The 72089-nt window shown below is 40.3% G+C and overlaps 1 long non-coding RNA gene across 1 annotated transcript; it reads right to left on the bottom strand.

Annotated features, from left to right (window-relative positions):
• Nucleotides 1-26758: 26758 nt before the first annotated feature.
• Nucleotides 26759-31431, bottom strand: LOC131574586 (uncharacterized). The gene is made up of 3 exons (XR_009276542.1): nt 31298-31431; nt 28276-28342; nt 26759-27132 (listed from the first exon to the last, which is right to left on the bottom strand). It is a non-coding gene; the product is annotated as an uncharacterized LOC131574586 (long non-coding RNA).
• Nucleotides 31432-72089: the final 40658 nt, after the last annotated feature.

The following is a 72089-nucleotide window of genomic DNA, read 5'->3' as shown; positions in this document are numbered from 1 at the left end:
TAAATCAGAACTACTTTTCAGCTGTGATGGAGCCTACTGAGGAAAACATAACCCCCTTCACCACTGCTGACCCAGTAGGGGTATTTGAAAAGAACACTCCATTTTCCATTTAAACTCAGAGTTCAGTCTAGGTTATGTTCTGTGTTGGGATGGGAATATTTGTATCTACACAGTTTATAGATCTGGTCTTAAGTTATTGCACTTAGAAAAGCAATGTGAACAAGCTTTGAAAAATTTCAACAAGTAACCTTTAGGATACAGCAATTTTAAAGTGAATCATACAATTCAAATTAGCAATTATGGTGGTGTGACACCTAAATGTAAGTTTTGCTAGAGATTTACAGCTGCCTTCTGTTCACATTACTAAGATAAATTTACAGTCAAGCAGTCCAAACTCCCCTATACAGACTCAGACACTGCAGCACCTACTTGTTTTTTTCTCAAAATAGGTGTAAACAAGTCTGAGAATCTGGACAAAAAGATGGCAAGAAAAACTTCAAAAAATATCTTGCAACTGCTGAAATTAACACACCTTCATTTTAGATCTTTAGCCATGCAGGGAGAGAATCCCCTGCTAACAAAAAATGCTGTGCTCTTCACATTTTCATGTCAAGGCTGTGTTATGACCCTATATTCTTTGCAGAGGTTACCTTGCTGCAAAAGAATTAAAAATAATACTTTCTAGTGAGGGTAACAGAAACATTAATAGCTGATTTGATTTGAATTCAGATTAAGGAAGGACATGGCTGATTTTTAAATAAGCAGCTGCTAAAGAAACTCCCAGATCAGGTCCTGTGCTTGTAGGAAATATCTTAGTATTTTCTAGGAGGGAGCCTTAAAGATAATTTGAAATGTGGCTGGTTTTCCAGGGCTCACCTCATGCAGGGCTCCTCTGCTGCTGCTGTGTGCACACCCTGACCTGCCCTCCTGTGCTCTCTCACCTCACCACTGGTATTACAGAATCTCCTGCTTATGGGGAAGGGCCTGGGGGGAGGGTGTCTCTGTGGAACCTTCTATAGGACTGGTCTCAGCAGGCCCTCCAGCAAATGCTCAATTTTGACAGGGAGCTGGCTTGATTGTCCATCCATCCATCGTCTCCCTCCCTGCCCTCCCAGCAGATAATTTAGGATTTCAAGCACAGCCATCAGCAACCAGGATGAAAAATGTACAGAGGTGTTGTTTTTTTAAGATGACCACCTCAATAGGCATTTTTTCAGAAGAAAAGTTTATTTTCAATAGAGGATGTGATCTACTGCTTAAAAAGCCTTGCTTGATCAATCCCCCTTATTTTCCTTGTTCATGGACATGCAGTGCAGGGAGTTGAAATACCTTAACAAACAGCGCTGTAGGGTAGAAAGGCAGTGACTACATTAGCATGGGAGAGAACACCTGCTATGCTTGATAATCAATGCCCAAAGGCTGGTGGGAGACAGCTAAATTATCACACATGAAATTCCCATCTCCCCGGAGATGAGTTTTTCTGCTGAGGAGGTAGGAATGGAACGGTCACACTTTGAAGCATTTCTGATACATGGATGAGACCAAAATCTGCACAGGGAGGACTCCTGCAGCAGAAGGATGAGGTATTCACAGAATACTCTGAGTTGGAACTCACAAGGATGATCAAGTCCAGCTCTTAAGTGAGAGGCCTACATGGGGATCAAACCCACAATGCTGGCATTATTAGCACCATGCTATAACCAATTGAGCTAAGTATTTCCACTTCAGGAACAAGAAAGATGACTTAAGAGGAGAGGCCCAGACAGCCCTTCTCAGGCCCATGCTCCTATGACCTTCAGCAAAAAGGACTCCAGAACTGAGCTGCTGAAATGGTGTGGTGGAGGGAGGAGAGAGATCTTGGTTTACATCCAATTCACTGGTCAGCCTTTCTCCTAGGGGTTCCTGCTTTACAGACATCAGCCCTGATCTGAACCACAGTGGTGACCAGTGATGGTGACCGGTTTTCTTATCATGTCTGAGCAGCATTTTTCCCTTCCTACTTTCCATCATCTTTACATACATCTGTGACAGAGATTTTAAAGACCATAATGTTGAAGTGCAAAAACCACAGTCTGCTGGAAAAAGAAATCCCTGGCAGCATAACTGTATTATTCCTCTTTTGGCCAAATGGTTGCGGAAGTGAGAGCTTGCTCTCATTTTGATGGCAGACATTCTGCAGATGCCTTGATGAGGACAGGATGACACATGGCTTGCTCTAGCTCCATTCTGAGATCCCAGGCAAGAAGAAAGCTGCCTCATATGATTGGTGAAGAGCACATCCACTTTCACTTGTCTTCATGGCAGCATCTGCTAGAAAATACATGCAGAGCTGAACCTCAGACATGAAAAAATATTTTTAAAAGTTTGTGGAAAAATGCCATACGTTCCTTAATAGCATTTGTCTGTTAGTAACTCCTGGAATAAAAAATGTTTTCATTCTCAGTTTCGGCATTTTCTTCCTCCCTTTTGAGTCAACAGGAACTGAACCTATAAGTCAAAATAGATTTCTGTCTCCAAACAGACTGAGTCAGTACCATGGTTTAAAGAGATAGGGGAATGCTAGTGATTGTTATGAGGCAAGAGATAGAATTTCTGACAAAAATGGGTTGAAGGGTCACAAAACATAACTTCAAAGCCCATCTTCCCTAAAAGAAAATTTTACTGTTGTTTGAATCAACTGGGCTGCTTCCACAGCCAATACTGCTGTGACAATCTTTGTCTTTGAAGATGTAAAATGTTTTATCTCTTTACAAGCTCTTGCACATCACTATTGCAGAAGCCAAATTAATGCATAATACTTTGCCTTGGTTGTTTGTACTATTAGCTGCCCCTTCATTAAAAGATAGCTGCTTTCAAACAAACCTGCCTCCTGCCACGTCTATCTACGTTTGAATCTGCTGTGGACGTGGGAAATGCATTTGCACAGGTGCATTGCAGTGCCTTCTGTGTGTGTGCGTAGCAGTGCTTGTGACATGTAGCAGAAGGGACTTTGCCAACACCCAAAGCATGGCTGCTCACAGGTCTATACAGTTCTTCAGAGAGAGGTTCATTTTGGCACAGATCAGACAGACTGCGCAGTCAGTCGGTGTCTGGTTCATTCCACTGTGTAAAATGGCCCGGAGGAGCTGTGCCAGAGGCAGCAGCCCATGCTGGGACAATGCTTATGGGGTTGGTGTCAGAAGCTCCTGGCAGCCAGCACAGCCATGCCTGGGGCTGGCCTCACAAAAATGACATTTCTGTGGCCTCAGCTCACTGCAGAAAATAGGCTAGTTAGGTCAGCCTTAAAAAGGAGGTGGAACTTAGCAGTGAAAGCTTTATCTATGGCACAAAAATAATATTCAAAGAAGCTGTTTGGAATTTGGGCTAAAATTATTTCTTTTTCTCCACATATTTTCTTTTATTTGTTCCCTGACAAACCACTCTGAAAAGCCAGTCACCCCTAAAAAAATTAAATAATGAAAAAACATGAAAGATCAGCTCCATTTGGGGTCAGAAGAAATGAGGGCAACAGTGTAGCAAGTGCTACACTGAGTAAGCTTGGGAAATTCAGCGCCAACTAGGATTACTTTGATTCTGTCTCCTTGTGCCTTGCTCTGCTCACTGAGCAGACCAGAAAAACATCATCAGTCCACCCCAAAAACCTCAGCTGATCTCAGATATCAAGAGTGACAAAGCTGCCGGGAGGCTGAGCCCTGTGACCGCTGCCTGGACAGCAGTGTGGCAGCAGCCCTGTACCCCTGAGTGAAGAGGCTGGGAAGATCAGATGATCCTGTTTTAGCCATGTGGGAAAGATTCTGGGAGACCTCCCTGTTGCCTTGCTGTTCATGACCATGCTCCAGAACTGTATTCTCCTTTCCCCAGAAGCACAACCCTCTTCTATTATATTAATTTTATCAGTACCAAAAGAACTCACAGCTGGTTTAGATCTAAGGACCTCACGATGTGTTTGGAAGTCAGACAAGATACTCAGCAAAAAAAACCCAAAACAAAACAAAACAAAAAACCAGTGGGGAGAAGAGGCATCCAGAAGCAGCAGAAATGTTTAGGATGCCTTTTTGATGAACAGACGGCAGTCTGGCAAGGCTTCAAAGAACTGCCCAAGGGCTGTGGCAATCCCTCTGTCTGCATAAATAATGTCACCTTACATTGCAAACAGAAACCTCAACCATTTTGATATTATTCAAAAAAAAGGTCCAGATATCACTTTAAAATGAAACTTCTGGGATGGAAACCTTTTAGATGCTCCATGTTGATTACCAAACTGTACTTTGGGTGATCAAATATATTAGAAATTTAAAATTTGACATTTTTTCATTTTTTATTGTATCTACTTTGCTGCCATGAGGTTAGGCAACAAAATAGTTTATCATGGGATTTCAATCAGCTTTCCTCTCAGGTTTGCATGCATTATTTTGAAGTGCTTAGCTTGCAAACACTGCAGGGTAATATTTATTTGTGTAAAAGCGCTTTCATAAAACCCTGGAATGCTTTGTTAACCTTAGACCATTTGTGAACAAACAACCATCCTCAGACTACGCCATCTTCCATATATGTTATGGTTTAATCCTGTACTTAAAAGTGATTTTTTATAAAGTCATATGATCCTTCAAATGCTTCCACTAATTTTTTTCTTGCTAACCAACACAGAGAGGTCACTTTTCTTCCTTTGCAGTCACTTTTTCGTAGAATCCACTTCCCTTTTCTCATTTATTTTTAATTCTAGTGGTTTCATCCACAGGAATATATTTGTTATAGACACAAACCTCCCCAGTGTTGGTAACCAGAAATGGCCCTGAAAGACAGTTGTGGCGGAAGAGTTTCCTGTCAGAAAATAGGTACAGCTTTAGCAGCAACCACTACTGCACACTGGCTTTGATGTGTTTCAGTTTTGTTTGCTTATTTTATCTTTTCTTCATCTTTATTTATACCATCAGAGTGCTCAGCTGTCTGAGAGAGCAGCAGGGTTATGTCCATGAGGGCTGCCACCATGGCTGGGCTTTTATGTGTGGGTGATTTTATCTTGCTCTATGGTCAATCCTTTGTGAGTTAGTCAGTTTGTAGGTAGATAGATATCTTCTGGGCAGATCTTTTGTGTCCTAACATATCCTTGTCCACTGCTGCTGGCTTCTCCTAATGCCAGGATGTTCTGGGAGCAGCATTATGAAGGGACTTGGCAGGTAAAAATGCTCCAGTGAAGGTGCTGCTGCTGTGCAAGGACGAAGGCCAAAGGCTGCAGCAGTGTCAGTGCGTGGGTGTTTGGGTGTTTCCGCTGATGTTTTGGTGAAGCAGACGAATTCTCTCTGCCTTTAGGTGTTCTGCTGGAAAGATGATTGATTTCCTCCTGAAAAGCTCTAATGCAAAGTGGTGGCTACCCGAGAAAGCCTCATTCATAAACTCTGGGTGGGTAACAGAGGATGGGAGTAAGGCCTGGTTTTTGCCCCGTAGAGAGAAGGCTCTTACAGTTTGGCTTTGTTCTGGACTGAAGGAGAGGAGCAGAGCACATGTGGTCTTCATTAGTGACGCTCCTTTGAAATGCCTCCAAGTCCTTGGATTGTAACTTTAGCACACAAAGGGGCGGGGGAGTGAGGAAGGGAGAAGGGAATGAGGGAAGAATGAGGCTGCTGGAGTTATCCCTCTGAAATCCATACTTGGACACACTGTTTTTTCCTTCCCCCCTCCTTTCTTTGTTGTTCTTTCCTCTTTCTCCCCCCACAGGCATAGGATTTTTCTTAATCTTCTGAACTGGGAAACTATATTAAAATTAAAAACAAATTCCATTGCTTTTCTGTTAAAGCAAAACCAAACAATCTCCTCTAAATTATAAGCACTAAATGACGGAGTGAAACAGTTATCATTTCATTGCTCTTTATGCATATGTGCCTGCATATAGGCTTTTGTGGTCACATGAAGCCTGTGAGTCTCCAGCAGGCTGGAGTTTAAAAAATGCTTTTGAAGGAGTGGTTAGAGAGCATGCAGGAGAGTGGGGACTGATCAGGGAAGCTGAAGTTATGGGTGTTGATCTCTGATCAACATGCCTGCCCTTCAACTGCATGGTGCCTCCTCACGCTTTAAAACTGTACACCTCTACTCCTTCCCGGGAGCTAATGAAGAAGGAAGTAGTTTAGAAACAGACATGCTAACTCTGCATATGTTAATTTTCCATGATATTGCCCATCTAGTAGTTACATTTGAATTTCAGCCCTCTTAAAATCACGGCTACACATACATGGCTTTCCATATCAGAAATCAGTTAGAAACTGAAGAAAACTAAAGGTATTAGCAGAAGAACAACCAACAGCAAACACAAAATGTCTCTATTAAACTCAGGGGCAATTGAGATTGCAGCCTGAAGGAAATGGGAATATTTCATGGTACTGAGAAAATGACATCCACATTTCTGGTACTGACAGGCTGCTGAAGTATCCCTTTAACTCTTGAGTGAGTTTGGGAACATCAATGTCTTCAAGTGACCAGATGTAAAGCATGAAACTCTCTCACATACATATCCACCCATTTTTCCGTTTGTGCTCCCTCCTCAGGGAGTCTGAATTTCCCAGGTAATGTGAGAAGTACAATAGCTCTGTGGAACAGCCTGAAATAAAGAGGTGTTGACATGGGAAAGGCTCAATTGCCTAAGTGCAGGAAGGTAACAGCCCAGGTCTGCATCAGAAACAGCTGTACATCATGGCAGGGCCAGAGGAGACCAGCAGATCAGTCTCTAGGAAAAGCTTCTCCCTGAGGTTTCCATTGTAACTGTTGAAACAGGTATTTCTGTCCATGTGCAAACCATGGTTGATGCTCTCAGGGCTGTGTGCTCAGAGCTGTGGGCAGCAGTTTTAAGCAGGGGGGTTGGTGCCAGGGCTTCTCCACATGCTCAGTCCCAGAAGGTATTTTGCCTTGGTAGTCCTTTTTTTTTCCTTCCACTGGTGATTATCCACTGGTGATAATACCCAGTGATATTCCAAGGGTCCTGTAATAGCTCTGTTACCAAAAGCACAGCCCAAACACTGTTTAACAAACGAGGATTGTACAACAGAATGAGTGCTATACATAGCTATGAGCAGCTATACTTAACTGGAAAATGCTTCTCTCCTTGCCTACATAAGGATTTGCCATTCAGCATCCATATGAGGCTGTATCATTCAAGAACATCATTCAGCTTAGCATATAAAAATGGGCTAAATTGTGTGGTGTCAAAAGGGACTGTTGGCAAATGCTGCTTTGGTCCAGCTGTATTTGCCCAGCAATGTGTACAGACCTGGCCTGTCCTCTGCTCTCTCTTGGGCACAGGGCAGAGGGGCTCCAGCATTAAGGCAGAACTGAGCAAGTGCTTCATCATCCTCCACAGGGCATCTTGCTGACAGCAAAACAATCTTGGGAAATGTCAGAAAGTGCCAATGGGGTGCAGGAGTGAATGGTACAGGCTATTTCATTCCTACAATATATTAATCCAGAAAAAAGGATAGTTTCTTTGCCTTCATTAAGCATAAGCACTCACAGGCTAGGCATTAGAATGTGGGAGTTGCCTCCCCTTATTTCTCTTTCTGTACATGGTAATAAAATACAGGAAGGTATTATTGTCCCTGTGACCCTCAAACTGTTTTCTATAGATTGAAATACTGAAAACCCCCTAACATTCAGGTGGGCAGATATGTTCCAAAAAAAAAAAAAAAAACCAAAAATAAAACCTTAGAAGAATGGGTGTGGTGTTTTGAAGCATGATTATGACTAATTACATAGTTTAGGAAACCAGTACACAAATAGCCTCAGTCTAATCTCCCAGCAAGTTCACAGCCAGGCAGCTCTCCCAGTTCATAGCCAGGGAGAGCAGAATCAAGCTCAAGAGAGTAATTTTTATACAACTTGTCATTCTAGTAATGACTACAAAAAGGGAACTTAACCCTTTTGTCTCTATACTTTTACAGATGTATTTGCTGTGTAACTATTGCACTCCATTCACAGCTTTTTCTAAAAGCTTGGGCTCACTCCTGCTCCTGTAGCTCTTTAAATACTCATTCCTGTCAGAAAAACAGCTCTGAACAATACAGGGCTCTCTATTGCTTGCTGCTTATCTCACCTTCCCCAGTCTAATCCTGTTATAATGCTATTGACAGCCTTAAATAATGCCACTGTAAATAAGAAAAAATCAGATATAACCCATGTTGTTCTGTAAGAAGACATACAAAATAATTGAGGACAACCAATTAAAATCTTACATTCAAGTCCAGAATTAGAAGTTTTATTTTTATTCTAGGTAGTTAAAAAGGTTGGCTTAGCTGAATACCAATTACCAGATGGATAAAATGGATTAGTATCAATACACATGTGAAAGACAGAAAACAGATTAACAAAAGTTCAATGTGTATGATGTTATTTCATTTCTGACCAGGTCACTAATGGCCACAGATCCAATTCCATGTTCATTTTGGAGATATCTTCATAGACCATAGAGGCATTCTTCACTCCTCAGTGCCAGGTAAAATGAGCGCTTCTGCTGTCCAAGTGACCCACTTCCTAATGCACATGTGCTCCTATAAAAACCCTGTGTGTTTTCCAAGAGCCTCCTGATGCAAAGACAATTGGCTTTGGTGAGCATGGACTTAAAATGTTTAAAATTCAGAGGTTATGAAGCAGTTCAGCATTTCAGTCTCTCCTTGAGAGTAAAGCTGCAAATCATTCTTTTGATTCTTGTTCATTCCTGTTGCATGTAAAATAAACCAATCAAAATGAAAAATTTATATTAAAAAAGGCTATAATAGCACGACCTTAAAAGCTAAATAATATATATTTGTTACAAAAGTTCACAAAGTAAATCTGCCAGTTTTGTTGCAAATTGTGCTGGTTACCAGACAGCTTTTTTTCCCCTTTTACTTTGGATTGTATATGTAGTGTGCAGAGGTACACTTTAGATTAGCATGCATTGAGTGATGAACCACATTAAATTTCAGGAGAGCACATATTTTTTGAGATATGTCCATGTTCTGTTTGTATCAGAATATCAATGATGTAATTTCTTCCCAGTGTTATTTTGAATATTTCTGTTGTGCACAGAGAGTAGAAATTACAGATGCAGGCAGAGATTTTTTTTTTCTAAGTTAAATAAACATTTTCCATCAGTTCAACATTTAGTTTCAGGTTTCAAGTTCAAACTTGTTCTTATGTTATCCATATGTTTGTCCACTCTTCACAATAAAGACTTTTTATAAACAATATAAACTTCTTTCATAAATGCTCTGATCTAAATTTTTGTAATGTGATCACTGTTTTCACACGTCAAATGGAGGGTACATTATTTTCAGAATGTAAAGGCTTAGCATGTTCTAAAACTTCAGCAACTGTTCATGTCTCAAGTGGAAAATCTGAATATTGTCAAGTGCTCTACAAAAATTTCTTCTTTCTGTAATGGGGCTGTTCATAGTTGACACAAAAAATTATTACTTTCATTAGGCATTTTGGAGTCATTTTTAATACACAGTTCATGCGCCCAACATACATCCAGAGTTTGTTAACCTGGAAAAAAGTACATTCTTCATTAAGCATTTTGAGATATACTTATAGAAAGACTTCTACAAAAGAGCCTGGAACTGATAACAATAAACCACAAGTACCAAATTATTGTTCAGATCTTACCATCCTAGCCATGAACATAGGAATAACATATCTAATTCATTCATTATTTTTTATATTTCAATTGTATTACCCATGCTGACTTTTCCTCTGTGATAAAACAATCTTAATCTTCCCAGAGTCTCTTCAAATGTTCTTCTGCTCTGCCTCTGCACCTTTCTTCCTTTTCCTCTTCTGCAGAGTCTTTTCTGCCCCAGACCAAGCAAGGTGTGACAGCTGTGGCCACTGCTAAGTCCAAGACCCCACAGTATTGTCCTATCATGATTACAGCTCCCCAAATAGCTGTAATGGATTAATTTATACAGCTTTTAAGGCCTAGCTTTTTTAACATGCCACTGCATGACAAATTGGAGCGAGCCTCTAGGGAAGGAAATGTCAATGTACAAAGATGTGATGGAAGGTGTGGAAAGGCTGGGCACATGAAGGAACCTCTCCTCCTCCTCTCTGCATCCCTGAGGGAGATGTCAGATGAACACACATATAGCAAAGCACTTATAGCTGCTCCCATAGCTGCTTCCCAGGAAAACACACTAAATTTACATGACAGAATGATAGGCTGGGGAAGCTGATGCTGAAGGTAGGAAGTTCTGCTATGATCTTGGGCTTGGTTCTCACTGACACTGAAAGGGATCTTTCATACCCCAAGTCTGAGCCTTGGAGAGGGTCAGCAGAATGCCAAGGTTTTGAGTGCATGGCAGAGCTGAAAGGGAATACAGATGTTGGGAGAGAGAGCAAACATGAATTTGATGAGGCACTGCACTGTTTGCCCTTACAATGGACTGCCAGTGGTGAGTATTCGTACACAGACACTAACAGGCTGTTTTCTAATACTGCTCAGAAATACAACTTCAATTTTCCTGCTTTAAATTTTCTTTAAATATGGGAAAGAATAGCTGTCTCCTGGCTGTAAGTCTGTTAACCCAAACATTGCTAACTTCTAGATCTCCAAGGGCAGTTAAAAATATGAGCCCTGCAGGAGCATGAGAATTTAAGGATCCCATATCTGTGATAAAAATCTACTTCTTTACATGATGCTTGTAGTGCTTGATTTTATTGAGGACAGCAGGAGTAAAAGACCACAGGAACTTCTCTTTCCTTGGTGTGCCAAGGGTCTTTCACAGTCAGTACTCTGTCCAAAAGCTCCCTGCATCTTCCTCTAGGTGATAGTGCCAGGCCATGTTTTCTATGCTCAACGATGCTGCCTTCTCTTTCTAGCATGTCTGCTGCTTCATCTTCTTTCATTCCTTTCCATTTACTCATGAATCACCATTAAACAACAGCATATGCTGTAGAGGTGTCATTGCTTTGGACTGTGTTCTTATGCTGGGGCAGAGAGCTAACTGATTTTTATGGCCTTGTTCCACTTTATATGACTTTATAAGTTGCTCCTTTGCACCATCTTAAAGGGAAAGGGGTACACCTGTCCACTTGCATTTTTCCCTGAGGTTCAGAGTAACCAGCAAACAGAATCTTGAAACACCTTCCTGGGTTCTGACATCCCTGGAAAACCAAATGGAATGCCAGGCTACTTTCCTATGCTATATTCCTATACTGCAAATAGTGTTTATTCTGACAACAAGCTGCAAAGTGGAAGACTATGTTGTCATGATTGGAAGATCAAAAGGTAGAGGAACTCTGGCATTTTGGCCTTTTCTAGATGCTGCTCACACCCATAGACATGTATTGGACTACTTTTTGCCTCTCTTCTAATTACTCTTCTGTGCTGTGTTGCAAAGCAACAAATGAGACATTGCTCCAGTGCTGGTCACAGTTTCCTTGACTGATTATTGTCATTTGGCATCATAAAAAAGAAATATAAAAAACCTAGAATCTACATTGGACGTGTTCATTATATTTAATGAAAAAATTTACTCTGGATGTTCTAGAAACCCCAGTTTTGTAACAGCAACTGCACATAAAGATCCTTCCTCTATTTAAGCAATGGTAATTTTTATTTACATAGTGTACCTTGGAGGAAAATATTTCCTTCTTTTCCATTTCTCTCTCTCTTTCATTAAAGACCACTGAAGACAAAAAGGCTAAAATGTTTGACAGGGACCTGTGTCAGTCTCCTTTTAATGGATGGTTCAGGCTCCTTTGTGGTAAAACAATTTCAATTATGCAGAAGTCAAGCTTAAGTAAATTCACAGCTCTTCTAAGTGAGGCAATGGTGCAACTTTCCAGGCAGTGATTTTCTGATCCCTGAGAATTGTATTTGGATCTCGCAAGTGTTGATGGCTGGTTCTACAGCAGTATGTTCAGAATCCATATATATTCCTTTCCTGACAATCTAGCAAATGTCACAGCAGAAATGCTTATGCAAGTACCAAACTGGAAACAAATGCTCTTAATATTGTCAGAACACAGATTCTACGTTTGGAATTGATAGCATGGGCACAAGAAACACAACTCCAGATGTTATGGCTAGACAGTGAGAGGAAGAGAAGTGTAACCTGAACCTCCACACCCAGTCAAATCAGCTCTGAACTGGACTGCATGGTTGCAACAGAATACTTGAAATTTTTGGACCAAAGATGAAGAAATTGCAGGGGGGGAAAGGAAAAAAAATCTGCAATCAGGAATAAAGAGATTTAATAAAGATTAATTTGGTGATGTGAAGTTTTTAAGAGCAGCTGAATAAAAACCATGATTATAAAATGCTCTCATTCACATTTTAATTAGATAAGGTTTAATACCAAACAGAAATAAAAGACAGTGAGTGATTCACTAGAACTTACAGGGAGGTAATGTAGACTATGTTTCTATTTACTCCAAATTACAGAGAATGTATCTTGTCAAAGGCCCAGCGTTTGGGCTAAAGATGCTCCAGAGCAAGAGGCTCATCAGAAATAAGTACTGAAAACTTGCAAGCATTTTCAATGTGATTCTGAGCCCTGGAAGTCCAAGTCTATGATGATAAGCAGCTGTGCTTATTTTGTGAGTGCTTTTCTAACAACACCTTGCCATTCATATGAGAACTGAAATTGAAACTTTCTGTTTTAAAGGCCCTTTTAATCTGAGTGATAAAATCCCTTAAGAAAAAAACAAGCTGGTACAGAAAGTCTGAATTCTTAAGACTTGTAGGGTGTTTATTCAGGATTGTGGGATGTTTTCACAACTAAAAATCAGTTGCCCTGATGCAATGCATAGAAAATAGAAAATAGCCAAGACTGCGGTAGCCAAGAAATTCCCAACTCCAAAACGTGTCCAAAATGTTAATTCATTCTGGCACCCGACAGTTAGAGGCAACAGTGATTCTGCCTACAGAACAGCCAAAAATTGGTAGCAATAGCTGGAACATGTAAGAAGAGGGTCTGCCAGAGTCACCCATGGTGCCACCAACCTCACAGAATATGTGCCTGTGTCAGAGGCATCCTGCTACACCTCTTGTACCAGTACAGCAAGACTCTGTTCCCAGAGAGGCCAGAGCCCAGTTACTTGTGGCCAGCGAATGGAAGAAGACAGAGCAAATTAGAGACAAACCAAAAGAAGTGGGGAAGAACTGAAATGTGTTTTGTGTGCCATCGTAACCAATAACAAACGGACAGCACAGACTTCATGTCTATAAGACACTTACAGACCCTGATAGTAAAGCATTATATACAAACTCTTAAAAGGTTGTATGTAATGTGGCAAAAGTCAAAACCAATAGCCATATTGGTCCACATATTTGGAAGCAGCTCACAAGAAATAAATGCAGCAAGTCTATTCAGGCAAGGAACAGTCCTCACCCATTGTTTTCCACTTCTGGGGAAACCTGCAGGGGTCTGGTACATACACAGCATCCTGATCCTTCTCTGCAAAGCCAATACATTATCTTAGCTGTGCAGTGTATCTAATGACTCTGAACAGCAAATGTACCCTCCCTCCAAATTACCTCTCTTTTTTCTCTTCCTCTCCCACACTTGCAGCCCCATGGTCCCACCATGTCTTCATACCAGCTTTGGGGCTCACTGGACCTTCTATTAACCCAGTCCAATTCATTAGCACAGTAAAAACTTGCCCAGGTGGATTGTGTTGGAAGGAAAGAGGGAACTGATGAGCTAACTCAAATCACTGGCAGTCAGGCTAGATTCAAGTCAGGGGAAGTGACAGAATCATTAGGATGAGAGCAGAATTTGCTATTTTTGACAGTGGGAGCTTAAGTTCAGTTTAGTCTCCTGAAAGCATCAGAAAACCCACATAAGGTAATTGCGTAACACTAAAACTCAACCACTGCCTCCACTTAGAGCCAAGGAGCTGACTTACCTTGGGTTTCTACTCCATATCAAAAGCATTCAACTCTGAAGCTAAACTGGGATTAACCTGACTGCAAGAACAGCTTTCAGCAGTAAATGGCCTCCTCATCAGGTTGCAAAAGCAGGCTTACATTTTCTTATGCAGTCTTTGATTCCTGCACACTTTTATTCTTGATTACACAGTGGCCAATAGGCTTCCTCTTGCCATGGTGGCTTTAAGTGTCATCTGGAAACCTTGGAGTCTATTGTCTTCTAAGTGGAAGACAATGACCTAGACAGTAAGCCCTCTTAATTCCCATGGAATGCCATGGTATCCCCATAACACCCCTTGAGTGTTTGGAGTTACCTGGTCTGTATCTTGGAGGCAGCCATCCATCCAAAGCCTTCTGCTCTCCCTATGCTTGCCTTTAGCCAAAGCTGGTGCTGCCTTGATTCATTCCATCAGATCCCAGCCCAAATGTTTCTGAAGAAGTTCCCTGCAAGATCCCTGTGCCCTTTTAATTATTCAAAATTTTTACAAGGAATTCACAAGGTTTTGAGCCACTTTTTAACAGATAGGTAAAACCGTATCTTTGTGTTTTGCTGGAACTACCCCTTTTGTTGAAACAACACCCGATAAAGATAAGCTGAAGAGATCTGTTAGAGACCATTCTCTTCATCACCACAGGCTAGATGGGCTGCTTGTAACATCACTTCTCATGGACAATCTATGCAATTGCAAAACCTTCAAGGCACTTTGTGGCTCAAGTTGAGCAAATCCAAAAACCCAGCTCAAATGTTGTGGTGAGAGCTCCAGAGAACATCAGGGCTTAAGCAGAAAGGAATTTTGCAGCAGAGGGTAACTCCTCCCTCCCTCTCTCTCTGCAGGAGAGAGCTCTCCCAGAAATAATGCACAAATCATGGAATGAACATCCTTGGGAGCTTAACAACTGGCCACAGCAAACCACACTTTTTTCTTTTTTTTTTTTTTGACCTTGCTCTTGCTAAGGTAAACACGTATCACCATTAAAAACAGGAAAAGAAAAACCACTGTGAAAGCCTAACTACCTTATTAAGCCAAATTACCATTCTGAAACATAACACTTGCCCTGAAGGAGAGTGGGCCCCCATGACCGATTTCCATCACCAAATGCACAAGTGTAAATACTCTGATACTACAGAGATGAACAAGAAGCAAGGAAATGCTTCATGCAATACCTCTGCATTGCAATATACCTGCAGTGTCAGATTTGAAGGGATGTGGATCTCCAAACATGTGAGATTCTCACACAGCTTAAGTATCTGGAAGTTTTAAGAAAGCACACCAGTCACACAGCCATCACAAGCCAGGCTAATAACACTTTGCCTTAAAAAGGGGTGTTTTGAAACTATTATTTTCTCTGCTCAAATGGAATGACCTAGTGCACTCTGGAGGAAACAGAAACCCTTTCTCTGGATTTCCAGTACTGACAATGCAGAATTTTATGCATAATAGGATAACCCTTATGTTTCAACAAGTTCTGCTTAATACACTAAAATAAAACTAGTTTGCTTCATTTGCTCATGGATGATGAGGCAATCTCTCCTTTGAAAGCAAAAAAAGGGGTTTTGGTTTGAAAAAATGCCATATTAATAGAGGAATGACATCATGACAAGACTGGGAATTAGCATATGAACTCCTACTCCTTGGGAAGGTTTGTGTTAGATTGGGTAAAAGTAAGTAAAAAATAAATGCCCTTCTTAATTTGTTATTGGAAAATTAGGAATTTCTATCTTTTAGGTTTTCATTTTCTTGTCTTTCTGGAGTTTGAGGTTTTGGGGTTTTTTTTATCTGCTGCAGCTGCATACAAGAGTTTTTTGCTTTCTACTGACAGGTGCTGACTTTTGCTAATGGATTTGTACTGCCATACTCTGTCAACACATCCGTATTGCTCAGTGTTTCACGAAATGGACTGACTGAGACTTGGAGCCACATTCAGGGACATTTTAATTCAAACCTCCAACTGCTTTTAAGAAACCATATCTAAAAGCTCCGTTCCAAGACACTGGAATGTGAAGTATGTGGGAAATGTTATCTTATTGGCCTCATGTCTGCCAGTGATTGTGAAACAGCTTCACTATTCTGGGAAAAAACAACCAGGATTCCAGGCAAAGAGAGATTCATGTAAGCTTGTTAAAAGATTTAGGAAATACAAATAATACAGAATCTGGGGAAAATCTATAATGCTCCATCATGTGAAGAAGGGATTGGTGTGAAAAGATTGTCATTTTTAATCACTTCACATATAAACATGTAGAAATTGAAAAAAAAAAAAAAAAAGTAGATTTAGCACAGCTTGTCGGACCTAATTCATCTTTAGTTCATTTGTTCTCAGTATGGTCTATGTTCCCTGGAGATAACAGACCATTTCCATTGCAGTGTGTCACACAGCCAGGTGCAAGAGGAGAATCAGATGCTGAACCACGGTGGCCAGATCTGTCTTGCACTGCAGCTCCAAGGCAGGGTGGAATCTACCCAGTGTGTGCAGCCATGACTCCAGATGCTCAGTACACATGGAAGCTCTCATCCCGTCCGTGGGCCTTTCCAAGGAAATGAGTGAAGTCTTGCACATACCTAAAACTAGAAATTAAATTCTTTCTACTTTCAGCTCTTTATTTCAGTCGCTTCTAGGTAGTCTGGCAGTTCCAGAAAAGGGCATAGCAGGTACATCCACCTCATGCAGTGCTTGTGAAGAGACACTAGGTGTGGAGTGAAGGTTGAGGATTACCATGCTTCTCTCTGGGAACTCACAGCATCTTTCATCAAAGAAGAGGTAGATTTCCCTGACAGACACTCAAGCAAATACTTTTGTACAAGTACTTCCTTTTCAGACCCGGTGTAAAGCGAAAAACTCTGAGATTTTTTTTCTCAGTGATCTGACACAGGTCTTAAATTAAATCATCTTGTCTCTGGACATAGTTTTAATGTTCTCTTAATATTTACACAACCAAGTAAAAATGGTGTTATGCTGTGGAGTTATTTCCATTTCAGTAGCTTGATCTTAACAGTGGTGTTAGGACATCACTTGGGAAGTTTCCAATGTTTGCCTTGACAATTACGTTAAGCTCCCTATCAGCTACACAATGCCAATTCACAATGCATTACATACATGCTGGTTGCTGGCCAGCTGACATTTTAAATGAGTAGTTCAGGGAAAAGCAATTTTTGGTGAGGGCTGACCACAGCTGGCTTGACATTAGACTAAATTTTCAGGACTTAGTATTGGCAAGCCTCTGGAGACTTAAAGACTCACTTAACATGATTTTAAACTTGGACTGATTCAACAGCTTCAGTAAACAAAGAGGGTGTGAAAGATCCTACCACATCAAATCCCTCCATATGTAACTCTGTATTTCATTTGCATATTGAATGCATACATTTTATACTATATCTGGTTTTTGCACAATAATCTGAGTGTCATTCTTATTCTTGTCAAAAAGTAAGTGTGGTAGTTCAACTGCTTCTTTGGACATATATGACCACTACATAATATAAATTTTACCAAATGTTGCCTCTTGGCCTTTGAAAGACCATAAGGAAAATAAATCTGCAGGGAATCGTGTAGTGATACAAGGTAACTAAGCTTGTAATACACTAAAAACAGTCTGAAGCTGTCAGAAAGTAGTGATTGAGAAATCAGAAGGTAGGTTTTTTTAATCATTTTTTTTCACACGGATGTTTCACTCACAAATACTCCAAAGTATATACCAGTAAAATTTCCAGTAATTTACAATATGTTCCTGCAGAAAATAGTTATTAAACATAGTTATAGATCACTGATTTTTTGTAGGTATTCTGGAAATAATTCCAGCTTCATCTTAATTTCATTTATTTTTTTTTTTTATTGAAAAGTGCTATTTAAAACCATTTGAACATATAAAACCATTTGGAACATATAAAACAAAGTTCGGTGTTGATAAAGACATAACATTGTTATAACTTTAAAATAGTGTTCCTTCATTATACAAAACCTTCTGTAAGTCATAAAATATTGGAAGAAAATCAGAACTCTATTTCTTATAGAAATAAACTGTTCATAAACAGTTCAGTACAGCTCTGGGTGCATCATGTTCTAATTGTCTCTGGTGAGCAATAATATTTAAAAGACTTCCAAATAAAAACACTTTATTCTCCTACGCAGTTTATATCTTCAAATGTTAACTGATCCTTTTAAACTATTAAAAGGAGATATTTGAAAAACTGTTGTCCTTATCTACAGACTGAGAAACAGGCATATCTTCCAGTTAATCAACAACCAAGCTGTGACAAGAACTCATAAATTCTAAGCTCAGAACTTGGCAGACGTCTTCTGTCCAAAAGGACAGGATAGAAGAAAAATCTGAAGAACATATCTGAAAATATATTTCAAAATATATTCAGCAACAGATAAGCATGACTAAGAAAGCAATTACAACTAAAGCATGTCAATAGTTTATACTTATTATTAAAGTGAGGCTTATGATTTGCTTTTCCAGCACTGCATCATAAGAACTCATAAAATATCAGTATATTGTCATTTAATTTATAATGCAGAGAGCCTTAATTATGGCTTTTCCTACCTTTGAAGCTCAACAACTGAGATTTAAACATTCCTATTCCAAAATCTTATGGCATAAAATGAGTAAAGAAGTAGAAGTGATTGATTCAGGAAGTAACTGGTGCAAAGGAACTGTAAAGATTTTAAAAATATGCAGTGATTTGCAATCATTAGAATAGCCATGAAAATTTCACAGAAGAATGAAAGTTGAATCAGCTCTCACATAGGTGGTCAGACATGTCAACAGCAGCTAGGTGAAGAAGAGCTCCTCCAGCCCATTCTTCCTCTAGTAGGACAGCTCACTCCAGGAGGAAGCTGGGTGATCACTGATGAAGATTCTGCTTGCTCTCAAAGATGCAATGGTGGTGTAGTCTCAGGTATGCTAATAGAGTAGCTAGAATAATCGAACTTCTGGAACATCTCTTGAAGTCCTTCTGCAGGGCTGTTATGGTGCACACTGTAATTTCTCATTGCAAAATTTTTTTTCTGACTTCTTCAGTAGCTTCCTTGAGAAGGCAATATTGGAAAAACAACAGACAGGCTTTTCAGGCTTTTCAGTTTTTGCAACTGAATTTAGCAGTGGAAAATAAGGAGGAGAACCAAGACACATTGTCAAAGTACAATATTATCTGCTCGATCTATTTTTAAATATAGGCACAAAAAGGGTTTAATGCTTAATAGTACTTTTAATATCTGAAGATTTTGATGTTAGGATTTTGATTTAGCTGAAATCAGAATACAAGCACAATATACTAATTCCAACACACAGCTGGATCACAATACACATATCATTACCATTTCCAGCCTCCCTGTGGACTCTTTCATGATGTTTGGCATTCTCAGTCACAGGGAAGGAATGCACAGGTTGAAGCCAGTTCAAGCATCAAGAACTCTCTCTGAAGTTCATTTTATTGATCAGTTTTCATACTCTGTGCTAAGTCATATATACCCTTTCCCCATGCTGATCTTGATAACTCAAGAAGACATTCACACTTTTTTGATTAACTCAGGGAAAAATCAGGGCATCAGCTGATCCACTCAACTTCTTCAGGAAGTTATCAAAACAAAGGCCACCCTACTTTGTGTTGAGATGACCTCACTGATGTGCAATAGCTGTGGTCACTCCCTGCATTCTTCCCTGAGCTTCATGAGCCCTTCACTTGCCTTCTGAGCCCTCTTCCATTGTAGGGTTGTTCCATCACACCCAAGCTTATGATGCCTAAGGGCTCATCAGAGATTATCAGCAATTGCTCCACAGACTACAGCTAACAAACCCTTGAAAACAGCAGAACTGCTCTAATGCCATGAAGCCAATTCCAAAGAAAGGCTTCACCTAAAAGTGATTTTGTATGTTATTCTGGGGGATTGGGGCCAGAGAGAAATGTAAAGAGCAAACACCCTTCTCCCCTGTCAAGAGAATAGCATTTTTTTGTAAAATAGAGGAGAAAAATAATTGCATGGAATACTTTTCCTTTTTCCCCCTAATTTTTCTCACTGCATTGATTTTTGGAGGGCCAAATTAAGTGTACCTTGGCTCATTGTGCTACTCACCCAACTTTCAGAAAGCATGATTTATGCATCATAGGGTCTTCTTATATATCACATAAAGAGTAGACTCATACTTCGGTGGGTCCTTTACAGCAGCTTGACCAGAGGAAATTCTTTAGAAAGAGGCTGGTACTAAACCCATGCTCTCACATTTGCTAAGGTTGGGACTGACAAAATATTTGGGTTTATAGATCTAGAGCCAGAAGAAAACACTCAAGTAAAGCAATTTGATTTGGACCAAAACTAATTAAATGCTTCTTTTTTCTTGCCAAATAAAGCAAGAAACAGAAGGTGGATTTGAAGGTTTTCCATGCAATCTAAAATAAAATCCCTTTATTGCTTTTAAAAGGAATTTGGAAAAAAAAAAAAAGACAAAGGAGTAGAAGGTTTAAGTGTAGAAAGCTCTTGGACAATAGCTGTAACCTTGCTCACTAATTCTGTGACTTTTATACTTTCTGCTCAGGATTAAGAGATCCAGGTGCATCTTATTCTCTGCCTGTGGCAGTTTGGACTCACATCCCCTACCTCTGAGAAAAAGGATTTTAGCCGCCAAGCCATAGGATTATTTTAGATTGCTCCCCTTCTGTTTCAGAAGGTCATGCTCAGTCTTTTCAGCCAGAAGTAGGAGAGAATAGCACCTCAGGCTGCTGTCAGGAGCGTTGCTGATGTGGCTGTGGGTGCTGTGGGGAAGCCCCAGCCCCAGGCTGTGTCTGTCCCCAGCTCTGCTCCAGTTGAAGCACTGTGCAGGGTGTGAGCCACCAGAATTCAGTTCCTGGCCAGCTGCACCTCTAATCAAGTGCACAAAGCACACCTATAACCACAAGAGGGTAAAAGTCTCTACACACAGGTTTACACAACTGAATTGTCCAGACGTGTGGTTTTAAAGATACAAAAAGGATTTTAATCCAGCTCTCTCAGATAAAGAATGAGTTGGTCCAAAGGGACATTCAGCCATTTTGTTGGTTTAGATCCATTTTTAATAACAAAAATTAATGATCCTATTCACCTTCAATTCATAACTTTTTTCACAAAACCACGTTTTCCACAAAATCCTTGGAAAAGACAGTAATTTCCTCCAGCTCTATGCCTGGTATTGTGCTGATATGCAAAATCACATTATACAATGCAATAGAGCAGAATATCTGATGGAGGAAAGAATCATAATGACAGCTGCTTTATAAGCTCCTCCTGATAAATATGAATGGTTAATATAAGACTGTATATATATGTATATCCTGGTTAGGAATTTGCATGTCCTAGCTATCTGTCTTCTGTCTGGGAAAATATTGACCTGGTGGTCTTCCACAAAACCTGAATATTGCTATCCTTCTGCATTGTTATCAAGTTAATTAGGGAATAGGGCAATTCTCCCACTGCAATTCTTCCATCTGTTTCTGCCTTACCAGTTTCACATATCATGAAAATGCGCCAGACAGCAGCTCTATCCAATATGTTTCATGTTCACAGTGTATGTATGAAAGATGGTTTAGTATCAGCAATTAAGCATTTACTGGCCTTCATTTTAGCTCAATATTTCTTCTGTGGAGGGGAAAAGCTCCAGCTCCTGAACGATTTGTCACCGTGACTCTGCAGCGTGCATACGGCATGACGAAAATCGCATTTCAGCCCCACACTGGGGCGTGCCAGTAAATAGCTAAATGATAAAATCCTGATGCATATAAAACAGTCTTGTTTACATGATTATGTTCCTGGAGGTTCCAAAAAAATCTCTAGATTGCATTATACTATATCTTGTCCAAATATTTAGTCAAAGGCAGCCCCTGCCTCAAAGAACTTATACTCAATACAGACAAAAGAAGGAGCAGAGGAGGCTAAAGCATGCAGGGCAGGGAGAGGCCAGGCAACAGATTTTTCCCAGCAAGCAGGAGCTGGCACTGCCTCAATCCCAAGTCATTGCTCTAGTAACAGAAACACACAGCTGCCTACAAAGCTAACAGCATTTCCATCTATCCAGTACACCCAGTAATAGTTGATGTTTGAAAGAATAAAAGTGAAAAAGCACAAATTAAAAACATGGTCAATTGCTGCATGAGACAAAGGAATACGCTGTCTTTCACAAGGCTGGGATGAAGCAGCAACCCAAATCATTGCAGACAGAAGAAAAGACAACTAAGGAAAAATAGTAATCCTTGGATTTTTGGAGTCATTGCTCCCCAGAGTCAGGAACTGTCCCAGTCTTACTGGTAGTTTTCTGTCATGAGTACAAATATGTATCAGAATGAGGCAAGATAGTCCACAAGATGCAGCACATTTATAGGGTTATGTGGCCAAACAGGAAAAATGCCCTCATATAACAATGAAGGCAATATTGAATAAATCAGGTGAAAAGCCACAAAACTGTTCAGGAAAGTACACTCCTCTGAAACTCTTTTAAGTTACAGTACTTACCAGCTGTGTCATTTCTGTGATTTTTCTCAGGGCACTCATTATAATATTTTCCAATGTTTCTGGCTCATACACAATATTAAAAAGCCCAGAATTTGATAGCATAGTGTCTATTATCATCAGCTGATAAATCACACAATCTAGTCTAAATCATCTGATGCTGAATTTCTGAGGTTTTTAAAGTCAAATTGAGACATGAAAGAATCTTCTGCTTCTTCTTCCCTACCAACTTGGAATTACAGTGAATATCTTGAAAGGTTCTAGACAGCCCTGTGGATCTGAAAACTCATGACAAACCCAAATGCAACTGGTATTTGTTAGAGTACTGTAGTTATTAAAAGTATACATTCCTAGTAAATGTCTTATCCATATAAGGAACATTTTTATCAGACAGTGGCACACTAATAAATATTAGGATTATGCAAGCCTCCAAATTGTAAGAGGTCACCTGAATAGCTATACTTACCAGAAGTTCACTCTGCAAGAAAATAACATTCATTGATATAAGTGCAGGCTGCTTCATTATGCAAGAGCCTAATGCTGCAAAAATAATTGATATGCAGGTATTTAATAAAATATATTCAGAAAATGTATTCAGCATCTGCAGACTGATTTGAATTCAAAATGTTCGGGTTTGAGGAGTGGAATTTTTCACCTTTGTGTGTGAGACCTCTTTCAGAAGATTTAGCCTCAGACACTTGAAGTTTGCCTCTTCACTCTGTATTTGCCCACTACAGTCAGCAACATATGTTAAAAAAAAAGCCAAAACACACACATACAAAATCAAACAAAGATACGAAAAAAACCCAACCCTCCAAAAACCCCCTACAAAATGCCTACAGAAGAACACCATGTCTTTTTTTGCAGTACAAATGCATATTTTATTCAAGCAGTCCTATTTTATCTAGCAATAACATAAAACAGAAAAGCAAAACTTTTAAAACTGTGGATCATATGAGCACAAACACACCTTGCACCTCAGCAAAATGTGGCTACAAGTGTTTTGCTTCCAGCTGCCCCTGTGCCAGTGGAAGAAGTTTCAAACCCTGCTCTTAGCTGCTCACAACTGCATGCACTCCATCAGCCAACCCATCAGCCATCCCATTTGCCAGTCCCACTACCATCTAAGATTTTTCTCATCTGCTTCACGTAAAATCAGTCAAGTTATTTAAATACATGTTCCTATCTAAGAATTAGATTAATTTGGCCAGGCATCCTTCCACCATGATAGGCAGCAGCCTCCAACTGAAGAGCAGCAAAAAAGGAGCACAAAGGCAGTATAAGGAGAGGCAGGAACAGAGGAAGATGCTCACCCAGAGCTAAAGTCCCCACTCCTGCATTTAAAAGCCTGTAATCATTTTCCTGTCAGAAATTCTGGACAGAAGTAATAGCTGTAAATCTCTTCTGTCATCTGACTTTTTGTACTGAATGCTTTGTAAAGAAGCCTATGATGCAGAATTATTTTTTTTCTCAAATCCATAAAAGTCAATGTGTAGTATTTTATTTTTGAGTGGTTGGATACAATCAGAATGCATTCCCAGTCTTTTTTTTGAAAGGTCCTTTATTTGAATTACTCCAAAGGTTTGTCTGAGTCTGGGTGTATTTTTTGAGCTGACATGAGTAAGCACATGCACAGTGACCTTTTCCTAATGAGTTAGGAGTGCAGGACTTCCATGGTCCATAGCTGTGGACTTCCTTTCCCTTGTGCTTTTGCTGAAGTTGGCTTTTTTTTTTGTAATAGGCATGACGCCTTTCTGAACAAAACTGTAGGATTTATCTTGGAAGCCCTGGGATTCAGAAGGCATTACAGAAGATGGACACAAGCCAAGGACCCTGCTCACAATGTGGGGATGAATGAGGTTTGGTACTACAGCTCCCTCAAGACGATACACAATCATGATCTGCAGTTCAGTGTTGAAATGAATAAACACAAACCATTGTCATGCTTTGAATAGGCAAAAGAAAACATTTCAATGAACTCCAGATTTTTTTAACAATATTTTTTCCTAAGAATTTTATAACTTCCATTCCTAGGAAGATTTGGAAATCTCTTGATTTTTTCCCATTGTGAAATGAAAGTATTGAGATGGCAGGATATCTAGTACTTCTATGGCAGCTCTAAAAGTAATGTATGGAATTTATTATATGACATTGAAACAGTCTCATTGGTATAATTGCAGATATGCCAGGACGCTTACAAGACTAAATCCCCAGCTTTCCCAGTAAGCCACATGATGACTATGTATGTATACAACAAATCCTACGGGGGATATTTTATTGAGTATCATCAGAAAGAGGTTTTCTCTTTTCTATTTCTGGATCTTGAGTCCCATGTACTGTAATCCCAATTGTAAATACAATCCACCTAGTTATAACAAAACATCTTTGTAGAGCACACACAGCCTTTGTTTCAGGGCCTGATGTTAGAGAAATATAAAGGCTACATTCAAGGCACTCCAGTGTGCAGCTGGAAAAATGGCTGGAAAATTACTTCCTGGCCCACATCCAGCACTAAATTTGCTCAGGACATAATGTAATACAGGACATGCAAAGCTCTGATCCATATCTGATCTTAGCTTGAAATGGGGAAAAACCACTACCTTTGTATCTGCAATTTGCTACCAGTCATGTGTTGACAGCACAGCAGAAGATGACCACATGGCCAGTCAGGATCCTGGGAGCAGTCATGTGTCCATCCCAGGGCAGTGTCTCCCTGGTCACCATCACCAGGTCTGGTCCTGATGGTCAGTCCATGGATGGACTGGCCATCTGTCCCAGCCTTGGCCCATCCCGTTCCCCAGGGAGAGGCCCAATGCCCAGGTCTGGGGCTGCCCCGGTGTCTCCCAGCATCCCAGCTGCTGGCTGGGGCTCAGATGTGCCCTGGCTGCCAGATCCTGCCCTGATGTGGGGAGTCCCTGGTGCTCCCAGATCCCAGGAAGCCCCCAGTCCCTGTGGTTGCTCTGGTGTCACCATGCATAGCCCTTCTGTGAGGCTCTTCAAAATTTAAGAAAGATAAGTGATAAAATATGCCATTTTCACCTGTTTCTCAGAGTACCTGTGAAATCACTACTGAGAATTGAACACATTTCAAGTCATTGTAGCCTGAAAAAATGGGAAAAAATATCAGTTCCAAAACAAAATATATTGACTTCTTGGTTATATTTCCAAAGAGAAGTAGGCAAAACAGAACAAGAGAGAGGAGGTCTTATCCTAATATATCCTCAGGGTTAGAAGCATCACTTATTTTGTGGGACCTTATGTTTTAATCAGATAGTGAACATTACTATAACCCCTCTGCAAACAGCTAGGCCTAAACAATGGGCTGAAGGGATATTTCTTGATGGCCTTTCTAGTACTCTTTGGTCAGCTGGTTTGTTGGCTCGTTTCCTCTGTTCACACTCCAATGTTAGCCTTTGGGAGAGAGGGTGGATGAGGTCAGTATCTCTCCAGCTTTGAGGAATCCACCTCTGATTTTATTAAGCCTTCTCCTGGGCCCAGCAGACCTTCATGCATCCAGAGCCAAACTTACGCCGACAAAAGGGATGTACCAGGGGTGTACACCATTGGTTGGCCAAGCACAACCTCCTTCAGCAAGGGCAGACAAGGTGGCCTGGAGACAAGAACACAGTGATTTTACATGAAAGGGAAATTCTGCAGAGCAGGAATCCACCTACATCCACCTCCTGCCTCCTGACAGGAGAAGGACTGATCTACTCTTCATCCCCTTTGTTGGGTGTGGCATCAGCAGCTGGGGCACCAGCACAGAGGAGCCAGTGGCCCCAGAGAGGGCAGTGGTTTGTATCTAACCCTGGATGGGACTGTGGGGAAAGGCAGTGACTTCAGAGCCTCTCCCTGCAGGCACTGAGCTGGAGACACGCAGTCACATCCTAAACTCACTTCCAGGATAAGCGTGGGAAGGATGTTTCCACTTCCCGCACCACACTCTCCCCTGCCTTCACATTGGACCCAAGGCTGAAGGTTCCCAACACCGTGAAAGATTTCACCCATTAAATGTTAGAAAGATGGAAAGATCACAGAATAATAGCCATAAATAAATCAAAAATCAATGCAAAGTAGGAGATATAATTGGAAATAGATATCAATGGTAGGTCAAAGGACAGGATAGAGGAAGCCTCTTCTCTTCTGTACTCAGTGAATCACACGAAAGAAAATTATCTCCTAAAATAGTTTACATAATAGAGTGAAAACCAGAACTATTGAATATCAGGTCACTAAGGAAGATATTTACTTCAGAATAATGTAAAATTCAACTGCATTTATGACAGCATTGACAAGATTCCAAAGGCAATGTTTTAGCACCTACATTTACAAAAGCACAGAAAACGTCTGAAAATGTTACATGCATTTTGTGTGTATGAGAAGAGGAAAAGACACAGCAGAAAGTTGTGCGCTGATGGTGATCAGGAGGGGATCATCACCAAGGAGGGGATTGTCCCACTCTGCTCTGGTACAGCCTCACCTTGAGGTGAGGTTTTCAGCACCACAATACAAAAAAAAACCAAAAAACCAAATGAAGCTATTAGAGAGCGGCCAAAGGAGGTTCACAAGGATGGTGAAGTGTCTGGAGGTGAAGCCATATGAGGAGCAGCTGAGGTCGCTTGGTCTGTTCAGCCTGGACAAGAATGAGGGGAGACCTCATTGTGGTCTTCAAGATCTTCATGAGGCAAAGAGGAGGGGCAGGCACTGATTTCTTCTCTGTGGTGACCCGTGACAGGACCCAAGGAAACAGCATGAACCTGTGTCAGGGGAGGTTTAGGTGAGAGATCAGGAAAAGGTCCTTCACCCAGAGGGTGGTTGGGCACTGGAATAGAGAATTCCCAGAGAAGAACTCACAGCACCAAACCTGACAGAGTTTAAGAAGCTTTTGGACAACACTCTCAGGCACATGGTGTGATTCTTGGGGTCTCCTGCACAGCGCCAGGAGTTGGACTTGATGATCCTGATGGATACTTGCCAACTCAGCATATTCTGTGGTTCTTTGCTTCTGTGATGTGGAGCATATGGACTGTAATTTCATTTATTAGGCTCTCTACGAGATTTCAAGCTCCAGTGTGACTGCAGTGCTGAGTGCCTTCATTACTGTCTTTCTACTGCCATACTTAGCTGAAGTTCAATGGGATGCTGACATGTTACCCTGGGAAACCCTCATTAAAATGAAACTAGGTGGGGAAATGTAAAAAGTAAAGTTTGTTGGGGGTAAGTTTTGTCCACCTTCTTTTCAGGGAGATGGAGCTCAGAATACTGGAATTTCTTCCCAAGGCAAAACAAAGGAATTAGATGTCATATTGCAACCCTTTAACTAAAAGTTATTTCAAACCTAAGGACTACTGTTTTTGCAGAAGAGAAGGTATTGCTTCTTTCAAAGGAGAATTAGCCAAGGAAAAAGAAAAATGTGTAAAGAGGAGATATTCAAGAATATTCAAAAGAGGATCCAAAGAATGGCTACTACTCCAAATCACAGACAGTTCAGAGAGTAAAGACAAAAAGATTCTGAAATACAAAAAAAAAAAAAAAAAAAATTGGGGGAAGTAAGCAGTGGCATGTGTGTTTATTATTTTGTCTAGTTCTGTATCCTTCCTGTGCTAACTGAACTGGAGGATGATTGTATTTAGAAACCCATATACATCTTAGGCATCTGTTAACTTTCATCTGTCCTGTATTACTGAAGAGTAACATATAAATCCAGGAAGCCGTGGGCTAGATTTAAGGAATTCAGTGTGTTTAAATCACTGTGGTGTCTGGAGGCTTAGGACAGCCTAGGGGCCATTTAGCCCAATTTCTGTGAAGAGATAAGAGATACCCATATGTTATCTAAGAAGTGTCTCAGAGGTGCCAAGGATGGGACAAAGACCAGTGGACCAAGAGAAAATGGAACTCACGTGTCAACCCTTGAGATTCCAGTACAGCAACCTGGTTAGTGTGCAGCTAGAGTTAGCCATACCAGAGCTGAAACAACAAGCAAGAATAACAGGAGATATATACAGCCATAGTAGTAATTGAGCTCAAAAATTGCATTAATCTCAAGCTCTTGGACTCAAGGCAGAACTTTTTAATTTAAATGATATATTGAAATACTACTGCCCTGCCCCTCTCCCCTCCCCCAACCACCACCACCACCTCAGTTAATTAATAAAAGCCTCATACTGAAGTGCAAAGTGTGAAGAGGTGAAAAAATAGACACATTTTGAGAGCCTTCCCCCCCACCGCAGTTACCTCCTTTCTGCTTCATCAGAATTAGCTCTGAGTTTGGGAAATTTTATGCCAAAATCCTTCTGAACTTGCTTCTTTCTGCTTCCTACAAAGCTTTTTCCTGCTGGCTTGTGACCCCCACATCCCCATCAATTACTTTGCTCAGCGATCTGAACTGATTTAAAATCTTGTAATATGGGTATTCATGCCAAGGAGGATTCATCCATAGAGAAAGGAAATGTGGAGCTTTCTCTAAGTGCCACTCAATCCCATGGGGTGTTTTTTTGTTTTTTGGTTTTTGGTTGTCTTGGTTTGCTTTTGTTATTGCTTTCTTAACTAGAAACTTCTAATATTTGTCTTAGCCTCTGGGCTGTAAAAGGAATACAGAGGAGGATTGGAGGGGACAATGCCTTTCGGAAGCACTCGTGCTGAGCACACGATCATCATTTGATCAGCAGTGTGCCACTTGTGCTAGAGCTGGCAGTGTTTGCATTACTTTACAGAGGTTACAGTAGTCCAGCATTCCCTGACCAGCTCTAGCTGTGGGAGAGCACACTGCCATTTCACAGGTCTGAAACCACAAGCTGGAAGTATTTCAAGAAGGAGGCATTTCTTACACATCCATCATCAACCATCTCCTCTAGATTGTCAGTTACTCTTAATTTACCTCAGGCTTTTAAAAAGACCACTCTTTACCACAGCAGCAAAATAGCAAGGCCATCACCACACCTATCTATTATGAAACTCAAACTTGGTTATAAAGACATATTGCAGACTAATTAAAGCTGTGGGTGCCCCACTCCAGCAGCGATCAGGGGATGTACTGAGCTCAGGAGCCATGACTGGGTGACTCAGCCTAGGCCAAATAGTTAGCTAATGGTTACTGCAGTTTGCATTTGTTTGATCTTTGATAAAGTGTTTCAGATCATTTTTCAGTCACACAATGACAAACCCATTTGAAGTAAAATTAAGTACTTTTCATAATATGAGGCAGTGCAAATCTTGAAATTAGATTAATTACTTTTGCTTTAGGAGAAGGAGAATATAACTACAGTAAAACTAGTATGTCTGGAAGGGAGAGGTCAAAGGAATGAAACAGATAAGGCGCTCTCCTTTAATGATATGTTCCTGCAAAGTCAATGCTACATTTTTATATCACTGTTTAATACAACAGCATGGAAGGGACATAATCCAGAGTACCAGTGACTTTAAAAGGATGTGACACCACTAAATGATTTACAGTTTTAGTGGTGATGATATTTATTATTTTGGATTTGTAAAATGGCAAAACATACTACCATTTTTAATATGATAGTACACTTTTGTGCACAAACCATCATATGAAATATTGCAGGAACCTTATTCCAGACGGGCCAAATCTGCATTCAACAGACAAGCAGAATAATTTTCAAAGAGCAGTATTGATAGCCTTGTATAAAACTGTGGGAGATTATCGTGGATATTTGTTATTTTACCTGTTGAAAATTATCTAACTGCAGCACCTTGAGACCACAGTTCAGATCACAGCACTGAACTGAATTTAGAGTAGAAAACAACTATCACACCAAAAACATGCAGTTCAAATAGCAAACAGCTTCAAAGGAGAAAGGGCACCATTCGATGATGTGTGGTAATGAATTCCAACTGTACTTCTCTCATGACAAACTACACTCCCTCATTTCTGCTAAGCTGAAAAAAATCTCTATTATGTGATGTTTCTTCTATCAAATGTTCTTACAAGTTTGTTTTTACAATTCTTACGTAATTGTAGCTTTTCAGTAATAATAAAAAATATCATTATTTCTGGAATGCACATATTTTTCTTCTCTTTTTCATACTATTAAAAAAACCCAGTAGAACAAAACGAAGTACAATACTTTGTTGGAGGAGGGAACTTCTTTGAAAATGGTAAATATTTTAAATAGTGCGATTTAAAAACAAGACAGAAAAAGCTCTTTAAAAGATTACTTTTAAATAGGAGCTATGTAAAAATGGATACATAGAGCAGAAATAGCCATATTTTGTCAATAACAAAATAAAAGAAAATTACAATTCCATTTATTTGTAAATAATAAATAACTGAAGCCAGTCTTTTTTATACTCTAGGCTATTTTAATTTGGGATTATCTTTGAAATACATAAAAAGGCAGAACCAGAAAAGCTATTCTACAATCTCCTCACTGTAATGCAAAAGGCTTACTTCAGGGCTATAATAGAATAACCCATTTTTTATGGAAAAAAAAAATAAGTATCTACTTTTGGTAAAATGGATCTTATTTTTCACAGTAACCAAACCTAACACAAGTCTTTGTGTGTGTATGTGAGGGAATATTTCATATCATATATATTACATCAGTTAAAAATGTTAAATCAGTGAAAAAAATAAAACATATCTCTTTTTTTTTTTAATTGCAGTGTATAAAGTGTTAAGGAACTGGAAATATGTCTTGTTTGCCTGTTTGCTTCAGCAGATGTGGTGGAGATAAGGAAAAGAGCACAGAAGGATTAAAGACATCTACGCTACCTCCCAAAGCCTTGTCTACTGCTCTCATTAACTGCTCTGTTAAACTGGCTAAAAATGCTTTAGGAGCTTAATGGAAATGGCTTTTCATAATTATTCTTCTTCTCTAAACTTCCTCTTACTTGAAGTCGAAATAATTTGGAGTGAGAGGAGATCAGAGGCAAGTCATAGGTTAGGGATTATGAGATTACCAGGGCATCCGCAGGAGGGTATAATCCTCAACAGGACCCAGTGGGGGAGATTTCTCTGTTGTTGCTCTGTGTGACCACACTGAAGCCCTCTGGGGTCTCTCTCCTGATTGAGCTCAGGCATTTCTGTAGATTCTATGCGACAACTGATTTTTGTTGTAGGGCCCCAGCACGATGTATCCACCTGACTAAAGAAAACAATGCCAGCAATAAACAAACTACATGGGAAACAGAACACAAAAGCAGGAAGTCCTGGTTTGTGTGTGTGTGTGCACAATGATTGTGCCTGTAATGTCAGATGAATTCACGTGCTTTTGGACATGAAAAAGTCTCCTTACATTATCTATCCCTATTCTATGCAGAAACTAGATACTATTAGCTTAGCTTTACTTTGCATATAGCTCACAGATTGATGAGACTCATAAAATTAAACTACCAGCAATAAAAGAAATTTGGTGAGTCATAGTTAAAAATACCATGGTTTCAAACTCAAATACAGGACACAATAGCCAGATAATGTGTAAATAATGCTTTTATATGCCAGGCTCTGTCCACTGCCTCTGCATTAGCTGGTTTTTCTTGCAGCTCAGTAATACAAATTTGCCCTAAATAGGCCTTGATAATACCCCTTCCTGACAAAGGAAGAGTACCAGGCAAGACAATGGACAGGACTGGAACATAAACAGGGTGGCTGAGATGTGACTGGGTGTTCCAGGAAGAAGCAGCAGCTCACCTGACCTTTAGCCCAGTCATGGTATATTTGGTACAAAGGTCTCTGAATTTGTTTTAAGAAAGCTTTCTTGGGTGCAGGATCAACCCTAGCATGGAAATATTGTTCCCTGGCATACTTAAAAACTTTAAAAGAATTAAGAAATTATTTGGAATTCTGAAGAATATTAAGGCCCTTGGCACACACACTGGTAACAAGCTATGATATGTCCCATCTTGATGTCTAATGACACTAAGTATCTTGGATCATGCCATACAGCAGAACCAGATGGGATGTGTCACTGAAAGTACATAGCAAAGAGCAAACAAAGAGGCTTGGAAGAGGAGAGAAAATATGCAGGACATGACCAGCATCCATAGTTCTGCTTTCTTGCATAACCATCAGATGCAGAAATATTAAAGAGAAAAATAAAAAGGACTAATATAGTTATATCTTTACAGTAGAAAGTGTAAGACATCAGGCAACCCACAACTACATTGATGCATCAAAACTCTCCAGGCTTCAGAAAACGTATGCCTCTCACCAATGGCCCATGTCTGGAGAGGGACACTACCCAAGGCTCCTGCCTTATCATCATCACCACCACTTTACTTCTTATGCATGAGAAATGAAAACATTTTTCTGATGTTGTAATGCTATTTACCCCAAGGTCTTGCTGTGCAGATTGCCCTGCAATCCCATCAAGCAGTGACAGACTAACAAGGGGCCAAATCCTCCAGAATTTCTCAGGGATACAAAACACATTGCCTGCTGTTGTTCTCTTTGCTTTTTAGTCACATCCCGCCTTTCCTGCTCTCTATTTTCCCTCCTGTTTTTGATCCATGCTTGCACTTTACTTTCAAAAAGATGTTACCTTCTCATGCCCCTATCTCCTAATATTCTTCATCAGCAACAAATAGAATTTTGCAAGACTTGTTCAAAATGTGATAAAAACAATATTAGTTTTCATGCAGGAGTTAAGGGAATTTTCTGCATCAGATCCTAGCTTTATTGGAGAAAAAGGGAAAATGGTCAGATTTTCTTGTCATAAATAATTGAATGTTTTTACTCCATTTTCTCTGAACTGCTGCATGCTGGTTAGCTTTGCTGTGCAGATTAACTATCTAAAAATAATTCAGTTCTCAGAGGATTAATGAAATCAACACATTAAATGAATTGTACAGACCAAGGTATCTGTTATTTTGGTTTTTTTGAAGACAGTGGAAGGCTTTACAATGGCTTCTGTTGGTTTCCATTCCATGCAGCACCAGAAATTAATAAGCAGGTGGACTGTAAACTCTTGAAGACTGAGATGCCATGCTTCTATGTGGCTGCAAACTGACCACGATCTTCAGTCTTCATTTGGCTCCTGTTCCAAACCAGACCGTGAGTCTGGAGACAGACTGAACAGTTCAAGCTCCTGAATGGTTTGATTTATCAGAGAGCATTTGCTTTGGGAGTTGATACCCTCACTGTTTGCATTTGGAAATAATTCTTGATTTTGGTACAAAGCCATCTATTTCCATATAACATCATTCTCTTTATGCAATCCAACAAATCTCTGTTTGACTTCCACATATTTGCTCTGAATTTACACACATGATGAGAAATGCTGTGCTATTATGTATAAATATCTGCATGTACAAGTCTTCATTACAGAGTAGAAACCATCTGAAAGGTTGTTTCAATTAAAAAAAAAATTCTAATGATTACTCAAAGGAAGTAGAGTGATTTCTGAGGAAGTGATCATTTGACTACATTCAAAAAAGCATCTCTAAAGAGTATTTCTAACTACTATCTAGTATTTCTAACTATTGTTTTAAATCATATTTTAGAACCAAATCATCGGATAGACTGTAGTGAGAGTAGCGTAGACAGAGACAACAGGTCTTAATAAAGACAGGTGTTGTAGTATGTTTAGTCAGTTCTGTTAAAATTGTTATTATTTCATCTATTTGGTATGTTCCTGGTTCTCCCCCATTTACTGCTTTGGTTGGTTCCATTTGTCTGTTATGTAAACCCCTCCCAGTTTTCCTGAATGTTCCCCATCAATCACCTTTACCCTGCCCCATCTCCCCGTCCATCATCATAAACCCCACCTCTCCTTCCAGATCCTTCCATGTATGTTATCCCTTCTTCAATACTTGATTGGTTGATGTGTTACATTCCCGCCTTCTTTGTATCTCCATTGGTCTCTGAGATTGTAACCTCCTCCCCTCACCCCTCCCACCGTGAGATCCCATTGGACTCTGGACTGTACCCTCGTCTTGGATAAAACCCAGTGCACAGAGGTGCTCAGGGTTCTCTTCGGTCCTGATTTGTGCCAGCCCAGACCCTTGTGCTGATCCCCTCTCCTGAACAAACCTGTTCCTGGGAAGTACAGCCAAGTGAGTCTCCTCCTTCCTTTCGCCACCACCCACGACGCCTGATTTGGCAGAGCCCGGCACGATTCAGCGCTCTGAAGGTTCTGTAGTGGGATTGCCTTTCCCCTGCAGTTTCCCACTCCTGGCGACTGCCCGTGCCGGAGTGGCACCGTAGAGCTAGCCCGGAGCTCTGGTGCGGCCAAGGGCAGCGTCAGACAGGGAACATAGGGAAGCAAAACCATGTGACATCTTTCACAAAATACATAAAAATGTTTGCATTGAAATGACAGAAATGGATTCATCTCATACAAATGGATTCACCTCATATAAACTTCAGTATATATTCAGTGTTTTCAGTGCTCTTCTTCTAACGGACATTTTTCTCAGGCTCTACTCTTGTTGAAGCTGTACTAAATTTCCTGTCCTTGATTAAAAACATTTGTACAGTCTATCTAATTTTAAAAAAAATTAAATTTTTATCTTCTTTCACGAGGAGTCTCTCCTTCAGCCTTATTCACACTCACTTCAGCCATGCTGGTGCAAGGCAAAGCTGAGATAGCCTTCACATGACTTGTGAAGGACATGGGTCCCTTCTCCATGGGCCTTTCCAAGCCAATGCTAGATCCTGCCACAGACTAATATTTTCTCCTCCAAGGGGTTTTTAGAAACCACTCTGTAAAGTATCTTTTTATTAAAGTCTTCTCTTCAAAACAAAAACAAAGTGAAAAGGATTGCTCAAAAGTTAATGTAAGCCATATTTCCACATTTTTGCTGAGACCAGCCATTTCCTCAGAAGTAAAGTTCTGCAATTTCCTCTATGTTCAATCTCCCTTCCTCTAGTGTAACAGTTCCCCCTGTGGAAAAATGAGTTATTGGGCTGAATTTTACCATCAGGTGAAATTTGTCAAACGTGAATCTCCAATCCAGCTCCTAAGGAAATAATTTTCAAATGAGTGAAAAATTACAGATACAGATGAGCCCAAATTGCTAAAATAGTCACTTCATCCCATACATGCAATTCTCTTTTCTTTGTATCCCAGTTTGTATGGATTTATGTTCTCATGACCTTGCAGAGCCAAAGTCCAACAAAACTCATTAGCAGTCCTGCAAGATTCACCTCTAACACAACCATTCCCAGGGAAGTGGCAGGACAAAGGTCTGGGAGACGATTAAGTTTCAATTTGCTCTCCACAGTATTCTGTGGCTGATCCTTCCCTGGATCCCACTCCCCTTTCTCTTGTCTGCTGATCTGGCAACTCCTGAATATTAGCTCTAAAGCAAAATGCTCAGTGTAGTTGGAGAGGGGAAAAAAATGAGGTTGTCTCTATTGGATGGAAGGAAAAAAATATAAATTGAGTCATATCAGGCATACAAGCCCACCCTCCCAGCCCCCCAAAAAACAAACCCACAGAAATTAAGAACAGCCAGCCCCCACCCCCTGCGAACAAACAGCTGAGTGAGCTTCAAACTGACCCAGTCAGATTCCTTGTTTTATCAATAAATTGCATTATCTGTGCCTTGATTATTTCCACTACAGAGGGTATCTGCAAGGTTATCATGACCCAAGTGACTTAATAAGATCACAAAGAGATACAGCAGATAATTGTTTTCTGACAGGTTTATGTCCACAACTGACGCGTCTTTTAAGAGTTTGATTTTTTGCAGACAAGTCTAAGCAGAAACATATGCAGTGCCTTACCACGATGGAGTCTGGGGTGGCGTGGGGGAGAGGCAGAGGGGGAGGTGGAGCTGATCTGAGGCAAGGAAGCCCCTTCTTGTCACTCAGCCTTGACAACTTCTTAGCGCCTTGTTAAATACACTGATAAATGCATTTCTCAGGGAAGCTCCAAGAAGACAGGTGCCCGTTAGAAGATTTTACTTTATAGATTGCCCTATAGACAAGAGAAATTTGATTTCTGAACCTACACAAAAGGCTCGCTGTGCTTTGTGAGTGTATTGATCTGGCAGCACTACAGCAGCTGTGAGCTCAAATGTCTATGCTGCCGGCATAATCAGAAACATGCTACATGCAGGATGCAGCAAGCTTCAAGAGCTTAACAAGCCAGATAGGGGACCTGTCAATTCCTTTCATGGCAAACAGCAGGGTAAAGAGGCAGTGTATATGGGGAACTATCAAAGCTATTGCAAAAAAAAAAAAAAAAAAGGTGAGGGAATAACAAAAGAAAATTAAAAAGCACGCAAAAAGCACTGTAAGATACAAAAGTACTCGATTATTCACCCACTGTACAGATATGTTAGCTTTACAGTACTTAAACAAATCCCATATGCAGCCAAATTACATAGTCTGAAAAAAAAAAAACCTGTTTCAAAGTGTCTGGGTGATATCATTATTCTGTGTTTACCTTTCTCATATTTTCCAGTCCTGAAACCCTCCTGTGCTGAGCAAAGCTTTTTATGGTAGGAAAGAATCTGCTTTGTTATTCTTAATATTTACCAAGCATCTTTCATCATAATAAAATATCATACTTTTGGCTTGTGGATATATTTATACATTATTTTTATCTTGATTTCAGTACATACACGTTTTCTCCTAATGGCTTTCTGGTAAATGTATGAGCTGACTCTCCACAGTTTGCAGCTTGATATAATACTTGTACCTGACATTTTCTGAAATTATGGGTTTTGTTCAGGCAATAGTACAGTGCACAAAAGAAAGGTAATAGCGGTGGTTTATAGCATGTGGATTTGGCTTTGAGGTTAGTGAGTAAGTCATCAACATATGTTCTATTCTTGCAAATGCTCACACCGAGAGCGCCTTCAGGGTGCGAGGAGCACAATGAACCGGGAGCACTTCCTCCGCATGACTTTGCAGAATGCCTCTCAGTTTTCATTTTCCAGAGACACACCATGGAGGTAGAAGCTGAAAACCTGTCTGTTCTGGTCAGGGTGAATGCTGCTGGAACAATGAAGTGTGGGTTTTTTGCTCCTCATGCTTGTTATTTGTGAATCATGTTGAAAGTACAGCAATCTCAGTTCTGCTATCTCCTCTAGAGTGAGTTTCCTGAGTGCTCACTAAGAAGGCTTTGTTAGGTGACTGCCCTCTCTACACTGTCATAGTGCTTAGAATCAAACAGGCTTTTAAAACACTTTCTGTTTGTCTTTCTTTTTGCAGATAAATGTGGAAACTACTTTCATAACTTTTAATTAATGAAAAGGAAAGTTCAGAGGAGGATTAAATTTAAACAGCAAGTGGCCCTGACCGCAGTGGTAACATCTGGAAACCAGCAATTATCTTTCTTGGTAGCTGTGCAATTACAGAATGTACCTACAAGTGAAAATCCTCAGTAATGCATTACTCTTCTCTGGTGGCTGTGCTAGGGAAAGCATCCATTAACAGGCAGGCTGGATCTTATTCATCCATCAAGATGAATCAGACCTAACTGTGTACTAGAAATACATCATTCCAGTATCTTTGCTTTGGTAATCAAGAATTTATAAATATGGCTGCATTGTGCGTTTTATAGACGCAGGTACATTCACCACACAGCTAAATATACTATTCACATATCCAAAGAATAGCCTGTATTCACTCTGAGAGAGAGACATGAGTAATTTTAAAAAAGTATTTTCTAGGATTAAGTGTCAAAATTGTAGCTGTCAGCCACAGAGCTCTTTTGCTCCAATTGAAATTCCTCCCATGAGTTGCAGAGCCCACAAACCCAAGTCACCAAACCTTTCTGTTGTCTAGTCCTCAGCTGGAGAATATGACCAATAATAAAGACTCATTCTTTAAAGGGTAAGTCATGGGTGAGGAAAGGATAAAGCTCCTGAGTTCTGGGAGTCCTTGCTCAGGAATGTGGTACATCTAGAGCTAATCTGGACATCTCTGAACATACCACGTGTGCCTTCTTTTTCACTTCAGAAGTTAGCTATAACAACACCAGTTTTTCCAATCAAGACAGTCAAGAGCTAGAGAAGGGCGACAAAGCCATGGGATTTCTTAATTCCTTTTATAACAAAGAACTCACAACCTACAGCAGGCTGGGTTCCTGCAAAGAGGAACCTGTATGCCTTGATGAACTCAGTGTGGAAATCAGACCCTTGCTTCAGGAGGACTGCTTCATGAGACATTAAAAATACAGATAACTTCATTTGCATTCCTAGTTCTCCTTTACTTCCACAAATGAAAAAGTAGCATTAGCTACAGAAAAATCCTCTCTTGCTCTACATGATCTCAGTCATGTCTGTACTAATCTATTAATTATCTAATTGTACTGATCTATATAATTTGGTCAGAAACAATGGATGCAATATTTCTTATTGCAAAATCTGAGAAGCACTGGTTCAGAGTCAGGCATGGTTGAGCTGCTGACAGGCAGAAAAATGACGCTGCAGTGTCTCCTCTTTCATGGGACTGTCTCACAAGTAGCCCCAGGCAGAGTTAATGGGGTGACTGTGCCAACCCTCTTCACTTCCTCTTCTTCCCTCTGATAAGCCTGAACCAATGCAGATGCTGCCTACTCAACACACACTGCTTCACCTGTCTCTTCTCCTTTTCTGTGCCTCTCACTGCCTTTCATCTCTCACCACACTCTGAGATCACTAGGTCATTGAAAGAAGGATTGATATTTATTTTGGGTTCATAACATCTATTTTGTGGAGTGTTAAATGGCATCTGTAGGCACTTTCAAAAAACAAGCAAGCAACATAATGCCTTCTGAGCAATTACTGTGGCAATGTTAAGATGTATTTGCCCAATTGAAAGAAATGATGCTTACAGAGCAAACGAAATTCACTCTGCAACGTGAGGGGTGGTAAATCAAAGTAAGAGGAGAAAAATATTTCAATTTAGCTGATTTTACTAACCCAAAAATATTTAAGTCTGCTCAGGTCATAGCGCAATTTCTGGAAATTATTCATGGTGCTTTCTATCTCTTCTCCAGTTTTTTTTTAACTACTGAATTGGACTGAGAGCAGCCCTGAGAAGAAGGACATGGGGTTGTTGGTTGATTAAAAGCTCAGCATTGGGCAGCAATGTGTGGTTGCAGCTCAGGAAGCCAAAAATATCCTGGACTGCATCAAAAGCAAAATGGCCAGCAGGTCAGGGGAGGTGACTCTGCACATCTACTCTGCTCCTATGACACCTGGCCTGGAGTGCTGCTTCCAGTTCTGGGGGCCCTGACACAGGAAGGACCAGGACCTGCTGGAGTGAGTCCAGAGGAGGGCCATAAAGATGCTCAGAGGGCTGGAACACCTCTCCTATGAGGACAGCCTGAGAGTTGGTGCTGTTCAGCCTGAAGAAGAGAAGGCTCTGGGGATACTTCATAGCAGCCTTCAAATTCCTAAAGGTTTTTTTATAAAAAAGATAAAGAGAGATTTTTTACTAAGGCCCGTTGTGACAGGATAAGGATAACAGTGATAAACTGAAAGGAGGTAGACATAGATTAGATATTAAGTAGAATTTTTTTTTACAATGAGGATGGATTGCCCAGAGAAACTGTGGATGCCCCATCTCTAGAAGTGTTCAGTACCAGGTTAGATGAAGCTTAGAGCAAAGTGGTTCAGTTAAAGGTGTCCTGCCAATTGCAAGGGGGATTGGAATTAGGTTATCTCCAAAGTCCCTTCCAATTCACACTATTCCATGAGTCCATGATTGTGTGAAATACCACTGATCTCAGTGCAGTCTGCAAGAATGAAGGCTCAGTCACGTTGTACTGGTACACAGACTTCTTAGTCTGTTTGGGAATTAAAATATATAATGACCAGATTCATCTTAATAACAACATACCTTTATGTATAAAAAATACTTTCAAGACCTGACCAAGATCTAGAACTCAGCTCTAATATTTAAGAAGCAGTGGCTAAGCTATTTTAAATCTTGAAATCATAAAGATCTTTCAAATCATTGAGAAATTGAATGCCTTTGTTCATGTAACTTAAAAAATTTGGGATTGCTTTTTGTTGTTGTTGTTTAATTTGATAGTATCAGGGAAAAGTTACATTTGGGACAATGTAAACTGGGAAAATTCACAGGCGTGTCCAGTCAAATATTTGTGAAGGCAGCTGTAGCAAGAAAATGTCTTTAGACTAAAGCACAGGTTTGGCACCCATATTTCCTAATACTTCAAGCAACTAGACCTAAAACATCACCTGAGAGAACACTGACTGGTTACATTTATGACAATGGCTGCAAATATGTAAAGAGAATAAAAAACATTGATGAGCAAACTTCTCTCTTTTTCTACGACTGTTCAAAAATACATAAATGTGGAGACAGTGAAAAGGATATTCATCAATATTTTAACTGATATCGTTAGCACATATGTTCAATCAAATTCACTCAGTGGACCTGCTCTAAATCTTGTACTGCAGTGATCTACACAAACATACTCTAAAAGCAGTCTGTAGTCATCACCCTTTTAAATGACAGGCATTCAGAGAGAGAGAGAGGGCATTCATTCTCTAGTCTACACAAAGCATTTCAAATAGGCAAAAATATTTATTTGATTCACTAGGATTTAAATGGTTTTCCAGGAGAACAGTTTCCAATTACTACTCTCAATTTGCAGAAATGGGACTGTCATTCAGGGTTTGCCTGTGATTTCGATTGAATCTGCAACAGTGATCAGGAAGTAAAAGACTTGTAGTGAAAACACGGATATCCTTGGCTAGCCAGTTGCCCTACAGATCTTGTGATAGTTTTATGTCTGGTTGTTGCTATCTAGACAGTTTTTTGTTCAGATGTCAGCATCTGTTATGATGCTGACTCAAGCCCACTCAAGCACACTTCTCTTCAAAAGCAAACTTCTCTTCCTACAATATTTAAGTAAAATCTCTTGCCTTACAGAGCTTTCTCAATGTTGCAGCTCAGATACACACAAAATACCAGGTGAATCTGAAGACAGTATTTATCAAGGCCTTCCAGATCAGCAGAATTCAGAGCTTCTTTTTCTTTGCCAAATTTAGGATCTGGACACAATGGTTCATAACCAATTACCGCCCATCAGTTAAGTCATATCTTTCAGGTAATGGCAGTTGAGAGGAATGGATTTAATCTAAATTCTGCCCCTTGGGCATTATCCCTGAAGATTTCAGTAAGAACTTGACAGACCTATTAGTTAAAAGTGCACTCATGGTTTCTTAATATCATTTTGGCTTATTAATTAATGAACTATGTAAATCACATGCAGTATAGTGATGAGGTGGTCTCAAATAAGTATGAAGGTCAAGGAAAGAAGGTGAATAAGCTGCAGGGTTTTGTAGCTTTTGGCTATATTACACTTTCTCTTATCCTTTGACATACCTGACCATTTCATACAGCCAGCACTGGCAGGGATGTCTCTATCAGCATGGAAAAAGCTAGGAATCAGCTATGAATCCTTGCATAGCTCAGAGAACAGCTAAGAATGAGTTCTGGAGCAACCCGCAGAAATGTCATTATAAGAAACTACCTTTTTCTTCTTTCCTGAGTGCAAAGGATTCATTGCATATGTGACCACTTGGGCTTGGAGGAGATCCAGAAGATCTCTCCTTGAGTTATTTGTTCAGCCTAGTGTTGATAACCTAGGAAAAAACATGGAATTGGAGACATTGTACTCTTCAGTCATACAAAACAATAAAGAAAAAGGCCATAATTATCCATTTCAAAGGGGAATAGCATCCTCGTGTATTTCAGGGGACTCAAAGCTAACAGATCTACCCAGGCATGCCACTAGTGAACAACAGGTCAAAAGATGGAAACTAAAAAATAAAGCCATAGAAGGAAAAAAAAGAAAGGAAATTAAAAAAAAAAATCAAAGAAATTAAGTACAGATTGTGGATTATTGGACAAATTGCAACAAAGGCTGCTATAATTATCACAAGTACAGCACAAGAAACAGTTGGAGCCCTGAACAGGTCTCCTGGTGGAGGGTAGCTCCAAGAAGAGTCTGTCCTCCATCCCATAAGGGGAAGCAGCAGCACTGCAAGGGGGGCTGCTAGCTCCCAAAAGGCCTCCTGCCCGAAAGGCTGCCTGCACCCTGGTGCTCCTTCACACTGAAAGATTTCTTGTGATGGGAACAGATTGTGAAGCCAAAAAGGGAACATTACAGAAGTGTGCAAAATGGGAGCACCTGCACCAGTCCCAGGCACAGGTAAGCCACAGCAGATAGAAGCAGGAATGTAGGCTGCTCTTGTGTAAACATTTGTTTTCTTTTCCCTGAATGCATCATCTAACAAATATTTTCCTGGAGTCTGGCTGTTACTCTGTTCTGTCTGGGCACCTTCAGAGCACAAAAGTGCAGCTGCTGAGTGTGACTCACAGCTGCCAACACGATCCATGTCAGCACCAAGAAACTTCAGCAAAGCCACAGCAGGGAGGGCTGTCCCGTGTGAGTGACATCCCCAGCAAGGCCATAAGGGAGCCCAGGGAGCTCAGGGCATACCTGAGATATCCCTAGCTAGGACAAGCCTACATGTGTTGGAAGATTCTTTAGTCTCAAGCCATTCATAGGGCTATTTCACTGGTATAAAGCATCTCAGCTTTTCCTCCCTTTTCCTGGGGTTTTGGCTTGTGGGGGGTTTGTAGTTTTTTTGGAGAGCAGTGATGGATGAATAACTGGATTGGTAGCAAAAGCACCGAGTTCCTGTACTGTCTTTGCCAACTTGTTTTATGGCTGACAGCGTGTCGTTTCACTTTTTGTTTCAGTTTTCTACTAGTACTTGAGGATTACAATAGTCCAAATGGTTTTGAGAGACTAAATTCACTAAAATGATGGACTAAATGTCCTAAGCCAAGGCACATTGAAGTAAATGGAAAAGCTCTCAATTACCTTGAAGGGCTTCTGGCCAGACCTTGCTTATTCAGTCTTACAAGAAGCATTTGAAAACCCTTTAGACGGTGCCATATGGGTGCAAAAGTGTTGGTGATTATGGGACTGAGGAATAAACTTTTCAACTGATGAAAGTACACATGAATAATACTTTTAATCCTATTTTTAGTGAACTTTACTTATTCTGGGAAAAAAATACATATAAAATCAATAATGCCAATACTCACATTTGTCTTCAGTAGTCTATAAGACAAAGCATTTGCTCTGTTAACCACAGACTCCTTTGATTTGCAAAAAATGCAGCTTTGGACAGATCTGAAGGCAATGCAGTCATGTAAAAAAAGCTGTCATTCTTTACTAATTTATGGCCAGTTTTTGCAAACCTTTGTGACAGGTCTCAATTGATTGACAGCTTGTGGGCCAGAGACCCACAATCAGGTTTTAAAGGCAGACCTAATATTAATATAATAATACATATTATTATATTATTATCATATTATAATATATAATATATTAATATATTATAATATATAATACATAATGTATTATAATACATTATTATAATATTATTATATTAATTTATGATAATATTAATATAATAATATATATTATAAGATGATATTTCTCTATATAAGACTGCCTTATGAATGGAAGGCCATAATTTATGGTGGTCTATCTACTGTTATGGTCTACAGAGACTGACAGACTTTACTGCAGCTCTGGGGGAAGGTCAGTACCCACTTATATCTGTTGGGAGACTCCATGGTTAACAGGATCAATCTGATGTCAAGGTCCTCTCTGTGTCTGGGTAGCTTGGTAGAGAAGCTTAGCAGCCAACTGAAGTGTAACAGAGAGAAAGCACCAGTGCTGGCAGGGATGATGGTGACTGACCCTATTCTGTTGCAGTGAGAGCAGAGAAACCCCACAGAATAGGTTGAAGAATAGGTTGAAACCCCACAGCTCATGCTGAAGGAAACAAAGAGGAGAAAGAAGGAAGTCACCATTTAAAATCACTTGGAAATGGCTGAAGTAAAAATCTTGAAATATATTTTTTAATTTATTTTCAGATTAAAACAATTCAGTTGCTGACACTGAACTCATTTGGATACAATCATATTGTTAACTTCAGTTGCAGACCACAAGGAAAAAATTCAGTCAAATGTTTCAGTGTCGTCTATAAAAAGGTGTCCTGTTTCTTTACTATGTGGCAATCTTTGCCTCATTGTTATTAGAAATCTTCAATATCTGCCTGAAAAGACTGTAAAACACCAGAAGAAAGCACTTTCAGCTGAAGTGAAACATATTATTCAGAACAGCCTGCTTGTTCCTCTGTATTTCCAAAGTGATCAACAAATTAGAACACAAAACGCGCACCATTATTCATGCAGTCCTAACGAAATAATTGCTTAGCAGAGTTGTGCTCAAGGCTTCAGAGTCCCCAGCAGATGCAGAGCATAGAAAGAGAGAAAGTGGGAAAGATAAGGTTGCAGGGGAACTCTAACCCAATAACCCAGACATTTTGCAGGCAGTAAATTCTGAAGTATTATCATAGTAATTGACATCACAAATGCTCCAAACTGAATATATTGATTGCCAAGGTTAGCATTTGAGGCAGCAACAGCAGACATCCTCATCCATTAGCCCTGAAATATTGATTTCAATCAGGAAAATAGAAACCAGAAAAAGAAAAATACTCAAGCAATAAAATGATCTTTCTCTATCTTTGTCTCCCAGACATGGGAACAGACATGCTATTCAGAATATATCAGTATTTATAGGATCCCTGAAGACCCATATGGATTTCTTGTTCCTCAGCCTATTAAACATGCATTTGTACTCAAAATGGCTAAAAAAAATAAACCATTTCAAATGTGAAACCAGATAACAGACAAGAGCATAGTTTTGGCTTTACCTTTGATAGAGCAGGACGAATCTCAAAACTGCAAGTTTTCTTCTTAAAGTAATTAGAGAAGGTACAAAGTGTTTTTCAAATGAAACCTAGTATGTGCCAAATGCTTAATTATATAGCAAACACTAACTGCTAAGAAAGTCTTCTCAGGATAGAAACTCTTGTTAAAATTCCTTTCTCAATGATTATTGCTTCATCTTTTTAAGCAGTATTGCTTAAAATGAGGAACAATGCAGTTAAACACAAATGGCTTGATTTTATAAACCTGGACAGAAGTAAAAAAAATTCCCAAACACTTAAACAATTCACAGTTTGTATTTTTATTTTTAAACAAAAAATAAAAGTCAATGCCTTTCTGTCTAGATGTATGACTAAATGTTTTTCAATGCTAACTCATACCACTGGGTGAAACCATGTTGTAGAAAGATGCTTTTTGAGGATGACTTTAATTATTTTCTAAATCCATAGAAGGGAAAAGTAAACAAAATTCTCAGAATAACTGACTTCCATGGGCATGATTTTTCTTTTTTAAAATAAGTTTCCTTGTTCTCTGCTAGCAATACTTATTTTTTTTCTTCTTTTCTGTCACATGACAAATTTTCAGGAGGAATGTAGTGAGGCTAGAATGAAACTGAGAAGACTACTGCTCTATGATATGAATTTAATAGCCAAAGGCAGGTGGACAAAGTACACCATGTGCACTTAAGAAGCTGGCACCTGCATGAATAGATCCATGAAGCAAGAGCTGCAGCACTCATTGCTACAGCAAGCAAGAGCAGAAAAGTGGTGCCTTTATCCCAGGAAACTTGAAACACATAACAAAATACAGCATAGCTGGAAGCAAAATTGTTGCCTTTCAATTCAAGGGCACAGTAAGAAAAGGTAGCACAGAAGTGGCTAAATAAAGTAACACTGAGATTGACTTGACTATTTTTGGTCCCAGCATTTATGTCTGTGAACTATCTGCTGGAACCAGAACAATGTACATACTGCATGTTTTCTTTTTACTCTGCTCCAGTCACAAAATTAGTCCTGCTTCAACATGTTTGTGTACTGTTGCATTACATCTTGGAAACTTTAGTTCTCATAGAAAGTCTTAAATCCGTGTTGTCTCTTTCTTCCTGTAAGTTTCCACTATCTTAGCAGACTACACAGGCACAATGCAGATATAGCTCTTTCCTAGAGAAGAACACAACAACTCAGTATGATCACAACTTGGACAGCAGCAGAGGGAGGAAATTTCTGCCAAGAACACCAGGAAAAAGCACCATGGGAACCATTAGGTTTACGCAGAGGAAAAACACATCGTTAATGCGAATGACCAGTGCAATAAAACACTGAAACATATTCCTTTATCAGTTTGTTCCCTTGGGAAAGTGAAGGAGTGAAGTCACTCACTTAGACTTGTATAAGCTGTTCTAAGGCTCCAGTCTATCTGAATCTGTCTTTAAAAATTACTTGTTTGGAAAGAGAGAGGGAGGGAGGGAGGAAAAGGGAAGAAGAGGGGCAAAGTAGAGGAGACTTTATGAAATCCTAGTTTTTTCAGAGGATATCAAACTTGAACATAATGGTGTAAACAGAATAAATTGCAGAAGTTGAGTATGAGGACATGCACAAACGGCTCCGTTTCTGTTCTACCTGTGCTCCAAAGTCCCAATGCCCACACACACAGGTAGCTGAGAGCAGGGGTGGGAAAACCACGCTCATTGATGTGCCAAGGCCCAGTGGCAGCTGGTAGCAAGCTGCAATGCCTGGTGCAGACATGGAGAGAGCAGGGAAGCTTTAGCCTGAGCCATGAATATAATTTATTCCATCTTTTCTGAGGGCCAGGGCTCACCTTCTGCCCCTGGAGACCAGTGCCCACATTATCAGGACAGGACCTAAAGGAGTGGGAAATTACTGAAGCCTTTAATTTCAACAGTCTTTAGGAAAGGCTTTCCCATAGAAAAGATGTTTTTCTCTGGTCTTTAGCATTCACAGCCTACCCGCTGGCTCTCAGCAGTGAGACAACTACCTGCTACTCTGGTTAAATTGACCATGGAATAGTGGTTATTTTTCAAAAGTGATTTTTAAGAAATAACTTGAAAATAAAGAGTGATGGATCAGTAATTAAAGCAAGATGGCTACCTTACAACATGTTCTCCTAATGTGAGAAAACTAAAAGGAGCAATAGAAAATTGGCTAACCACTACAACTGGCCTATACGTTAAATTCAAAAGAGAAGCCCCTCAATATGCAATACTACATCTATTTATATTATCATGTAATCTCTATTATGCACTGATTTCCAGCACAACTGGCAGGACTTGGTACATCAGGCCTGCTTCTTGAACATAGGGTCAGCAGTTTCTGTCTTCCCTTCTGTCCAATTCTCTTAAATTAGATAAAGCTATCCAAAGCTGTTGGATAAGTTGCTTCTAATTTTATCCTGTCTGTCATGGGCCAAATAGTCCTGTGAAAAAATCCATTCTGCTCTCACTCCATTTTTACAAGAGACACTCAGGTGACTTTACTTATACTTTCCAAATGTATGTCTTCATAAAAGAGAGCAAAATTTCATCCAGTGTGTAGAAATTCCGGTTAACAATAGACAAAAAAACAACAAACTTGCTACCCTCTTTTATTAAAACATCAGTCAAACATCAAGTTTAGCAGTTCAGCAGGGGTAGAAAAAATCTTACAAGGCAATTTATGAGTTCTTCTTTGTCTACAGAAAAAAACTTAAAGAGATTTTAGGCACTTCTTATTTTTCAGAGTCAGTTTAGATAAATACAGCCATCAGCAGTATTTGCAAGTGAGACAAGTAACCAAAGATTAAACAATCAATGCCTTTAAATTTAAGGAATTTTCTTCAAGATGAGAGAACATTCACTTCTCTGGAGAAACGGGCTTAAACAGAAAGCTCAACTTTATCAATGTATCATTAATATTTTCTGCCTCTGACTGAAAGGTAACTAGAATTAGTGGAGCCCGTAGCCTAATTTCATTGGGTGCATATTACCTAAATTTTCAAGGACAGAAATATAAAACTTGATTCTTTTTGTGCACATCCCAGCAGGCTGAAAACCTCAGAAATATTATCTCTACTATCCACGACTTTCCTGGATGGTTGAAGGCCAGGGCTGGTTGAAGAGAGCTTTTTTGCCCTCTTACTCTCAGATCCTGCTCTAAACCAAATGTTATCCAACAACATAAAACTCTTTCGTACAAAAAAAAAGGGGGAAAAAATGAGTTGAAGTAGAGTGAAAGGCAAATATTGGAACTGAATGAAATCAAAGTCTAACACACAATCTACATAGCTGCAGGTTGATCTGCTCCTGGGGTGGACTTGGAAGAACAAACAGCCTTTGAGAAAGACTCCTGTGGAGATTCAAGGACACTCGAGGAATATACAAGTACTGGAGGAAAGCACTCCTAGTAACCACAGATTTAGCTCTTCAGATGTACAAATAAGAACAAAACATTCTAGGCTGCGCTCCTGCCTGCTAAAAGAGAGATTTTTCTATCATGTTTTGCACAGAGCTATGTTTTTATGTCAGCAGTCATGTATAATGCACATCCTCTATAGATATTAGGAAATGTCTGTCCTTTTGACAGTCATTATGGACACTGGCTTTTTGCTTCTGGTTTAGGAAAATGCTAAGCACATATTGAAAAAAATTACTTGGGAAACAAAATATTTTTTTCAGACATAGAACCACAAACATACCATGACTCAAATCTAAACAAGTTTACACCTACATACTATATGGATATGGATATTGATTCCTAAACTCTTACTCCCTAGGCCAGACTGTTGAGGCTACAGTGACTGCATGGGAAATGTTTACCCCAAATCCTTTAAAGGACCAGCTCAGGCTGTGGCAGCACCTAAACAAAAGTTTAATCATAACCATGTTATTCATGGAAAGCAGAATGTCCTGTTATTAAACATGGAAAACCACTGTAGAGGCAGAATAAGCAATTCTCTCCCCTTGTCCAAATGTGTCATTTGTCAGCCAGATCCAGGAGCAGCTGAGTATTGTGATCTAGTACCACTTTCACAGCTAAAACAGAGCAGGAATTGAAAAAGACCCCAAACAAATAGAAAAGGTACTTGGAAGTGTTGGACGACAATTCATGTCTAGCCCTGGGATTTTTCTGCTGACCCCCTCAGACCAACATAAATAATTTATTTCCACAAGTATAATGTCACTGCACATCAAACACATACTGTGGCTGCAGAAACCAAGCCAATTCTCTTCACATTGCCCTTTTGCATCAATCCCATTAGCTCCCCAGCACATCAGGTCTCTAGTGCAGGAGATGAGTATTTGTGCATTACCATGAGCCTTTATCCACCCTCCCTGACAGACTGGAATTTCATGGTCTCTGGGAATATTTATGTTTGCTAATCCTTTTTGGATTGCCTCTCTTTTGTTTTACATCTAAATGTGACACTCCCGTGGAAACTGGATTAGTAGGAAAATACTTTTTATGAAGGAATTAAATAATTTCAGTCTTTTTTCCTTAGAAAATGAGAAAGCTATAGAAACAAAGACATTGGTTATCTTCTATTAAGGGTTTTATAGTGCAATAATCATCTATAAATGAATGCTTTATTGTGTCAAATTTTAAAAAGGCAGCAATTAAAATTTTGACAGGTGCTGCACTATAGATTGTTGAACAGAAATAGCACAAAATTGTGCTCTGTCCCCACATAAAATTGTGACAGCTCATGTGACAAACTAGGAATATATTTCAATATCTACAACGTAAGCTATAGTACCTCACCCAGAATCTAAGTGGAATGACACTTTCTGAGTTATTTGGCTCTTAGGTAAGACTTCAACCCAACTGATTATCTGTCAAGAAAATACACTGTTGTTTTGATGACTATCAAAATTGATATTGACAACCTTAAATTGATATTGAAAAAAATTGCAAACAAAACAAATCAACATCCCAAAACAGCTAGCAGTCAACAAGTATGTTAATCCCATATTGGCAAAATAAATCAGCTCCAGTATAAGCAGGTGAGTTTGAAACATCTTCATATGAGAGGGTGGTAGCATTTTATTCTTTAAATATAAATACAGATACACATCTGGTCACAATATTTTATGTAGTCTTTGCGCTGTCCTGAGTACTGGCCATTCTGCTATTCTTCAAAATAAAATCCTTTCCTCTTTATTTCCCTTTTCTTTCTTCAGGCAAACATAGGCTTCCTCTGATCTGAAGAGCACTGCTGGCAAACTCTGTGCTTTCCCCAGCTTTGCTTCTAAACACCTGAAATTCAAGTTACAACAAACTGCACCACAAATTCTCCACAATCTCCACAGTTCCAAGAATCTCATCAGCAAGAAGACAGAGGAAATATTCTAGGAAACTGGAGAGAAAAGAAAAAGCAAAATGTTCTGCAGAGAAATCAAGGCCCAGAGCCTGATGTGAAAAGGGTCTCAGTAATTGTGATAATGAATAGCACGACGCGTGGCACTCAGGTGCCTGGACCTGGGAGCAGCAGCTTCTGTACTGAGTCAGATGTTTATTGTTGGACACAACAGGACAAGCATGAGAAATGTGATTCAGCTGTGAAAACACTGTTAACAGTTTTTAATTAGATTTTCTTTTTCAAAACAATTTCTTTGCATGCTGGTGCAAGGAAAAGATAAAGCTGTCCTATATATTTTTTTTCCTATCAGATTGAAAACATCTTGCTGGAAAGGCATGGAATTCAGTATTTCTGAGCATCACAAATGAGCTATATTTTAACACTAATTAAATGCAAGATTATAGCAGCAGCCTTGTTCTTTTTCTCTGGTATCTCCCACTCAGTTGCAGGGTTAGAAGGGGAGCTCCCAAACCCAGGGCACTCACAGTGTGTCTGCTGGCAGCAGACTCCAATCTCTACTCCAGGTGTGAGCCATCGCTGTGCTTGTGGCACCTCGCTGTAGAGTCAGTAACTAACAGCTGAAAGCCAGGGAATAAAGATTTGCAGGGCTCTTTATTGCTGTGCTGATTGAGATGGCTGGCAGAGCCCTGCAACACAAGACAAAATGAAAGAAAACATCATTCTCAGATATCATTGTGGAGATTTGAAGATCATACCATGCATGAAGTTATGAAAGATGTGTAAGTCATCTCAAAATCTGATGTATTCCGAATTGCTTTGATTTAAGAGCTGCTTAAATAAATACTATTATCAGAAAATTATTTTTAATTAATTTTATGTTTCTTTGAGAGAAAAAAAAAAAAGTATTTGCAAACAGATGGTAATGAACTTCATTTTAAGCAGCAGCTTAATTCAGTGCTTCATATTTTGACCTCCTAACTCACTGTCACTCCACAGCACAAAGGCTGTGTCCTCAAGGCTCCTGTGGCAGAGCAGTAAGGTGGTTCCAAGCAAATCCCCTCCCTGACCCAACTTACCATTCATCAGTCCAGTCTGCATAATGTCCCTGATACATGTAAAGCAGATCCCTTTCAGAGGAAACAGAACCTGAACCTCTACTCCAGATTTCTATTTGTATGTAGGTTATTGCAACCCTTGGTGGGGACACTGAAGTCTTGACAAAGAAGTAAGGCACTTCTCCACTTGATCTTGTAGCATTTATCAAACATGCACAGATCTAAGAAAGGTCTCAAACTATGAGAATCCTCCTGCAATGGCTCCTATGCTGCATGAAGTAGTAAGAACTGCATGTGTTTCCTATTTCCTAATGACTGACAGTCCTCACATCACCTCTGCTGCTCCTTCCCTCCTCAAGCATTAAAGTGGATAGCAGTCTTTATCTAATGTAGTGCTCTCACCCCTTTACTGAACCCCTCCATTTCTCCTAATGTTCTTTTTGGTTTTTGCCCTTTCTATTGCCTCCTTCTATAATAATGGCAAATTTCAGCATCCCTGAAAATGCAAGCACAGCCTAACTCCAAGCTGCCTTGTAAATCTGCACCGTAAGTGCACTGAAAGTTTCTTGAGCAGCTGCACAAGCCCATGCCAAACCCAGAAGGCCGTTAAGCTGCAAGAGGATTGGCAATCCATGCCACAGTAAATTAGATGAGAAAGCAGTTCTCCTAAACCTTTGTTACACCACCTCTCTTCTGCCAACCACAGCAGGCAGGGCCCTTCCATCCCATCCAATTCCTAGTTTTGGCATAGAGATGCATGCACCCCGTACCCTGAATCACTCCTATGGCACCACACCCTTTATTTGCACTCTTCCTTGGCTGCAGTCTGCTCTTAAATTTGAGGGTAGCTCAGAAAATCAGAAATAAGGGATTCTGCGCCATTTCTTTTTCAGATCTCTCTTAGAGAGGCAGCAGGTTTTTAAGGAAAAAGAAGTACAGATTCTGAAACCATTTGGATCAACATCATATTAGGAATATGTCAGCAGCACAGATAAAAAGATAATTAGGTTTCCCAGAGAGCAGCGTTAAAAAAGTAATTAATTTTGTTCAGGGTAGTCAAGAAAATTCACAAGAATTTCTCCTTATGGCACTGGAGGTAAAAAAAAGACGTCTGCCTTATGAAACTTTAATCTCCAGCACAGTTTGCAAAATTATATATTATACAAAAACATTAATCAGGAGAGTTCTGTGTCTTCTTTGACTTCTTGACCATTCTTATGTGCCAAAAATGTAATTTTTTTCAAAAATATAGTCATGTCAGCAAGATGCATAAGGTGCTCCTAATGAGACCACAAGAGCTCAAAAGTGGGGAAAAGATGGAGAATTGAAATGAAATAGCCATGAGTGTTCACGTCAGTCATGCAGGCTCTCACATATATCTCCCCACCCCTTTGGCAACAGATTTAAAAATTGAAACTTGAAGGCATCTAGCAACTCATCTAAATTAAACAAACAACAGCAGAGAACATGATCTCCTCTTTTCTCAGATTAATCTGATTTACTGCATCCTGTTACAGATAAACAACAGCTAAGGTGCAGATAATTGTTCCTAATAAACCTAGGCTTTTTCTTATGGTTTTGGCTAGGAAAATACGTTAAGTCCGACTTGAGTCTTGTTTGATTTCCCATGAGAGTGAGGAGTCCTCCCATGAGAGGACAAGGAGTTGTTCTCAGATTTTGTGGGAAGAGCGAGGTTGAGATTTGCAAATGGTCCCTCTTCAAGCCCCCAGCACTAACCACTCTTGCCAGTGCCCTCTCCCCTCCTGCAGGCCTGGCTGCATGTCCTGAAGCTGCTGCCACCCCATCCCCTCCCAGGGCTGCACACAGGCCATTCCCAATTAGCCATTACAGCCTAATGGGGAGGCAATGAAAGCCTTCACTGACTCCTTCTGCATGATGCTACTGGTGAGAGGAGGGAGGTTAAGGGAGGGCATGCAGAGTGCCCAGGTCTTGAAGGTGTCCTGCTAGATTACTGTTTGTTTGTTTAGTATCAAACTAAAGGGAATAATAAAACAAACAAACAAACAAAAGCAATAATACTGGAGTAAGAATAATAAGCCAGTACATGCCCTGACATCACGGGATAATGTGACGAACAGTTCTTGAAAATGCTGCTGCTTTCACAAGGATCCCTGTAGCTGCCCCTTTGCCCAGTAGATCCCCCCAGGTGCCCTGTGCTGTGGCACCCAGTCTCCTTTCAGTGGGGCTGAGCCCAGGATACTGAACTGCCCTGTCCTGGCCCTTTGCCTCCCAGTGGGGCACAGGGCTGCTCTCAGCACACCTGCAGCTTCCCTGTGTGATGCTCTGGTTTGCCCCAGCAGACGCAGATGATTTAATCATCTCCACAAGAACTTTTTGTTTCATTTCCATGACTTCCTCCACTTGATGGAAGACAGGGATGATTGCTGCTAATGTTAACATGTCACTGGGGCCTGATGTTACAAATCTTTCCTTACACATAATGTTACGCCTCAGCAGCAGTCCTTAGATGAATAATGAAAACTTAACCAAGTAAAGGAATTACAAGATCAGGTCCATAGTGAGATTTATAAGCACAGTAAATGCCTTAGATTTTCTACACTGAGTCTCCTGTTATTTTTTTTGCCATGGAAATACTGAGGTTGCATGAGCCAGGGCAAACGCAGGTCACAAAGATTAATATACAGATTTATCATGTCTACAGTACACAACTGTACATGCTGTATGATCCAAAAAATAGTGAAACCTAAGACAAAAGTACACACAATAAGGGAATTTTGATAGTTTAAACAGCTCTGCTTCATTTTATAACGTTCCTTTACCCCACAAATAACGTAGCTGTCATAACAAATAGTAACAGTGATAGATACTAAGGAAAGCTGGATGGTGTGCAAGACTGTGGATACAGCTCCAGTGTTCAGATCTGAATTGACTTTAAACTTAATATTTCTTGGATTGCTCAGCCCTGGCAAGGGCTGCTATAGTATTTCTCAATTTACAAACCTAATGTGTATCAAATAGCATATAGTAAAACGTAACATGGTGTTGACCTGAGCACAGTTGCTTAAGGCCATATATGGCTTTTACAGATGAACTTTGGGTAGTTAGGTTTCTATCTGGAAGACTCACACAGACCTCAAGAGCTTCTCAAATACCTTTAAAAAGCAAAAAGGGAAGAATAACGTGGTCTGCCATTTGCTGGTTGGATGCTGTCCATCACATCTGCAACGAGTGATCTCAGGCTCAGTGCAGCTGCTGTCAGCTTGGCAGCACTGCTGCCCATTCAGAGCAGTGCCACATTTTCAGCTGGTTAAGATCAGAAGATGATAGGTTAAATGAGGCTGGGAGAGACACAGTCTACCCTCCTGCCCAAAGGGCCAGCACTGGCATCAGACCAGGCTGCTTAGGGATTGGACCAGCAAGGCCTTGAAACCCTCCAGGGATGGAGGCATCACAGCCACTCAGGGTGACCTGAATGGCCTCTTCATGGGAAAAGTTTCTCCCTAAACTCAGCCTGAACCTCTCTCATTCCAGCTTGGGGCCCTTCCATCCTATATAATTGTGAGAAGTCCCACTCCATCTCTTCCATGACCCTTTGGTGTTGCTGGGGACTGTTAAGTACCCCAAAGCCATCTCTTTTCCCAGCTGACTCAGACCAGCTTCCCCAGTCTCTCCTCATGGGTCAAGTGCTCCATGAGTGCTCCAACCCTGCCACCCTGGGAGCCCTCCCTTGACCTCCCTCCAGTTTGTCCATGTCTTTCCTGTGCCTGGTACCAAAACTGGACTCAGTATTTGGATTGTGGTGTGAGGAATGCCACACAGAGTGGGACAATCCCTTCCCTTGTCATTTCAGCCATACCCCTGGTCACACAGTTCAGAAGCTGGTGGCTGCCTTTGCTGTCAGAGCGTGGCTCAGTGGTGTTCAGCTGACTGCCCACTGTGACCTCAGGGCTGCACTGCAGCACTGCAGAGCTGCTCCCCAGGCCCATCCTCTGACAGTGTCCTTGCAGGGGCTCATCATTTCCAGGTGCCAAGAAAGTATCTGCATCAAGGAAAAATGCTTCAGGAGCCTTTTGGGTATATAATTTTAACTATTTCTGTGAACAAAGAATGATGTTTTTGCCAAATTTAAAAAAATCCGGCAACATTTTCTTCAAGCAACAGTCTTTTCCCAGTCTCTGGGATTCAGGGAATGCATTTTGCCATCTTCTGAAAAAAAAGAAAAGCCCTAATTGTAATAAAGCTGTCCGTGAAGAATTGCAGGCTGCAGAAGGTTGAAGGGTAGCATGATTGAAATGCCAGAATGCTTTTGGCAGAACAAGCTGTATCATGAAGCAAAAATGTTTCATCAGAACTTGAGCTCCTGCACAGCTCTGCAGAAATGCCTCACTGGTCTGTAGCACTGTAGCAAGGCAATCCCTCCTCATCATTCTCATCACAGTGCTGCAAAGTGCAAAACCTGGGCAAAACCTAATCCAATCCATCCCCTTAAGAAATATGGATCTGAAACATGGGTTTGGAAGGGTCCAGTTAAGGTTTCCTCATTTTCACACAAACTAGATTTTTTTTGAGTAAAAATTATCTGTTCCTTCTGTTTTCTATAATTTCATATGACTGAGGGCTCCTGATTCCCTGCAGCATCCACTTCAATGGTAATCACCCACAAGACACCACATTTTATTTATTCTTGAACATAACCACAGGGTTGCTTGCAAAGATTTGAGTGTGATTGGAGAGAGGAAAACATCACTTCAAAACCTGAGAGGAAATTGGCTGGGCATTGGCCAAAACTGGTCCAAGCCAGCTGGAACTGAGGGACATCAGCCCAATATCAGCAGAAATAGTGCAGATCACAGAAATTAGACCTCTGGCATCAGGAGCTCACACGTGCTTCAGGGATTGCAGTGAACAGCTCAACTCAAGAGGGACAGATGCATCTGGCTGAGGCTCAGGGTAACAGGACTTATTGCTGTGCATTTAGGCTTTGTGAACATTTATTTACAATGCTGGGAAACATGCATTGCTTATCCTAGGGGTCTCCTTCTAGTATTACTTGACATGATTTCCGCTGTGTGTGTACCCCGGCTTACACTGAAATGTTTGAGTAGCCAATCCAAGCTCTCAAAAGTTAGGAAATGCCAAAATTCATGCAGCTCTCATTCACCTCTCTCATGCTTGGGGTCATGTTGTTTTACTGCCTACACATCAACCAAAGCACTAATTAGTTCAAGATATGCAAATTGTTTTAAAAAGCTAAAACGCCTAGTTTGCAATTTAAAATGGGATCCAGATGCCCTCATCACTTCAAGGGAGAAAAAAAAAGGCATTAAGTGGTAACTGGATTTTTGTGTTACATGGCACGCATCCAGGCTGAACTTGCACATAAAAATAAACTTCATGAGTTCATTGTTCTGAACTTACAGCCAAATGTCCTGTTTGTCTTCTGTTGATTTTAAGTGTTTTCTGGCTAAGTTGCATAAAACATACTTTTCAAAAAAACCCAGTAACAGTAACTAGCAAAATCTAAATAATACAATTATTTGTTTCTTTGCATGCTTCTAGACATTGCACAACCTCTGGATGTTCTGAGAGAATTAATGTGAAAATAGCCTAAATATTCACTTATTTCTCTGTTCCCATAGAAACTCTGACAGCAATGATTCATACCTAAGAATTATTAAGTCCCTGACCGTGCAATTTGTACTGTTCTTCTCCACAAGGCTCCAATAGCTCACACATTGTACTGCAGAGAAAGCTCACCTGAAGGACAGATTATCTATTTTTGTTTCTCAGCTTCACTTTCTTGGAAATGCACAGCCTTGTTTTTTCACCATGGGTGATTTGCAAAAAAAAAAAAAAAAAAAAAAAAAAGAAAAATAGAAAAAAAAAATAACCCTAAGCAGAATAAAACCCTAATGGGAGAGGGAGAGGGAGAGGGAGAGGGAGAGGGAGAGGGAGAGGGAGAGGGAGAGGGAGAGGGAGAGGGAGAGGGAGAGGGAGAGGAGAGGATTTCCTGTGCCAAACTGAAGCATGTGGGACGAATGTAACCCTGCTGTAAATGGAGAGGGACCCTTCAGCCTAGCACAGCAACTGTCTTGTACAGCAGGAGAAGGGCAACACACCAGCTGGGACAGACTGAGGGGGTAGAGCCCTGACAACCTCACTCCTGACTCAGGCTGGTCCTTGCCTGGCTTTTTGTACTCTCCACAGCTGGAGTGTCTTCCCCAGAACAGCCAGGAAAATGAAAACAGCAACTGACAGAAAAGTGTCAAGCAAAAAATGGACCCCTCAGCACCAATCTGGACACATGCCCTGTCTATATAATTTCCCCCTCATACTCAGTATTTCCCTGGAATTTGGACTTTCAGAGTTTTTCAGTCCTTAGTCTTTGTGCCAAGACCATCAACTGAGGTGACAGAGACGCTGATTTTTATAGTACTCTGGCGTTAAAACACTTGATTGGAAAAGCTACCTAAGAAAATCAGTTCTGTCCATGGCACAATAGTTGAGGGGCATCACTTACCTGCTCAGCAACACAGTGCTGGCTGAAAGAAACACAATGAATGGCTTCTCTGGCAGGAAGAGGTGAGGTGGATGCAGCTCATGAGGGTTTTTACAGAAATTAAAAGAATTTTAATTCTCAGAATTACAATGCAGAAGCAGAAAAAGATACATCAACTGCACTATTGCAGTCATGTTCCACTATAAGGATTTGGTACCATAGCTGGGTCAGTAGTGCACAACACACAGTTGAACTGAACAACTACTTCTGCTCTCAAGGTTTATCAAGTTTATGCAAAAAACACCCCACAGCTGCTACCTGCCAAGCGATTATCAATCTGTTGTGCAGGTCTGAGGGCCAGCTTTGCCACTGACATTCATAAAGAAATACCCAGAAGGTTACAGGGGTTCCTAGGCTGCATGGACAAGAATCATAAAAACAGTTACACTTGAGAGTAATCTGGAAATTGGGTGATGTAAAGGAAAGTCACATGGGGTAAAGAAATTCTTTTCCAGGGTAGAAAATAGATACTGTCCTTCCATCATAGAGCAATAGAGAAGTCTGGCTGCAACCCATCAAATAAAATGACTGTATCCAGGGAAACTTCAAAGGTTCAATTTTAAAATGAATGCAAAATAAAATTCAGTCATATAAAAAAGAAAAATAAAACCAAATAAAACAAATCTTTAAAACCCCCTATCATTTGGTAATGGTGCTCATTTAAGTAATGCTACATTTAAGCATCTTTTATCAACATTAAAGTATATTTTTGGTTAGAGAGTTGTGGGTAGTAAATGATTAGTAAAACATATTTCCATTTATAGATGCATTAGAAAATGAATCTATCGTATAACAGAAAATAAAATTATATATGCAGGGACCTCTCCCACTTCAATATCTGTAAATGCAGTTTGGTTGGCAGTCCTCAGTTAACAAGTGGGATTGTGCCATGAGTAACCATCAGCAGGGTAAGGGATGGAGGGCAAGAGACAGGGAGCACCACTGGAGTTCATTAATGAGCATGAGATTGAGCGTACAACAAGCACGAGTTCCTAACAAGCACGTGAGCTGTGTGCACAGTTGGTCACACCAGTAAACAACACCTGGTGAGAAGCATCTTCAAGATCAAGAGCAGAACAGAACAGTGAGCTCCATTATGCTTACAAATGATATACAAAACTGGTTTGGAGTAGATTTTGCTCTTGCTCTTATTAGGCCTTACTTATGTACCATTTGGGTGTACAGGATCATTTACAACAGGCAGAATTTTTCAAACACAACATAATTCCCACAAAGTGCAGAGAGCCCAGGAGCAGTGGCAGTTTCAGTACAGCAAAAATAACTCAAGAAGGCACCACATGGGCTCTGTGACACACGATCACACCATGCTGCTCACTGCAGCAGATTGCATGGGTCAGGCAGAAGGAAAGCGTTTTCACTCAATGACCAATTGCAGAAAGGGAAGGCCCCGTGGGTGTGATCCTGATGAATAAGTAAAGGTAATGTCCAAGCTGGAAGTGTAATTTAAAGCATTAACGCTGTAATTTCAGTATCAGGAGTATAATTTAAACCCCTTGTGGACTGCAAGTATTGTTTTTGGAAACAGAGAAAGACTAAGTGGAGGGTAAGCTACCAGCCAGGAATATCCAACACAGATCAAACGTCTGCCTAACCACGTGGTGTGTTGATGTGGCAGCTTCCAGTGTGCCTCAGAAATCCAAAGTGAGGGTGTCTGTGACACAAGATAACAGTTACTGTAGGCTGCAAATACAGAGCTTTTTGTCCAGAATTTAGGCTGCTTGGTTATATCTACTGGAGTATATCTATTACAGTGTCAAGGTACGTTCCTAGTGCTCGAAACTTAATCATGTGTATTGTTAATTTATTAGAACAGTTACTGGCAAACCTTCAGAACACCCTACTATCACAATCTGCAGGTGTGGTTTGGGAGTTAGCAGAGCCTTGAGACCATTCCCAGCTGCTGTTTTCCTGCAGCCACTCCGTGCTGGGGGGAGAGAGGTGATACTGTGGGTGGAGGTGGCTAATCCCTGCCAGCTGCTAGAACAGTCCTGGCCTTGTTCAGCCCACCACTGGGGATGTAGCCCTTGCATCTTGTGAAAGATGAGCCAGCTGGGAAGAACTGGAGTCAGATCAAGTTTCATTTTAGGGTTTATTTTGCCACCACTAATTTTTCAAGGAACTGAATCTCTAAGGAAGAACAGGTTCCCTCTCTTCAGTTTGTAATGATGCATCTACCATTGGCAGTCAATTCATTGATCATTTGCGGATTCATTAAGTTAAGATGGTTGACTTAATGATGCCACAGAAATGGTTAGGACTTAATGACTGTAGTCTGACACAGAGAAGTACACAGAAGATGCTGTGGCCACACATTTTTGCAACCAGCCTAAATCTGCCTAATACAGGACAGAAAAAATACAACACATTCATGCAATTAATTACTGGGAGAAGTCCATCAAGAAACTGTTCACAGGATGCCCATCTCTCCTAGGAATAACACTTGGTATGGCCAGTCCCCGTGTTCAGCATGTCTCATGGGGCTGACACATGGTGTCCCTTCATCTGTTTCTAGTTCCTGTCGCTTAGCAGGATTTGACTGTGGGAACCTGAGAAATCCCAAGCTCAGCCCAGACAACACAGAGATGCTGCTGACAGGTTTGGAGAAGAGCTCAGAGCTGGCAGGGTTTGCACTGACCAGCCAACCAAGACTGTGCATCTGCTCTCTGTTCATGGTTTACAGACTTTTATTGCTTTTTATAGCAACAGATGCTTTTAGTGGCACTTTTTGTCACACCAGTGCTTTCTCACCTCTGCTTCATCAAAAACCTACAGGCTTTCCTTTAAGGTGTGGAACTTGTTAATGATGCCCATGCTGTACCCATCTCAAAAGAAGGTCACTGCAGTATTTTTGGCAGAGGAGGAAATACACATTGAGTTAAAACTATCTAAAGATAGAAATTTACAACTGGTTGATGAAAGATGTCTTAATAGAAGCATGAAACCAATGATCTGCAAGAGAGACCAATTACCTTTTGATATAAATTATCGCCTTCCTCTCCATCCATGCTGCAGAAAGCTGAGCTATAGATCTCAGACTACTGGAAAGAAGGGACACTGACTGGCAGGCTGTGATGATGGAATTCAACCTGGTGCTTTATCTAAAATCAGCTAGTTCAGTACATACAAGTTTGCAGACTTTCAAAACATACAATTTAAAAAATTTGGATAGAGGTCAGGGAAAAGAAAAATGGGGAAGTATCCAAGGAGAATGGGTAATTCTACCTGATTATCACTAGGGTTTTTTAGGGTACATCTTTGTTTTTAGAACCAAGTACAAGTCTTTAAGGGATGAGAGAAAACTTTAAATTATAGTACAGATTAGAATAGGTACTCCTCCCTTCCTCCCTCCCTCCCTCCCTCCCTTCCTTCCTTCCTTCCTTCCTTCCTTCCTTCCTTCCTTCCTTCCTTCCTTCCTTCCTTCCTTCCTTCCTTCCTTCCTTCCTTCCTTCCTTCCTTCCTTCCTTCCTTCCTTCCTTCCTTCCTTCCTTCCTTCCTTCCTTCCTTCCTTCCTCCCTTCCTCCCTTCCTCCCTTCCTCCCTTCCTCCCTTCCTCCCTTCCTCCCTTCCTCCCTTCCTCCCTTCCTCCCTTCCTCCCTTCCTTCTTTCCTCCCTCCCTCCCTCCCTCCCTCCCTTCCCCCCCCCCAACAATAAGAACAGCTGGGGCTACACTAGAGGCCATACCAGACTGAAATGAGGCAAGGGTAGCACTTTCTCAATGTTTCTTTCATTTTTGTTAAGAAACCTTGTCAAATCTCCTTAAAGGAAAGATATCAGTGACTTCAGAGCACCAGATGGTTTGAGATAGACAGATGACAGGATCACAGATGATGAGTTGGAAGGGAATCACAAGGTTGGTCAAGTCCAGCTCCTGACCCTGCATAGGATGATCCCCAAGAGTCACAATGTGTGCCCAAAAGTACACACACATAAATGGCAAAGCTACAGCACACTCACAGTGCCTCACACTCCAGAAAACCAACCCTCAAGCAAGAGGCTTTGAGGTTGCTGAAAGCTGTCAGGACCACCTGACACCCACTTCAGTGTCTGGGCATCCCTCAGATGCAAGGGCTCAGCGCTTAGTTTGGTATATGAAAGGTGGAAGCGGACAATCCAAACACATATCTGTGTATGGGGACTAGGCACAGCTTTAGGACAAAACATAAAATGATGAAGAATTATTTTTAAAGTAAAGTTTGCATAGGCTCATTTTAGTTTGTCCATCTTATTGTTTCCTTCATATTTTCTGATCGGTAGTGATTAGACACAAAGATTTTTGGGCTAGCACTGCTAACTAGCTTGCCAAACAGATTTGGATGAAGGCTTTTTACACAGATTGTAAACATAAAATTACTACAAATAAGCCACAGAAATTACTTTAAGGACCACTTTCCTCTTGCCATCCCTTTCCCTTCACACAGCAAGACATGCCGTGCTCGCTGTCCTTGTGGCCAGCAGCTGCAAGCAGCAGGGGACTTTCCATGGCAGTCCCCTGGAGGAGGCACACAGGACAAGATGAGCTCCCTGGGGCAGCCACAGGGGTTATCGGATTTTCCAGAGCACGGCAGAGGAGCATTACCACAACTGGGTCACTGTGCCACTGGTGACCACAAGAAGTAAAGTACAGCAATTTAGTCAATTATCTGTAATCCAGGATAAACAAAAGCACATTTTCATTTAACATATTCCCTGAAGTGTCTAATTACTTCTTTCCAACTTTTTACTAGAATAAACACTTTTGTTATTAATGTAAAGGAAGCAATCTGTCTTTGAGTGCACTTTTTGTTTTCTTCCAAAGGCTGTCCACAGGGAGGAATTAGCATGATCCTGAGCTAAACGGTGCCTTCATTTGCAACAGTGCAGCCCCACTAATTTAGAGAAGTCTTCAATTTCCCCGCCTCTCCCATGTGGTAAGGCTGGAATAAATTATTAAAAGTGCCAGCCCTCCTCTTTCCTTTCTGCTGGTGTGGGAGAAGTGGGTCTTGAAGTGAACCCACATGGGTTCTTCTGGAGCTGTAATACTGAGAAAAGAAGGGAAGGAAAAGGTTGGAAACACACTCATGGATGGGGGTCATGTAAATTAGAATCTGGGAATTAAGAAGCATTCACTGGATGTCACAAACTTTGTCTCCAATGGGGTTTTTTCCCCTCCAATGCAGAGAGATATTAGTCAGACAACAGTCAGTAATTCAGTTAAGGTGTTGCAGATGACTGAGAGCAGGTGTCTTTGACCAGAAAAGCAAAGCAGGACAGCATTGCTATATATCCTTTTAGGTGATCAGTGGACCAGTTCCCACAGCTCAGATTGCCTATGGGTGGGGCAGGGATCATATGCTCAGAAGCAAAGCTAGCCACCTTAAGATCAATATGCCAGTTAAAACATTAAGGTATCTTGTTCCCTTCATGCAATAGCTCCCAATTTACATCTATTACTGCACAATCTGTTGAATTCTGTAAAAAATATTATAAGGCCAGTTTCTGATTATTTACTAATATATTGTAATAAAAAAGCCCTGCTAATATGCTTACATTGGGCTTTAGGTTATTAACAATTAACCAGGAAAGATTCTTTCTAATCTCATTGGAAATGAGGACCAAATCCAACTTTAGAGATTCACATTTGTATTTCTGTTTGCTCCTGCTACTAAAATAATCTCCTTAGGTGAGCGCTACTGTAAATGCTTTTATAGGTTTTGCCAAGGACTCATCATCGTCTGTCCAAACTACCAATCTGCAACTCTACTGGAATTACAGAAGAACACTAAAGCAACTGAAAACCAAAAGCAGTACTGGGAGAATAATGAAGTTCTGATCATTTGCAGTCTGCTTCGATTTTCCTTTTGTTTGCATTTGTCAGAAGACTGGGATATGCCTCTGCCGAAGGGGAGATGTGCTGTGGGTGGAACAAATGCGAGCAGGCAGGGACTGGATAAGGTAGACACAAGCATCTGCTCTCAACGTGAAGCCAAGCTCCTGGCCCCTTGGCAAGACTGCTTTCTTAGGTCCATGCTCATCATGGTGATACCTGCAGCCTCTCTGAGGATAGGCCACGGGGATGGCTCCCTCCATCCGATGCTAAGTGAACACAGTTACGTGTAAGGAGGTTAAAACTGCAGCATAGTCAATAACCAGTTTCTTCCCAAGGTTAACTAACTGAGGTATATATTTTCAGCTACATGATGCCTCTGTAAACAGACATGTTGTGAACCAGCCTAAGCAAGAGAACAGAGACATGGAGAAAGGGGTAAAGAAAGCTTGGAAAATGAGAGTTTGGAAAAGAACAGAGATGCAGAGAGAGAAAATCATGCAGAAAAACACAGCCATTTCTCTGAGAGATGGATGCTGCTCAGCAACAGCACTGATCCTCATGCAAGCAGGCAGTGCAGTTACTGCTTGATGAAGGAATCTGTCATTACGCAGGCAAATATTTTAAAACATCACAAAACTTGGTACCTTTTTTTTATGTACGGTTTTTGGGATGTTTTTAAACAACCATGTCAAGACCCTTGCCTGCAGGCTATTGTTGTCCACAGTGACTCTCCATCTGTCTCAGATGCACACAGGGAAAAACCACATTCATCATTATTGATTACTTTAGGTTTTGAAGGCCTTTGTAATGGAAAGGCCGATGTCAGTGTAAAACAATAGATATAGGGAGACCTTTCCCAGGCTTCTTTGTTTCGGCTCAGCGGGTGCCTCAGGCACTTTGTGTATATGTCTGAAGCAAACATCAGTCAGAAACCTGTCATGTCCATGGGATACAAAAAGCTGGTAACTCAGTGCGTGAGAGAATGTCATAGCCAGGGTCAAGTTTTCTTTGAAGACTGTGTCATGAGGGGAGACACGTTTTGGATTTTTTACTAGGACAAAAGTCAGTGTTGTTCATTTCTAGGATCTGAGATTGTCTTAAAACTACAGATAGGATCCAGAGTCATGTTGCAGCTGGGACTTTCTCATCATGAACACTCATGAACACTGGAAATCACCCATACTCACTGCTTCATTGCAAATCTTGCCCATAAAATCAGCAGACAAAGCTACTCCTGATAAGAAAACCCCCAGTACTTTAGCATATAGGAACAAACTGGAATTCAAAAAGATGATATGCAAAACTGAACTGCAGTAGCAGTACAAGTTTCCATTGATTTTTTTTGTTTCATCTACTATAAGAATCCAGAGAGCAGCTGTGGTCAGATACCCTGCATTGTAAACTAATGCAGAATAAAGGTTAAAAGGCTTTTTACCTTTTGCCATCTCATTTACAAAACAACTGTAAACAGCCATTCCATTTGGAATGGAAGGCAATGGGAGGGAGAAATGGGAACAGATATTTAGAAACATACAAAGAGATTTAGAAAAGAAATATTTTGCATAATTTTTTTCTTTCTTTTTTTCTCTCACATTGTTCTTTATACAAATAAACACAGCATTTGCCCTCCGTCTAACATCACTATCAGAGGGAGTTTTTAACCATTTCCTTTTTTCTGTATCTGATTTTATCTAAAAATAAAATATTACATTTGCTATATTGAAATTTCACCTTGAGCTACTTATACAGAAGCTAGGGAAAATGTAGAAACAAAGAGAAAGCTGAAGATGGTAACCTAAAGACATTCTTTAAGTCTACCTGCAGGACAGTCAACTAGAACGCTGTCTGTGGAGTACACAGGCTCTTGGTCATGAGAAAACAGCTGTAGGAAAAGTTTTATTGCTTTCTTTTTGTGAATTGCATCTTCTGAGATTAATTTCTGAATTTTAGCAGTTCACTGAAAAAGTCATGTTTCTGAAGTCTGCATATCCACCCCAGCTGAATATTAGAAAACTGGAAGTAAACAGTGCTCCACTAACAGCAGCTCCATGAAGCAGAATTTCTCCAGCTGGATTCATCAGATGTTATGAAGGCTTATCTCACAGACTGACCAGGAAAATTCCCATATTAGGATGCCTTGTTATATCATGGCTGGCTCACAGACATGAAGTAGCCTCCCACTGAGATGAGGGATGCAGACTCCTCTCAGAAGGTAAAACAAGGCCCCACAAAAAATGTTAAAATTTTGTGGCAGTAGCCATTCAATAGTGTTCCTGCAGGGTGTTCTCCTCTGCAACGCCATCTGTGCTGTGTTTGGCCAAGTGCTCCCACTCACACAAACTCCACAGCCGTGCCTAAAGCCAGCATTAGCAATGCCCTGCTTGATGCCTTGAGAAGGCTGACCTAGAACAGAGGCTAGACAGAGTTAAGAATAAGCTAGGTATTTATTGAAAGGCCTTAAAGGATACACCTTGGGCAGTACAAGAGTGTACTCTTGTAGCCAGGGCTACACCCAAGATGGATCTAAATGGTCACACAATGGACAACTGGTCATGAGGTCTCACATTTTTATAAGTTTTGGTCCATCTGCATATGAGGATTAATTGTCCAATCACTGTTTCAGGTTATGAAGTCCCATCCCTCTTGTTTTCTCTCTTCAGTCCAATGTTGTTTATGCTTTTGGGCCTGAAACTTGTAACAATTGTCCTTGGAAAAGGAATTGTTTACCTACTCTGTGAAGAGAGCTCACTAACATTTAATATGAAGCTCAAACCTAGGCAACACAGAATATGAAAAATATGAAAGCTAGAACTTAAGGCATCACTGTGGCCCTGTCTTTAAGGTTAATCATTCCTCTTCAGGTATTCTGTGGTGCTTTGCACTATTATCACTGTGAAGCTTTCTTGGAAGAGCAGTGAAGCCCAGGACTCCAGGGCTGCATTTAGGTACTTGCATCCAAGAAAGATATTTGTACCAAAACAGTCTCCCAAAGCCCATTTTTATTTGGAAGTGGCTAATGGCAGGAGTTTTTGTAACCATGCCTGCCCAAGTCATCTTGCCTCTGCAGGGCACCTCAGAACCTTGGGACTTGTTTGTTTTCACCCTCACTTCCAGGGTTTTCACTGGCAAATGGAACAGTGCATAGGAACATTTCTGGTCAGTGGGATAGGTTTGTCTAGACTAATAAACTCTGAAGATGGTCCATGGTATTAGATATGCCCACATCAACCAACTTTCTCTCAAGCACCAGGAAGATCTCCATCCATGTAATCTATTAATGCAGATCTAGCTGAAGACAGCGAAATCCAGTCTGTCCCTGGGTTTGCCTGACTCTCACTGGCGCTGGTGTCAGTGCGCTGGAGCCACATCAGCCTGCAGGAAGGAGTGAAAGATCAATAGTCACTGAGAGGAAGGAAGTATCTGCATTCAGCCTGTCCCCTAGAGTGCTCCCATGCCTTGGGGAGTGGGTTCTTATTCCCACTGAGGAATAGTGCATTTTTATCTAATGACTCTTTAATGGATATGCCTTCCCGAGGAGCTGGAGCAGGAAAACCAGTGTAATTGTGTCACAACAGAACAAGCTTTATGGAGCTCTATTTCCATTTAAAGAGAGGAATTTTTAATGATATTTATGAAGAGAAAACCTCATGCATGCCATTAATTGCTCTAGTCAATGACTAAAGAAAGTAGTACATAATTCAAACATACATTTGAAAAAAATATGGATGAATCAATACTAAGTTAATTTTTAAAAATGGCTAACTTCCAGGACTAATTAACTGCCTAGGCTGATATGCATGATAACAAAGATTGGTATATCCAAACTAGTGATGGATAAAATCTGAAAAAAATAATTATAAAAATAATTCCCCCAAATGCTGATTCAAATAATCTGAAGTTAGTAAAAAAAAATAATGCTGATTCAGGAAATATTTAATCTCCTTAAAAAGGGGAAAATATATTTTTTGTTACAAATAAATTCAATGCTTTAAAATAAATGGTAAATAAGGGTGTGTAATCCTGAAAGAAAGAAAATTAGGTCTTATTTTTCAGCTATTTGATTAATTATTTAAGCTTATTCAAGTGTTAATTTTGGAATTCAAGCAAATGCTAGGATTCTACAAAAAATACTATGGCACATCCTTCTTTCAAACAAGCTAATGTATTTTAATGTGACTTTTTGAACATGTGTTTAAAACTTTTTGGGATGACATGGGAAGATAAAAACATGGGCCATGCTATATTCCACTTCAACATACTCAGAAGTTTATAGTTGCACTGTTATTTTTAAAAATTTATATTTTCCCATATTTTTTTTAATGTTCTATTTTATTGATGTTTTTCTAGTACTATTTTTCTAGGCTGTTGATGTGCACTCAAAAGTCCACATGTAATTCCTACATAAAATCATGTCTGTGTTCATGGCATCTGCTACTGTAATGTCAGATACAAATAAGTATGATAACCTCATTCTTAAAAGGCTGAGACTTTATGTGGTAGAGCTGTGAGAAAATGATTGTGACTCAGAATGGAGCTATCTGCAGACTAAGGTAAGAGTCAGGGTTAACGGAGGGCAGAATCAAACAGGTGAAACACCTCTGAGGACAACTACAGAAGAAACAGCAGGGACCACAAGGCTTCCAAATCCAAAACTGCAGCTGCAGCTGTAAGATCATCTTTCAGTCAATGATACATTTGAGGCTGCTCTTTTTTTTACTCCTCTTTTTTTAAAGCAGACTTGAAATTCCTACCTTTGTCAAGAATTCAGGCTTGAACATGTTCACCTCAAAATTATGACAGCATTTATATGACAAGATGCTGCTTCATAGAAACAAAGAATGGAAAAAACCCTTCTAACAGAGTGTCTGTGATTTTAGCTCCCACTGAGTACAAAAATAAATGAAATAATTTAGTTTTCACATTTCTTACCTAGATGAATGCCAACAAGCATTAATACTAATTTTTGTGAGCTATTCCAGCGTAAAAAGAGAAGGAAGCTCTAGGTGTACTCACAGATTAATCAGTAACTGTCAATCAGGACAGAATCAGTTTGCTTCATGGTAAAATTGAAATATTTTGTCTTTTATTGAATTTTTTCCAAAACTATAGAAAAGCACATTATCTACCCTGAAGTAAAAATACATCTCTCTTGGTAAAAAACATTCCACATGGATTTTACAGTGAGTACTGAAAATTATATATCCCTTCTCATGCCATTGTATTGATTGCTATGTAAAATTACTGATTTATTTCAGCTGTCGCTGTCGTTTGAAGGTTATGCAACTTAAAATAGTTAAACTAACCTTTAGTTTGACCTTTGTAAGCCATCAAAACATTATTGGAAGCAGCTCTGTTTAACCATTGATGATTTTTAGGTACATTTGAAGTAATATCTGAAAATGGAAGGCCAGTGTCTCCTTTGGGAAGATTAAATTCCACTTCCCACACAGTACTTTCTAACATTTTAAACTTACATTACTGAAAGTAAATCAGTCATCAGTGAAGAATATTTTCTACCATTTATGAAATGAACAAGCCAAGCAAGCAAAAACCATTAGTTAGCCAAGAGCTTCCTCATCCACTTGACCCCCCACAGAGATAGATTCTTTTTGAAGGAATTTACACATTATATAGTCTCAAAACCAACCTAGTGAAACAGTTGTGAGAGTGAATGCAGATAAAAAGTATGAGGTAACAAATCACACTGTGGTGGGGATAAACTAGGTGTCAAAATGTGAGCCCTCACAGTTTTAGCAAGCTCTGAGGGAAACAAACAAAATTGAAGTGAGTACCACAGTAGGGCAAGAAGAAGGGAATCCATCTAAAGGCTGAATATTTTTGTTCATATAAACAAGTTCACTGCATATTAAATGTCTGGTAGTCATAATACATTCTTGTAAAATGGAAAAAAACCCAGCCAACCACTTTTAGATTTGGTCCTTTGTGCAGTGGTTTAACGGGAAGGGAGTGGTGACCCTTTTAGAGCAGTGATCTGGAACTGTGGACCTGACAGAGGGAGGCTGGCAAGAGCTGTAGGCTGATGTCATTGCTGCCTAACAACACATTCCTGGCTTGCCTTGGTATTTCTCACTGGACTGACTATGTTCCATTTGTCAGAATTCCTTGAATTGTGCAGCAACAAACATATGCACAGTTATTTTACTCATATTCTATATTTAACCTTACAGTGTCCTGGTTTGCCTTATTCTAGTGTTATTGCTGGTATAATGCATTTATTCCACTTCCTATCTATAAGAGTGAATGCAAAGGATTTTAAAAGAATATCATTAAGCATTTCAAGCCTTGATATACAAACATTTTCAGAGAAGAGGCTAATTATGAGTCTTGTTCCATTTGCTCCAGTCCAAAACTCCCATGTCTTTTATAGGAAATATCTCAAGGTTAAACCCTACCTGCACTGAACAGGAGAAAATGTCTTAATAATATAGATATTATATGGGGAGGACACACATTTTTCATCTTTGCTTTCATTTTGGAATACATAATTAAAAAACAGAGCTATCAGATTACTTAAAATATGTTTCTTTGTACTGTCCATGCTAACCACTCCTTGGTGATTATAAACATAGGACAGTCTCCTTCCTCTCAGATATGTCCCACGAAGTCATCTATAGCTTTCAGAAAAGGGTAACCAAAGCCTAAACAATTACTTTGATTGCTCTTCAATGTGGTCATTTTTAAAGGACAAGTTCCTTTTGTTTATTACCAATAAAAAAGATGTAAAGGAGTAAGAAGATAACATTTGATCCATTAAGACATAATTTCCATTTGGTCTTTGCTCTGTGCAGGTGAGGAGAATTATGTGCACCAGGACTTGCCAGTCCAAGTATGCTGCAAGGAATAAGATTGCTTCTCCACGCTGTTCCCTTGCATACATTAAGTTTTCCTGCCAAGAAGTGTGTAACTGTGGATTTGCTGTCAGGATCACTCTGGCAGACAAATAGAGCTGCATGTGCAAAGCAGCCGTACATACAAAGTGGCACGATTTTCTGGCTTTTTGAGTCCTGTCCACTGTTCAAACATGGAGACTTATGTAAGATCCTACTTCTCTGCTACCCAGTATTTCTCCTTCACTGATTAAAGCCAGTGTTTTAATTTGGACTCTAATTTCTACAGAATGCTCTTCACATAAAACCGTCCACATCAATGAGGCATTTTTTTGCTTGGTGGAAGATCAGGAGACAGAGACCCAATATGCACCCACAGCATGTAACAGCCTTTGCTCCCTTTATTTCACAGAGCAGTTTAAACGTTTTTAAAAGGCAGACACACCCTGTCATCTAGGTCATCTAGGCACTTAATAGCAATGACAACTAATATCTAATTCAAAACCCAGAGGTATTGTATTTGAAAATGTTGCCCTAGTGGCTTGACATGTGTACTTGAGCACCTAGCTATGGTCAATAGGGAAGCTCTGAGGCAGGGAAGTATTTTACTTGGTAAAATCATTTCCCTTTAGTTTGTATAGTGATAGAGCAAAAAAACTTACAGTGAAGAGGGAAGTTAATTCAGCTTTGGGTGGGAGTAATTGAGTTTAGCAGGAATTCTATTAGTGATGAGGAAGGGGACTCAAAACACTGTGTGAATTATCTCAGGTTGTAGTTCTGCAGCTCAGCTGCTCCGTTCTCCATTCTCTGGTTCAAGTGCTGCCGTACTCACATTAAAAGAGCAAACACAAAACAGTGGATTTTCCACAGGTTTGTCTGCAACCAGTTATTGTGGTAGTCAAGTAATAACTGCAGTAGTTCAAGTGCATTTCTCTGTCTGGAGAACAGCTTCTGACATACAGAAGCCTTAATGCTCAGGTCTCTGCTGAGAAGGCGGGATTTATTCTTTGCACATTGAAGAGTTTCAACAAGCTGGATAGAGCTGAACTATTTAAAATTAGTTTATACCATGTGAAGAACAAACAGGTTGAGTTTGGTTTCTTATATCCATTGTTTTTTAAAGAACACCCTTTAGTCTACAGAGGTTCTCCAGCCATGGGCAGAAGAAGTGGTGCTCTAAAGGAGCTGGCTGTCCAGCGTGCCACTGCACAGCCACCGCACCAGCACTGGCACAGGAGTGCCAGCCAACCCTGTCCCAGTGGAGTGAGTAAGGTCAGCCAAGCTGCTCTGCACCCAGCTGTCACCCCAGCACAGTGCCATCCTTCACAGAGTCAGGGGATCCAGGGGGAGCCATTTCAGGGGATCACAGTTGGAGCAGCCCACAGAATGCACCAACCCAGCCGCGAGGGAGCTTCATTCTGTGGCCGTACCACAAGAGCAG

This window comes from Poecile atricapillus, chromosome 1 (assembly GCF_030490865.1).
Source record: "Poecile atricapillus isolate bPoeAtr1 chromosome 1, bPoeAtr1.hap1, whole genome shotgun sequence".
NCBI classification, from domain to species: domain Eukaryota; kingdom Metazoa; phylum Chordata; class Aves; order Passeriformes; family Paridae; genus Poecile; species Poecile atricapillus.
This window is presented reverse-complemented; position numbering and strand designations above follow the sequence as displayed.